Source organism: Paralichthys olivaceus, chromosome 8 (genome assembly GCF_024713975.1).
Source record: "Paralichthys olivaceus isolate ysfri-2021 chromosome 8, ASM2471397v2, whole genome shotgun sequence".
Taxonomy (NCBI): domain Eukaryota; kingdom Metazoa; phylum Chordata; class Actinopteri; order Pleuronectiformes; family Paralichthyidae; genus Paralichthys; species Paralichthys olivaceus.
The window spans coordinates 22314216-22373570 of NC_091100.1; the positions used below are offsets into that span (position 1 = coordinate 22314216).

Sequence of the window (59355 nt, forward strand, 5' to 3'; positions counted from 1 at the left end):
GGTATAATGTCCAGTTCAGTTTCCTCGTCGGTGTAGTAAACAGCTGAATCACACACTCAGATGATGCTGGGGTTGTTCTATTAGTATGCATGACTCCACACAAACACCATGATAATTGGACAACGCTAACAGTAGCTCAGCACCCTGCTGTCATTTTAGGCACAGTATGGGTCTGTGCTGGGTATGTATGTTTGGAGGGGTCGGGATAATGGAGGTTAGCAGACATTTTTCCAATAACTTGATGATGTTGAGAAATGAACATGTTGTGTATCACAGGTGAGTGAAAGTAAGAGTGCAAAAATCTGTATCAATAATTGTGATTTCATGGGCTTTTTTGATGTTACATCTGTATGCGTCTCTGTAAACATTGTTGATGTGCTGCAATGATCAATGATTCACTGTCCTTCTGCAGCCGACTACATCAGACTCCGCCAGCTCCGTCGTGTCCCAATAACACCCTTGCCTCCCGCAGATAATTATCTGCATGGCTGCTCCCCTCGACTCTGCTCCTACTCTGCATCTGATTCGGAAAGACAAAGAGCAAGTTTGTAAAAGAGCCTGAAAACTTAGTTAAGGAGTAAGAAGGGGGAAAGAGAGCGCGACGGTCGGGTGGGACGGGGAGAGGGTTCAGGGGAGGGGCAGACAGCGGAGCAGACAGACGAAAAGAGAGGAAGGAGAAATGATGATGATGATTGTGGATGGGCAGGGAGGATTGAATCTTTTAATCTCCCAAAGTGGGAAGAAAGCGACCTGAGGCATTTGTGATTGGATTTCCTTTAAGTCCACAAGTAGGTCAATAGAGCTAGCATTGCTCATTAGCAAAGAGGGAGGAGAGGGAGGAGGCTGAGGCAAAAAAGTTTTTGTGTCGATACAGTGAGCATCATTCATTCGCCCTTTCTTCAGAAGAGGGAGGAGGGATGTGATGGAGCAGGGAGAGTGTTATGGGAGGTTTTTGCTGTGTGGATTTGTTGACTGTCTGTAAAGGATGGAGGAGAGACTGGAGCAGGCAGCAAATAATGAAGTAGAGATTACAAAAAGGCATTCAAAGTATGAACTACAAGGCTTGGAGAGAAAATAAACATTTCCCACTGTTAAAACTGAGAGGCCTTGTTAAGCTGACTGAGAACCATCTGACAGCACCTCCAGCCAAAAAGAGAATAACTAAAATCGAACCCCAACATATGCAGTTGTTCATCAGCCCTTAAAATGACTGCCACCATACTTTGAGGTGTGATGAAGGCATTAGCCACTTGTTCTGGCATTTAGTTAAATAATAAACAAGCACTTAAGGGCTCTGGATAATTCCTCCAGCCCAGATATCTTTCTGCACAATTACATTTTGCTCCTAAAGCACAATGTGGCGCCATAGAACAATGGGAGAGAAGAAGGAGAGACGTGGCTGAGCAGGGGGGAGCGATAAAAAGAAGCCGAAAGGTTAAGTACAGTGTGCATGGAAATGTCAGGATGTTTTTAAAACATTTAGTGGCCCTGGTTGGGGTTTGCTTTTCAGACTGCAAGAGCTTTGTCTTTCTGTCATTCTAATGCTTTCCTACAAATGAATTGTTTAGTGCAGCTTAATTATAAAGATGATGGTAACAACAATATTCCTTACTTTACTCAACCTTAATTACAGCATGATTTTAATTAAAATAAGTTTCACAATTTGAGTTTGGTCAAAATCTCATGTTTTCCAATATGTTTGTTTAAGGCAGTAGAATTGGACGCTACAATATATGCATTCTGGGTATTTCGATGGATAATTTCAACTTGTTCACAGTTATCTTCGAAAAGTAATTCTTAAATAGAGCTAGTGTTAGCCACCATGCTACAGACTGTACTATATCCCGATATATGTAGTACAGACAGGAGCACCAACATCTGACATTTGATTCTAATGTGTTCAAATGTTAAAAAATTGAGATGTTGTTAAAGTTACATTTCTGATGATTAGCTGTTCAGCTGAAGACAAGCATAAGTGGTCAGATGTCGCCGAACACGTTTGGTGAAAATGTAACATGCGACACAGGGACTGGGTGTTTGTCCTTTCTGTGATAGTTCATGTGGGTTTTTTAATTAGGATCTCTGGTTTAAAAGTGGCTATTTTAAAAACATGAAGCTCGCTGCATTCAAAGATTTTCAAAGGGTTTTGACAGCTGGACGGCTTTACCAGAGTCTTTCTCGAGCCTACAGTTAATTCCAAGTCAAATCCGGACCCACACAAACCTGCTAACATATGACCCGCGACCCAACATGTCAACTGTGATTCAAAATAGATGCTACATACACGGTCACTCACATCAACTTGGTCAACTCTTTATCTCTCGGTGAGCTGTGTTCTTGGACCTGTGCTCCTATACTGATAATGCCGATAGCTTGCAGTCGTCAAACGCTGATACATTGTGGCAATGAGAATGTAATCACCTTTGCTGCCACTGCTTCTGTCTTTATGTGATTCATTTTGATATTCTAGGTAATTCAGTATGAGAAGTGACAGTTATTTGAGCAGAAGTGAATTGGCCATAGGCTTTCACAGTAAAATAATCCTTGCACCTGACCAGGTTTAATATAAGATGATTTAGATTTTAAAATACAATTTTTAAACATTTTTATACATTTTTTACCTGTTTCACAACTTTTCTGTAGGTTACCTGGAGGACTTAAGGCTGAACATTAAAACATTTCCAGACAGCTACTTTTTTGCTGCTTTAAATCACATCTACATCACATTTTCTGATGGTATAGCTATAACCATTAACCAGATGAAGGATTTTAGTCATCTTAAGTCTGGATTTTAAGTCATCAGAGAACCAAGCTGAAAAAAAAGTCTCCTGAACAATGAAGACTGAGGAAACCTTCCTGAGGGATGATCACTGAACTTAGAATAAAACAACACGTGAAACTTTTTACACTTATGATAAAATATTATAAGTGTGCAAATATCACATGCAAAGTTTCAAGGTAGCAACATGTAAATGGGTTACAGTTTGTCCCCATCCTTAATGGAAAAAAAGGAGACAGGCTGAAAAGTGTGTGATGATGGACGACTGTAGCTAAAAGTGTTGAGCAGCAGCAGCCTCTTCTCATTTTGTGAAGCAGCTGGCTACTATTTTCACCCAGCTGGACATTGCATGCACTTGTGGAGAACCCTGTGCATTCTGGGATAAGCTGCGATTCTCACTGTATGTGTGAGTGTGTGTGTGTGTATGTGTGTGTGTGTGTGTGTATGTGTGTCCCTTTAACACTGAAACCCTTCTCTTTAGCTTGATATAAAATCTTCCTGAAAACAAGCTCCAACATTTACATCAGTTCCTGGTTAAAAACTCTTCTTTTCTTCTATTCAAATATGAGAGAAGACCTTGATGAATGTGAAGTTGTGTATAGTTTATGTATATGTGTATAAGTATACAGATTTTAGGGCCTTTTTGCATTTTCAGAATGACTGGTATTTAGTGTAGAGTCTGGTGAGAGGGACTGCAGTCATGCACTACTCATACCATTTGCACTGAATGGAAATTGAAGTGCATATGAAATGTGTATGTGCACAATCAATCTTGCACACGCTTTTTTCATACAAATATTCCTAAAAATCCCTGTGCATGCACACACACACACACACACACACACACACGCATGCACGTAAAGTGCAGGGAGGTGATGCTGATGAAGCAGTGGCAGCCTTTGGGCTGCGACAGATGATGGATGGAAGGGAGTTGATGACTGTGTTGGGTGGCTGCTCACTCCCTTTCTTTTCCCTTCACACCCCTCCCCATACAATGTCTCTCCCCCTTTATCTCTCCTCCTATCTCTCTCTCTGTGTCCCGTCCTCCTTACACATCCACGTCCGAGCCCCCCCCCCCGCCTCCTTCTCTCTGCTTGATGAGTGATGGAGGGAGGATCGGCTCTCCCCCCCCTGCCACTCAGGGTGTCAGCATCTCCCCGGACAATTTATGTATGCACTTTAGGATGGCCCAGGGTGTGAGAGGAGGGGGAGAGGGAGACAATAAACAGATATGTAGTGAAAGAAAGAGAGACAAATTAAGAGGTATAAAAGTCTTAATTTGAAGAGGAAGCAAGAGACAGACCAAACACAGCTCCACTTAGTCTGTATCCGTGATCAACAGCTCATACCCATCATCTTCCATGTTAATGATCTCTAAAGTCACAACCAGAACCTAAAAACTTTCATCATGAGCGCAAATCCAACACTGACCACACGGGAGACTGAATGTCAAACAACATACGTCATGACAACCGATTAAACCGTGTGAGATGGTTATTAGGATTAGCACAGAGCAATTAAATGTTAATGATGTAATGAATAATGAGCCCCCACTCATTCTCATTAGCAAACAGTTGTTAATTGTATACGAGGCTGCTACCCGCTGAAGCAGGGAGGGAATCGGGGATAGAAAAGAGGGAGCGGATGAAGAAAAAAAGGAGAGAGAGATCAAGCAAAGGAGGACGGAAAGGCACAATGGGTGCAACATGCCTACTTAATTGTGATTTTTGGATTAGCGCACATGATAGACACCTCAGTCCTAGTCCATGGTGAAACAGGCCTGCCTCAATATACTCCCTGACATTTCGTGGAGTACCAGGAGCAGGTTGAGGAGCTGTGCAGCCGCTCTGGGTGCATGGAACCTCTCTCATTTCCTGAAAACGCCCAGAAATCTGAGACAGCGCTGATAACAAAAGTAGTGTTCTTGAAAACAGGATTTTAATAGAGGGTTAGGGCCTGTTTCTTAGAAGCATGTACTATTTTTTGGTGAATAACCAATTTATTTATTTATTTTTCTCCCCTCTATATTTGTTTGTCCTGAGGTATAGTGGGGGTTTCTTCCATATAACAAGAGCGCCACCATGAGGCGGGAAGATTCAACCGCCGACTGTCCAGAGGGATGAGCATCACTTCGGGGACCTGGCGGCAGTGCACTGGAGTAGATTAGGAGGGAAAATTATTTATAAATTCCCCTTCAATTATTTATTGAGCAATTCCTCCCAGTGTTTACTCAGGGGTTATTAAATATTATGCTGCTAAGCTACTCAAAAGACAGAATTGTCAGAGGACATCCCGGGATACTTTTAATTCCAGCACTGACAGAAATCACAGAGCTTCCAGAAAAAAGCATGCTCAGTGCAATTAACAGAACGGCTGCTCGATCAGTTTTGTCACCATTTCACTTTTGTCCTCCTCTTCCTCTCCTTTTCATTATGTTTTTTATTTCAGAAAGGAAAATCTGCTGTCTCTGGCCAAACACTATTACGTGTGTGTGTGTGTGTGTGTGTGTGCGCGTGCAGAGTGACACCTGTGTATTCCTCGCTGAGAGGTAATGGAATAACGGTGGCTCATAGAGCTAATCCAATCTGTCTCTCCTTCTCCATCTCCAGCCCCTGTCTTGCTTCTCTCTATCTCACTCTCTCAGTATATTGAGAGACAGACCTCTGTCTGCTGGCTCAGAGACCGTCAATAGTTTGCCCAGATAGTGGCAGCAGGCTTAGCCAGGGAGAGGAAATGTAGCCTTGGATTTTTTTCCCGTCTTGGCCTCCACAACAAGCCATCGAATAGGTTTTTGGTCAGAGGCAAAGAAAGTACCTTTAACCCTGATGAATATTATACAGCTGTAACAGTCTGAATCTGCCTGGAAGAGTCTGAACAGGCACATCGTTCATCGTACTGTTGCATTCTACAAATTGTCATCTGTATACGCGCGCACTCATGTGAAGAATTCACATGAAATATGAAACATAGAGAAAAGCTCACAGGGACGTGTGTGACATTTCTTCAGCCATTCTTGCTGCTTGCTGCCCCTTGTAGGGATTCATTCCATCTGCTACGGTCCCTCATGAGCAAGAAGGAAAAAGACTGAGGCGTGTGTGTGTGTGTGTGTGTGTGTGTGTGTGTGTGTGTGTGTGTGTGTTTGTGTGTGTGCGTGTGTTTTGCACTGGGTGGCTCACTTTACCCAGCCAAAAAAAGGGGGAAAACACACACCACAGCTATCATCCTTCTCCACTGTCACCCACTCTCAGTCTGTCTTGCCTCCTCTCCCTCGCTTTGCTTTCCTATTCTGTCTATGTTTGTTGCAGTGTGTGTGTGTGTGTGTGTGTGTGTGTGTGTGTGTGTGTGTGTGTGCGGCCAGAGAGTAGAACACTTCAAAATAAAACTGACAAAACAGGAAAAGACCAATAAGTTGGAAAGTAGCAAAACAAGAGGAAGCAGTGATAGTAAAGAAAAATGTGTCATCTGCTTGATAGTTGTGGAAATGAGAGCCAGATGAAACCACTATTTTAGAATGTGTGTGTGTGTGTGTGTGTGTGTGTGTGTCTGTAAGTAAGTCCCCATAATGTCTCTATGTAAGCAGATATAGGTACACACAACAAGAGTAATACATAGACACACACACACACGATGTTGAATGCACTAATTGTAAGACGCTTAGGATAAAAGCTTCTGCCAAATGACATGTAATGTACAAAATGTAATGACACACACACAGCTCAATCAGTACACGCTGGTGGTTTCCAGCCTTTCCACGGAGCAACACTGACCCCTACTGAACGCAGCCATTTTCTAATTGTACTTGAGATACTGTGTGTATGAGTATGATTCTCCCTAATCCCAGCATTTCATACCAAGCAGAGACTCAAGGAATTATAGGTTTTGAAGAACAAAGCCTTGAGTGCTGCTAGAAACACAGACTGAAGTAACAGCGAGCTGTGAAAAGCAGATATGTGATGTACAGTATTTTCATGCACAAAAAAAATCGTCACTTTCTTGCCTTCGATCATAACGAGCCAGTGCAATTACACTGGCAACTGATGCTGTAATCTTACAAATGCACCGCTGTGACTCCAAAATAAAGGAGCTGGTTTTAATGAACAATCACAGGGAATGTGAGTGATTGTGTTTGAAGATTGAACTCTCCTGTCTCCTTCTCTTTTGTTCTCTGCTCTGTTTCACCAACACTGTTAGAAGGCCACGTTTATCATGTTTGGTTTCAGCAGCATAAACTTTTAATGACCTCCGTTCCCACTCTCTTCAAAAGTAATGATTGTTCAGGAGCGCGGGCTGGTGTATTTCTCGCGCTGTACTCAAAGAGCATTGACGACATTTTCAAATGGCAGTTTGAGGACTCAGCAGCGATCTCTCGGTTGATTGAACTTCTGATTCTTCTTGTGTGTGTGTGTGTGTGTGTGTGTGTGTTTGAATCCACTTGTGCATGAGAGAGTTTGCTGATAAACCAGTAAAAGTTAAAGTGGACGAGGCCACACCTGCTTAAATTCCCAGTTTTTTAATGTAGTGTTAATAATGGTTGATCTTTTCCACAAAGACCAATTCAATTGATGCTAATATTGAATATAATATTGAACTTTAAATAAAAGTATCACATAAGTTGAGTGTGTGCGTGGGACATTGCCATGTTGGGCATTTGGTTTGTAGTAGTCTGTCTGTTTGAATGGAGAAAATAGATGATGCGTTTCACTTTATTACTTTCATTGCCACTGTAATATGATTATGGTATAACTACTACAGTTTAATTGCGCCAAATGATCGTCCACATCGTTCTAACATAATACAATTTAGGGGAAGACAGCAAGCAATCCTTTTCCTTCTATTGTTTAGTGTTGTCTGATTTTCCTGCAATAGGGCCGAAAGTCCAAACTGTCCAAAAAGTGTTTTCACACTGCAAATTAACTGGTCCATGGTTCAAGACCACCTCTTTTGGTCTGACTTAATTTTGTTCCGAAACATGGTTCGAGACACTTTTCACACCTGTTATTTTAGTTTGGACTAAACAGAAACGTCAGAGGGTCCAGACCAAACTATAGGTTGGTGGGAATGTGCCACAACCCCAGGGTGGAAATGTTTAAAACCACTGGTCTAATAAGTGAAAGTGACTCAGATGAATATTTTCATCAGCTCTTCTCTCATCTGGACTTTGAAAGGTCAAAATTTAAAAAGACAATATTTAGAATTTGGTTAGAAAAGCAACAAGAGACGTGAGTGGAACAAAGATGGGATTTTGCAAAGCAGGGTACACCTTTGTGTAGAGCAGATCTCTTTAATGATTGAATTCTGAATTCAACCTGACATCTTTAACATTTGGTTGTTAGGACAAAAACAGAATTCTGTAAATCAATTAGAGTTCCCAAAAATGTCTTTTGTAATAATTTACTGGTGGGCCTTTACAGGGATTGGCAAAATTTAACTCCACTCCAACACTTTGGTCGATATTGAAATGATTCAAGGACTTAATGGATTATTGTGGAATTTTACTTTTAATTTAAGGTACCCAGTTAAAGAATGCTTGTGATTTTTGGCGATTCTTTGGTACAGATATACCTGAAAGACTTTGGTGAGCTCCTGACTTTTCCTTTCAACCAGAAGTCAAGTCAAAATTGTCGGGTTGATCTTTGCAAATCACCTAGGTGTCTCAAAGGGCTTAAATGTTTGAGTATTTCCATATTATATAAAATACGATGGCTTCCAAAACCCCTTCACCTTTTGTCTGTGTGTTTTATTGGGTTGTATATTTTTTTCTAAACGGATACATGGATAAACTTTTGAAAAGGTTTTTAAAAATCTAAAACTGGAATCCTTCATTTACAAATGTATTTAGAACATGAATTCACCACTTTGTTGAAGCCCCTTTGGAAGAGTCAGTCTCTATAAGCTTTGCATCCAGATTTGAACAGTTTATCTCATTCTTCCTGGCAAATCCTCTCAAGCTCCATTAGACTTGCAGGGAGACATCTTCAGGTCTCTACAGATGGTCTGTAGGGTTCAAGTCTGGGCTTCAGCTATTCGTAAACCATCAGAGACTCGTCCCAAAGCCACTCCAGTGTTTTCCAAGCTGTGAGCTTCAGCTCTTTGTCATGAAATGGCCTTTGAAAGAGAAAAGTTTCCCTCAAACCATGTCATTCCATCACTTGAATCGACTGCAAAACTAATCATAAAATGCTAAAAAAAACATAACATATTTGCATATGCTGGCATGCTAACATTTGCTGAAATGAGATGGTGAACATGATATAAACACCTGGTGTTAGCATTTGGCTCAGTGTCTCACACTAGACTATAAACTGTTAGTGTTGCTATGAAAACCTATGATAACAATAGAATTTGTCACAGTTAATGCATCTCTTTTATGTTTTCTAAATAAATGCATTTCACAGAAACAATCTCAAGCAGAATATTGAATCAGAATCAGAATTCTTTTATTTGCCAGGTATGTTTGCACATACAGGAAATTGCCTTGGTGTAATTGGTGCACTGCTTATGTACATAAAACAACAATGTAGAAAAACAACAATATATAAGAAATTGAATAAAATAAAATAAAATAAAATAAAATAAAGGGTACATTTACCATAAATTGACATCTCCCTAAAAACCTATGTGATCAGTTTCAAAATATTGAATCACAAAGGGATACTTTTATATTAAAGGGTTAAATTACAAAAAACTCTGAGAGATGCATAAATATGCTGTAGTTATACACACACTTAATTATTCCAAATGTAAAGCATATAAAGAACAAGACTTAAATAAGCTCTCTAAAGTGTAAATTTTTCTAAAAATCACTAAGTGTTCTGTCAATGCAGAAACACAGAAGAGGCATTTCAGCTTCCTGACAGGGAGACAGCGCTGCTAGTTAAAGAGAATAATAAAAGTGCTGCCTGATGACAGTGGAGCCAGGAGCCAGTGTGTGTTGGGAGTGTGGGTGGGTCTGTGCCTACAGCTAAACGAGGGGAAAGAACTAGTCGACATGGCACTTTTCAATGTTCTACCAGTGCAACATGAGTAACACTGTGCTACGCTGCTGAAAATGCTGCACTGCAGCTAAGGACGCACTATTGAAACTGTACAGACGAACACAGATAGAAAAACTAGAGAGATCGAGAGATGAAATGGGCGGACACCAAAACACAACGTGAAACATGGACTCACTTACTAAGGCACTGACAGAGTCAAATTATAGTGGGTTGAATGCTGATGAGCATTGACACTACAGCAGAGACAGCAGAGGTTCTCCACAGCAATATCAGAAAATAGAGTAATGTAGTTATTGCTTTATTAACCAGAGGTTGATATTTAGTGTGGGGGAAGAACTGTCTCGACTTCTCAAATTCACAAATACTGAGTCCATGACAGCAAAAAGAAATAGCAAAAAAAAGGGAATCCACACTACTGCCGAGTTTTAAAGACACTTAAAGGTCCAGTGAGTAAGATTTAGGTGAAAGGGAACAATTGGCAGAAATTTAATGTAGAATAATTCTCATGATGTGAGGTGAGGGGTGTTCAGCTGCAACATGCAATTTCAACACTAGATATCATACATTGTACAGACTGTACCTTTAAACGGAGAAGTTTGGAAACGCTGCTGACCCTGTTTTAGTTTGAGTTCTCCAGGGCTATGATTTGTGAAAGTCGGGCAGAAACAGAGATGTTTGGAAGCGATGACGTAGACATACACAAACGCTTGCTGATTCAGTCTTTTCAGTTAAGACGTATCCTGATTCGTCAGGCTCCTGTCACATGACCCCCTTGCAGAAGATAACAACCGGCACCAGCATCAGCTACCAGTGTGACGCAACATGGTCAACAGCTGTCTTTGCTAACAGCTGATGTGCACTTCAATTCTGCATTTACCCACAATGCAACTACTTACATGTGCAGCAGACAAGCTAATTGTCTTGACCAGCGGGACTCTGGTACACAAGCCAACTTGAATATTTTTCTTGATGTTACTCATGCATTACATTACATGGTGAATCTATCAATGCACCTCCATTGGCAAAGTGGTGAGTAGATAATGAGTGAATTTTCATTTTTCGGTGAACCATCCCTTTAAATATCAATATGTCAACTTTGACCAACTCCTTTTGTTTGTAGAGGCTTTCTTTCATGATTTATATATGTTAGTGATGATTGGATCTTCAAACGCTTAAAAAATGTGAATTTCAATTTGATTATTTGAACTTTAACTATTCTGTTTTCTCACTTGGAGAAAACATTGACATTGAGTGATGTTGTGGTGGGCACCAGCAGCACTGCACCTACAGTCCTGCATTATTTATTATCAAATCCTGTGTCTTGCCATGTGTCAAAATCTACTTTTAAGAACTTAAAACTCCAACAGTGTTTTGACCACATGGAGACTGTGACACATTATCAGCTAATAATGTTGGTGAGTTTGTTAGTGAACAATTTGAACATCCAACAATCATAAATTTGGAGTCATGTTTCTGACCACCTGACATAAGTCACGTCTTTTTTTTTCTGTCTTCATATCTTTACACGTTCATCAGCAGGTCGAAAGTTTTTGCTGTTCGATGCTGTGCAGGTTATGTACAGTGGGTTCATCAGAGCTTTGGCTGGAAACAAGGTTGATGAGGGGAGTGAGACTGAGCCATAAAAACAGTAAATCTGTGGGCCAGAGAGACAAAACACAGAGCTGAAAGAAGATGAAACACTGGAGAAGTGAAGGGCACTGCAGAGTACAGTCTCTGTGGGCTCTTTGCTGTAAGTAACATAAAAATATTGATCAGTGCAGCTTTATAAGATAAGAAAATATTGTCAACAAATGCTATGAAACGACCAAATCCAACATTTTAACTTATGTCTTAATACTTCACTAATACAGACCAAATGAAAACATAAATCCTTTTAACATTCAGTTGCATTAAGCACATTTGTTATATATGGATTAATACACATTTGGTGCACTATTAAGCATTAGTGACGGCATACTGTGTATGTGGGAATGACTCACACTAAAGTGATGATATTCATCATATTGAAGGAATATGTCTCTCTGTGCATCGGTGGGGTTCATTTATGTGTTTTTCAATAGGTCATGTCCAACAGAAGAGCTCTAGAGGAATAAGCTGTATCAGGGAATGGGATTTGTTGACAGTAATATCAAATATAAAGTACCAGCCACCGCTGTAGCCTCTGTTTTTTGTTGCGTTTAATTAAAATATCTCAAACTAATTCACAAAGGGAAAATGGGGAGGGTTGATATTCCAGCAGAGTACTGGTGAGTTCCTGGTTGTTTGTGTCTGGGCAAATTGTTTAATCTGCCGAGCGCTGGACACAATGTGACGACACCAGTTTATATACATAATGCAGAGAGATGATTGGACAGTTAGCAAGTTATTTGCCCCAGGGCCCTCATAACAAATCAAACTGACCATGTACCTAATAATATATTAACATTCATACAATTGACTGAATAGAAAATTTTACCGGCCTAATATATCCAAGGACACAATGGAATCAGTTAGAGAGAACTCTCCAGCCTCTCAGATTCATTTCAAAGGCCTTGTTAACAAGGATCTGGCCTGACCCTGTGCCGCTCTGCTCCAAGCCAGAAGGCTCTTTGTGGACGAGTGTATTATAAGTCAGACATGTAAGGCAATTAAAAGTACTGCTACAATAAACTCTTGTGTGTCAGCAGAGTAGGAATATTCAGGGTTTTAGTCAGGCATGGTCTCTTACAGTCCACATGTCATCCACATCAATCAGTTAATCCAGATCCAGTTCGGTGTATTTTGTTTTTGTTGTTTTTTGGTCCCTCTACTGTTAAGTGCACTTACACACACAGCAAGAGTTTGTATGTGTTTTCTGAAGATTTTAAGAACAAACATGCATCGAACTGTGAGATTGGCCTGAGAAAGAGTCCAGCACAGCTGTTGTGACACACACACATTCATGTACACACACACACACACACACACAGTGGAGAAAGATGTGCATGTCTGTCCACTGACAATGAGTGTGGAACTCACTGATACGTTTGACCTTGTCCTCTTTCATAATTAATGCACACACCTTGGTGCAAAAAATATGGATAAATTCAAATCATTTTTTCACACAAGTCCGACTGTCAAGTGTCTCGTTCTCTGAGTACACAAGGGCTTATTCATTTCAAGGAACAATATTTATTTATCTCTTTATCACAGAGGCTGCAGAGAGCATATATATATATATATATATTGAAACCATTTGAATGATGTTGGTTGTAATAAAAGAGACAATGAGACAATGGCCTGATATGAATCAAACATCAATACTGCCTAAAATCTCTACTTAGCTCTAATTAAGGCTCTTCAGTCTGATATTGTTTTATCATCAGGATCCATGTATTATTCCCTGCTAATGTGGTCCAAATGTCAAAAAGAAAGAAATGCATCTCCTGGCATTGTTAAAGAAAGTGAAAAGAAATCCATAATCCGCCCTTTTGTCCAGATTCTTCTGTCTTGGTCCGTGTCCCATCCTTCCACGAAGCTTTAAGGAAATCCCTTCAGTCGTTTTTGTGTCATCCTGCTGATAAACAAACAAATAAACAGAGGTGAAAACATAACTATCTCACAGAGGTGAAACTGTACATGAGCACCTTACAGGCCAATGTAATTATCAAAAGAAAACTGTAGTTGTGCAGTTATTTATTATTTATTACCTATACCAACATCACATGGAAACCTGTGAACATCAATATCAGTGTGCTCTCTGAAATGTTCTTTTAACTGTCCAATCAGGACATCTAAGTCAGCAGCCATACCTCTAGACTCCAACTCCAGCCCCTCTGTGATGCACGTCCCTATGAACAGTTTCATGAAGCAGAAAGCCTGAGTGAGGAGCTGTCTGAGAGCCTCTCTGAATGTTTGTGAATACACCCCTTGCTCATAGAATCTGAGGAGAAACAAGGAGAGTAGTGTGGACTTCAAAGGTGTGCTTATTCTTTGATACACAATAAAAAGAAGGTGAAGCTCAAGGACTTAAGTCCCCGTCTTAATGGATTTAGTGGACTTATACAAGAAATGGGAATAGGAGTTAGAATGAAGAACACATCAAAGTTCAATTTCTTCTGCCTGAGCTGCTTTTATGAAATATGAAGGTGTTATGAATAAGACACACTACCATTGCAACACTTGGCATAAATCTTCCACGATGCACTCCGTAGCCTGTTAAGCACTGAATTTAATAATGGAATGATTTGACACCGAGGAGAATAGAAGATGTTTCTTTTAAAGAATAGCTATCAATTCAAGCAGGTGGAGACAATATTTTCCAAGTCCAGCCAGGCTCTGCCAACAACACAGATTGCCTCGTAAATTTGAAAAACAGGATGAAAAGAGTGACAATAACGTGACATGTCAGGGGTTTGAGATAAAACCTGAAGAAAGTGTAACTCTGTCCTCTCATTCAAAGCAGCGTTATCCTCTTATTCTTATTCTTTCTTCTTCTCGAATTTCTTCTCGTCGACATGTTTTCTACTTTGCTTCAGTCTTTCCCTGCTCAGGGAGACGTTAACGCTCACTGTAATGAAAGGCAGCAAAAAAAAAAAAACACTTAAAAATTCTGAGCTAAACATGTTGCAATGTTGAAGATATTAAAAAACATATTAAAAAACAGTGAAGGCAAAGCAAAAACAATCATTTATGGATGAGGGAATACACAAGAGGTTTGTGTGTGAGGCATAGACTGTATAAAAAATGGACATTGACCCTGGGTCCGGAAAGTGAAGCCAATGCTGATGTGCCTGGATTCTCTCAAATAAAGAAGTCAGTTTCAGTTCGGGAGTCCAACACCCTCTCTATGTTCAAGAGTAGGCTTAAAAATGTTTTTGATAAGGTTCAGAGTTAGAGCTGGCTCAGGTTGGACCAGCTCTTGGTTATACTGCTGTTAACCTAGATTGTTAGGGGACATATGAAGCTTCTCTTTCCTTCTCTTCCACTTCCTCACATTCATGTTACTGACTGGATTTCGTCCCCCGGAGTCCTTGTGCTTTATCGTTTGCAGATCCAGGATCGCTGCTGCGGCCTCATCGTGTTGATGTGCTCTGTTACACGTAGAATCTGTTGCACTTCTGTCCATCCTGGGGGAGGGGATCCCTCACTTACAACCTTCTCTGAGGATTCTACCGTTTTTTCCCCGTTAATAAGGTCTTTCTGGTAGTTATTGCTTGTTGAGGTCAGAGAATGTTGATTTGTCAGTGTGGGCTATTCAAATGAAATTTGATTGATTGATTGACGCTATATAAATCTGAAGAAAATGACCCAACTTGTCATTTGATTTTTAAAATCAATAAACATTTCCATACAGAGTTTGTGGTCTACATTGCTGGTTTCAAACCTTCTATTTGACATCACGAAAGCGCTCTCTCACCTCACTGTATTGCCAAATTGATGCGTTCGACAGGTGTCACATTACAATTACTTCTGACCGGAGCTGGAGCCGATTAAAACCTGTGTCTACTGCTGAGTCATTTGACCCGGGGGAGAACACTGATTGTATCTATTCCCATTGCAGACAAAGGCCAGATGCTCAGAGCTGTTAGTTGTTTTTTTGATCAGTGGAAAAGGTTTAATCCAGGCTCACCCTCCCTGCTCCTCCAAATACATCTCTGGTTTCAAAAAGCTAACATGGTGCTGGACAAAATGACAAATTCCAGTGCTTAAGAACAGCAGTCAACAACACATGAGTGACAATAAACACATTTTTCTCATTTAGAAACTACATGACAAGGAAATTAGATCTGCTGGGGTAAAACTACTGCAGGACACAAGGCCTTCAGCACAGAGCTGTTGCCTCCACTCACTGATGGACGTTTATTTAGCAGCTGGAAAATAGAGCGCCTGGATTTTCCCACAACTCCTTCCAATTAAATAACAAATAATCATGTGCTGCAGGGTTGGAATGTTTTTGTAGACCAACGTGCAAGTTAGCATCACCCCAGTTCCCTGGACAAAAAGCAGATGGGATTTTTCTGTTTGCTTATTGATGTCTGCTGAAATTAATGAACATCACCTTGAAGTCAATTTGATTTGATGAGCATACTTTCTTTAAAAAGTCTTTCCTCTGAACAGAGACAGTGAGTATAAACACAATGAGGCAATAAAGGCAGAGTTAATACCTCCATGTTTGGCACAATGACATTGTAAGTCCAAGACACCTCAGAAAGTCTCATTTACTCTTGTAAGCTGCTTCCTTTTTTTTAATGCCCTGTTCAGTCCTGGTATTAACGTCGCTTGTAGTATTGGAAGTGGAAGAAAGAAACATGAATCAAAATCTTCACCTGCTTCATTTTATTGTTGTCACCAGTCAAATACAAATGTGAAGTCCTGAATAAAATTGACAAAAAATGGAAAAATACAAGAAATACAAAAACATTGTAGATAACTTAAGTCACTTAAATCCAAGAATACAACAAATACTAGGCCCCTGACTATTGAGCTCTATGCTGCCTCCAGGCCATGATTATATATAAAACACCCCTCTGGACTGGCTTTCACGTGGTACAGAGGTGGTGCAACAAAAACAGAACAGGTTTATCATCCACCCATTCATACAGTGCATCTCAGTGCATCTATGTAAACTTTCTCTATCACACGTAATTTATTTGGGGTTCAGTCTTGCCCAAGAACACTTCGACACGCGAAATGTGGGAGACGGGGATCGAACCGCCAACCTTCTCGTAAGAGGACAACCCGTTCTACCGCCACAGCTCAGTGGCCTTCAAGTGGTCAGCTCTAAGTTTGTCTATTCACTTGGTGTTAAAATGTGTCCTGAACGTGTCTCCTGTGATCTCACTTCCCCCATGTCCTATGCAAATAAACATGGACATGATTTCTATTCGCAAAGGCCAAATGATGTTCTTGAGCCAGTCTGAGTTGACGGATGTCTCGCAGTCCATTAGTGAGATAGAGAGGTGAAATAAATGATGACAAAAATGAGGTGGTGGTTGCCACAAGTAAGTCAATGTATGGTCAATGAAAAGTGTAAAAATATTGCATCCACATGTCTTGGACCACCTCTGAATGTTGGTGCTGTCTACTTTACAGGATCATACAAAAAGCTTTAAAAAATGTTTATGTCATGGAATAAAACATGAAAATGTTTTCAGGTTGTGTTGACCAAAGACAATTTCAACACCGATTCAAGAAGCCCATTTTTTTAAATGTATTTATGTGTTTAAAGACAAGCTGATGTCCCTATCTCTATGATGACAATAAACGATATGGATGTCCTAACCTTCAAAACCATAACATATCACTACTGCAAAGTATATTGCTTTCTATATACTGTGTTAACATACTGTTAAATTATATGACAATGCTATGCCTGAGGTTCTGTCTGGTTTGTTGTTGTTTGGGGAACTTGGTGAAAAAACTGTTTCCATCCTTCTACATTTTCTCATGTTTTCCTTATAGAAATATATATCCTGTTTTAGATTTGAGGGAGGTTTTGCAGCTTTTAAAGCTTCCTTGCCAATGATTTTCTTACAGCCCCAGTTGATGTAATGTGCAGCATGACACAGAGGAAGCAGGCTGGGATTCACTTTCTTGCTAAGAGATACTTCAATAGGAGTTGCCAATTTGTACAAGCTTGTAACAATACCTCTACGTGCTCCATGGCTGCCCAGATCCATTAACTCTCTTTCTTTGTGTAACCTTTTCCAGTGAGTCGTCTTTTTTTCTTTTTTTTTCTAACCAAATCCAATTTAACAGCAGCTCAGCGCACAGCTTTTAGATACCGCCAAAAGGAGAGCCAAACAGACCTACCCTTCACGCAGAAACACTGGCTCTTGTTCGTCACAATTCTGCCGCCTCAGGGTGACTCGCTGCTCTCTGAAGGGCAGGAGAGAGTGAATGTACAGAGAATAGAAAATGTGTCCAAATGTAAAGGCTGAGGAGAGAGGGAACGGGAAATAAAAGAACTTTGTGGGTAGTTGAAGTAATTAAGCATCTTCAAAAGAAATGCTTACATCACAGTGGTCCAATTAGAGGATACGCTGAGGATTCACACGAGCTTAATGTATTATAGATCACAGCTCATGTTGTAGTTCACAGGTTAGAAACACTCGGCCAACATACAGGGATGTGTTCACGTATAGTACACTCAGTACCTTCGGACTGAGAACCAAGAGGCTCCTTCTTTTACAATTCCCCTCACACCACAGCCTCCACTATCTGTAATGCTCGCTGCAGATTCAGCTAAGTAGGTATTTCTCCATCGCTCTTCAACTTCTCGTTTTTTGGGTTCGACCATCAAGAAGAAAAGATATCATCAAGAACAGAAGCACTGCTTTAATCCACATTCTGTGAGTGTGCGTGAGAGAGGGAAAGAGAGAGAGAGGACACTCTTTTTCTCACCTTGAAAATAAGATTAAAATGTTATCAGTTGTTCCACCTGCACCGCCCTGCTCTGACTCAAACTAGATACACACGGAGCTTATAGCTGAACATGAAATATATAACACACACAGGTTCAGACACACATGCAGACACCTAAACAGTGTCCGCTGAATTACAGTTACTCTAACAGAGTGGTTTTCTTCATGATTACTCTTCTGTTCGATTGATACATTCCCCTCGCGCAGGCCCTGATACTTGCAGTCTGGTGAAAGGGTGTCACCAAGTGGTCATTTGAGATATTACAACTATTATGTTAAAGTGCATTTGCTAAAAAAATAAGTATTTTAATAATTCTCAGTCAATTATCAGAGTATAAATCAGTCTTGACTCATGATTCGTGATATAAGTATTTTCAGTTGATCAGGAGGATTCACAGTTTAAGTACAAAACAGAAACCAATCATACTCGAGCTATTACAAAACCATATGGACCATCCATTGCATATTACAAAAGCAAATTACGATAATAATTGTACATGTGCTCAGGCCAGGAATAATCATTGGTTTGTGTCTTTAATCATTTTAATGTGACTTGTGTTTGGAACAATTAGCATATGAGTCTGTATTGGAAGAAAAGGGAAATTAATCACCAGTATAAATCTCATCCTCACTCCAATAGCTATTATTGTATGAAATTAACAATTGTTCATATGTATGTTTATAAATATAATAAAGTTAATATATGTATTATATTATATGAGGTTATATTATAATATTATGTTATATTATATGAGAATGAGGTTATATAATAATAATATATATATAATAATAATATATATAACATAGAAATGGCATATTAAAGAAATAGAAAGAAAACCAAAGGTACAAAATAAGAATATAATGAAAATGAAATGCAATTAGACTCAATCTACACTGTTCTGAAGTAGAATGACACTCGATGGATACCTCTGCCAACTTCAAACAGTTCCATTATGAAACCTGGATTTCAAAGGAGATCTGAACAAGTGGTATCTGAACCAAATTCCACACAAAAAGAATAAATAACCATGAATGAGTGAGTGATCAAGGAAAATGTATCAAAATGCTCTGTTGTTAAATGTTAAAGATAAATATTTATTTCAGCCATAAAGGATTTTATCATTAAGCTTTTTTGAGTTTAAAATGTCACTTTTATAAGTGACACTGCACAATTGATATAATGAAAGACTATTAGTGTTCACAGAATAAATAGTATTTTATTGACCAAAAGTGACAATGGACCTATCTTTGTGCACAATACATTTCACAGCACACTGCCTTTAAGGCCTTTAAATAACATTAACACATCTCCAGAAGTTACTACATCAGTCTATCTGGATTTCACAGAAGAACTTGGGACGATCAGTTCAAGAGACGAGAACACATAAAGGATTTTTGCAATGCATCACAGCATCTGTGTTACACTGTAGCATCTTAAAAAACACAACAATAGTGTATTTCTGTCACTATCTGTCCACCATCATACATCCAAGTGGATCCTCTGGTGACGTTTCAGATTGCATTTCTGGGTGAAGCGTTTGCCACAAGCCAAGCAGCAGTACGGCCTCTCCCCAGTGTGGACCCGGCGGTGGGCTTTGAGGTTGCTCAGCTTGGTGAAGCTGCGACCGCAGAGCGAGCAGCAGAAAGGTCGCTCACCTGTGTGAGTCTGCAGATGAGCCTTTAGGTTGCTGGGGTGTGGAAAGCACTTTCCGCACTGGCTGCAGCGCAGGAGGTTCCTGGGGCCAGTGTGAGAGTCTGTGTGGGGTACGGGGCTGGCGTGATGTGAGATGGCAGACTGATGCTGGGATCTGACGCTGACCCACGGAGCACCGGTTCGGTTGAGTGGCGCAGCCTGTTTGTCTACCAGGTGAACCCGCTGGGCCGAGAGCAGAGGAGGTGGGGCAGCTTTGGATGTGGAAGGAATTCTGTTGAGGGGATTTAAGTTCACAACCTGAGAATGAGCTATAGACGAAGCTGATGTGCTGCTGTTTGAGAGAGTGTGAGGGTTTTTTTTCAATGGTCGGTGGAGGTGCTGTAAAGCTGCTTGCAATTTAAGACCTGTACCAGCTTTGGAATGCAGCTTCATAACCTCCTGCAGAGTGGCTTTATGGGAAATGTGGTTCCGTTTGTGTGCTTCGGAACTCAGTCTGTGCTGTTTTAAAGAGCATGAGAAAGACTTCATTCCAGACTTTGGAATTTCTTTCGTTTCCGGATGCTCACTTTCTTCACAGCCGTCAGAATCAATAGTTATTTCCTGCTTTATTCTCACACCCAATGTTTTGCTATTTTGCAGTCTTGCTTCAGAGGATCCTGACGTTGCACTCTGGGTAACCTGAGCATGAAGGTCTGCTGGTACAGATTCAGACAGCTCAGTTTCTGTACGCTTTAGTGAAGCTCTAGTTTTGGCTGAATCGTGATCATTTTCAGTCCCAAGTCTGTGATTCAGCAGCAGCCCAGTCCAACTAGTGTCCATTTCCAAAGCTGAGACATGTGATGGATCTGCAGCCATGTGCGTTTCCTCTACTTCTTCAGGGAAACCAAATGCTGAAGATATCTGTGAGCCTTGCATCATGATATCCCTCAACAGCTCCTCACTGCTCTCTGGAGTCTGTTGTGGTTGTGTCTCAGTCCTCTCGGTTGTGCTTTGTGATTCCAGTTCTGCCTTGCCTGGATAATGAATAGAAACGGGGGTTATATTAATGACTTCAACTGTAGACACTAACCAAAAAAGTAAGTCTGTAGTTGTCACGGCTAATGAGGTCAGCATAATAAATATGTGAATACATGATATTCCATCCACTGAAATTGTTTTGGATGAAATAAGCCTAACTATGTAAGAGGATTGATGATCTAATTCTGTTTATTACAGAAGCTAAGTGCATTGGTGCAACATAAATTTGAGAAACTGCCTGCATGTGAAGATATTAACCTTTCTGTCCACGAGCCACAGCAGCAGATGTATTCTCAAATCCACAGGCAACAGAGAAAAAGTTCCCACATGGAGGGATTAATAGGCACAATGAGATTTTTATACAAGTAAGAAATTAAAAAATGCTCTAAAATCAGTTCCCTTTTGCAGAAATTACTGAGAAAATACTTGATGAAGCCGAGATGTTGAGCCCTTATTCATCTGCTCGAGGCCTGTTGTTATCTGTTCCCTGTTCCTATTTAAAATACAGAGGTGACTGTGAGGTTGTTACTTCGAAACTTTGGAATGGACTTCCTCTTCACTCAGATGTGTTGAATCTCTGGTTTGTTTTATGAAGCTCCTGAAAACTAATTTCTATAGATTAGTCTTTTTTTAATCACTCTAAGGTATTGGTTAGTTATTTTGGTTAAATGCGTAATTGATGCCTATGTGTATGGGAGTATGCTCGTCTGTATGTATTCCAGTATTTGGGCTTATTTGAACCTATATGTGAAGCACTTTATAGCTGTTTTAAAGTGCAACATAATTTAATGATTATTTCTTAGTGGCATAGCTCTTCTAGAAATTAAGAAATAGATATATGCTATGAGAATAGACATGTAGTAATTAGAAACTGAGTGAAAAAAAGCTTTTAATTATTTGTATGTAATTATTTCCATGTTACCTTGAGGCAAAATCAAAGGTTATTTTTGTATTCAAAATTAAACCATATTATTATCATCATTAAATCCCATTTTGAATGATTTAAGTAATGTTTCTTTATTTATATAGCACATTTAAAACAACTTGGTTGACCGAAGTGCTTCACAAGTAAAAGGCACAACAAGAAGACAGTAACATGTAATACATTAGAGTAAAAGTAGTACAAATAAAATAAGATAGAAAGTAGAACAATTAAAATTAAATATAAGATATACAAACAAAATAAAATAAAATCAGCTGGGATAAAAACGTACTAAAGCCAAGGAGAGCCGCTGTGTTTTTAGTAATGATTTGAAGTGTGGTAGAGAGGGGGCAGATCTAATGTGGAGAAGTTTGGCTAAGTAAGGCGGTGCCAGTCCTTTAGAAGATTTAAAAGTAAATAAAATTTAAAATCGATCCTGTGATGTGCAACACAGGAGTAATATGGTCCATGCCCACATTCTCATACAGGGAATTGCAGCAGTCAAGAGAGGTTATGAAGGCATGGATCACCCTCTCAAGATCTATGTATGTGCTAAGGATGTCAGTTTTTTCAAAAATCAAATTGTGTATCATGTCAAATTCATTCAAATATATGAAAACACCCCCAAACCCCACACGAATGTAGTCCCTGCCCTGCTCGTCTGTGGCGCCTCCTCCTCTGCTGCTAACATGTGACCATGTCTGTAACTGCACAATTAATCCTAACTATATAATTGTGACTGTTCCATATACAGGCCCAGACAACATAAGTGTCATAGAGCTAGAATGATAAATCTACGAAGCATTAGCTTACTGCAGATATATCCACGTTTGTATGTTGATAGGTAACAAAAGAAGTACAGCTCAGAAACTGCACATAGCAGTGGAATATATGTGAAGTCTCCTCGAGAGACCCCTGTGCTACCAGACTCAGTGCGGTCACTGTTTTCTGGGGTTGGTGTACCAACAGCTGGGTGTGTGGAGTTGTAGTTGGTTGTTCGGCTCCACTTAAGCATCTATAATCGACATCTATGATCTTACATGCTAATGCAGTTTTTGAACTCCCAAATACCTCAAAACAAAGGTCCACAAAGGACTCACATGATACTCACCATCAAGAGTATCGCTCCACCCTCCCATATGCACAGATGAGCAAGATGGCTTAGTACCTTCTTCTTCTTCCTTCACATCCACAGCCGGCACCACTTCCTCTTCTTCTGCTGCCTGAACAATACACAGAATAAAAGAGTACAGGAGGATAAAGGACATACAATGTATTGAGTTCAAAGTTTTCAGAGTTGATTTCACATGTACAATCTCATTCACTTAAACACTTGCAGCATTTATTATGTTTAAACAATCAAATGTATTAATATGTGAGCACAATTCTGATCTTTCAATCCTAAATGTCCGCTGATAAATCTTTCTACGAGGTGCGTTCACAGACCCTCTGACACAACATCATGTAGCTAAGTCCACTAGCTTAGCCACTTCTGGTGGACCTTTAGGCTTAAAACACCTGAAAATGAACTTGTTTTGAGCTGTATATAAATGTCGGGGCTTGTCAACACTTGAATGACCCCGCAGGAGAAGTATGGGGGCATGTTTTGTTTTTTCTGTTGTTTTATTACGTCTGAAGTCTCAGTCACCATTTACTTCGATTGGATTGGATTGGGCTGCTACAAAGAGACATCAGAAGTGTTTTGTGGGCACAAACACTTCCCCCACCACTTCATCGGCATAGTGTTGAGAAGATATTGAGTGAACTTTCATTTGTAAGTGAACTAAGCCTATAACTGACAGAATGACATAAGTGTTCATTTGCAAGTTGAGCAGGAAAGTGAGATCCGATCACAAGTGGTCACAGGAGACACATTCAGGACGCATTTTAATGTTAACTTGTTTAAGTGAACTGTCCCTTTAAGACCAAACAGTTATTTTGAGTCAGAGTTTACAGATGTGTCTGATGTCACTGTGTGTGTGTCACATACAGCATGGTATGGCAACCTAACTGTGCAGCTGACCAACCCATCACATATCCTTCATAAAGAATATCAGCTCTTGCCCTCTGGCAGAAGATACAGAGTCTCCCAGTGTAAACTCAATCACAATAAAAACTCATTGGTTCCTACCTCCGTCACACTTTTAAATAACGCTGCTTCATGATGCTGAGATTGTGCAATAGTGTTATGGGGTTTTATTATGGGTTGGTGCAACATGTGCTACGTGCAATGTGTTTTTCAATGCGGTGTGTGCAATATTTTATTTACTTTAACATTTTATGTGCATTTTAATGTTGTGATCGACACAGTTGGTGCTGCTGTGTAACTTGTTTTGGAAATATGGAAGCATATGTACACAGCATTTGAATCCAAAACAAATTTCCCTAAAGGGACAATAAAGTATATTGTATCATATCGTGTGTGTGTGTGTGTGTCGGCATGAGCGAGCAACAGAGAGGTGGAGAGACGAGGAGAATATGAATGAATAAAGATTTTAGCAATTTAAGGAGAGTCAATCATTATGTGGTGATCAGAGTTGATATTGTGGCGGTGGTTACAAACAAATCAACAAGAAGAGAGAAAATATGTTTGATCCGTAATGAAACTGCAGCGGCTCATCTGACGTCAGTAGGAGGTCCTTCATATGTGGCCCAGGACAGATTAGCGTTCAAACTGCTAACAGAACGTGGACACATGTGGACCAGACCACCTTAGAATGTGGTCTGTCTTGATCAGAGTGTGTTCACACCTGTGTACTTAGAGCTGTCCGCTTGTGATCAGACCACAAAAACAACACGTGTACACCAGAGGTCACAGTCACATGAAGCAGCCCACCTGTGATTCCCTCTCTGGACTGGGGGGAGCTGAAGTGTTGTCTGCTTCCTGTGGCGGCTCAGATACCACTTCTCTGTGGCCTTGCGTCCATCTCTCCACGGGACTCCCCTCTCTCTTCACGCCACAGCCCCTCAGCACATCTGGAGGAAAGAACCACTGCAGTATCACACCAAGACATCCCCTGAGATACATCTGCACTCGTGTGTCCCCTGCTCTTACCGTCACGCTGGTCGTCGCACCTTTCTCCTGCTGTGTCCGTGGACAGGTCCACATCCCTCTTAGCGCAGTCCGCACACCTCCCTGTCTTCTCTCCCTCTCTGTCGCTTAACTTCTTCTCAGTCCACTGCAGCTGCATCCTCAGAGCCTCCACCTCCTTCAGAAACCCGTCCTCCACCAGCCTGGTCACCTCGAACATGGCTGTCTTCACCACAGTCTCCATCACATCCGAGAGCTGCGTCTGAAAGGTGACTATGAGAGAGTCCAGGTCCGACATGACGGACTCTGGCAGTGTCCGGTCCCGGTTACACGACGTGTCTTGAGTTGGTCAATAAACGAGACAGACCAAGATCTACCACGTGTTGTTATGGTTGTTCGCCATTATCGCAGAGCTGCCTCTATCCCGCGATACATGATGTTGTTGTTGACCACCGTCCTGTCAGCTAGCAAGCTATGATGTGACACCTTAGCTAACACCTAACCAACGTTAGCGGCACCAAACGGTGAACAAAAAGCACACAACTACGAATGATACACACCATAGTGCAAACTAACGCGTTAAACTACGTCGGTGTGCGTGAGTAGTTTCCACAGCTGACGACGATCCGGCAAAACTAATTCACGTGTACCTGTCAGTTAGCCGACCTAGCTTGATTTGTTTAAACAAACGCTGGTGCTCGTTGTTTGTGCTCGTGATGTCGTACGTGACGTCGTACGTGACGCAGTACGGTGGCCCTACGTGGAGGCTGAATGACAAAACGCGTTTCAATAAGTGAAACCAATAGGCTGCACCAAGTAGAAGAGCACAGGATCATTGTTCAGGGTGATGATGATTGTGGCTGTTGTGCAACACATCACAAGGAGCGTGTGGGTGCTACAAGTTGAAAGAAAAAGTGTGATCTCAGAGGAGGGAAAGGTGTATTTGACTAACGCTGGACGCTAAAGAGTTTAGTTATTCATCAGTCCACAGTGACACGAATTTGGAATGGAGTTAATCTACTCATGTGAATACTCTCAAAAGCAGGCATCAAGCTGAGGTGGCTTCGAAAATACAACAGACTGATCCGAGCAGAAAAAATATCAACCTCAGAACTACAGCGAAAGCTTTAAAGGAATCGTTAGAGCTGGTTAATCTCTGTTTATGAGTTTTCCAAAAGCGAATCACTGCACAATGCTGCCTGGAGCAAGACACCACAGAGGAAGCCACTGCTCTCAAAAAAATGAATAAAACATCAGTGTCTACCTGAAATTTGCCAAAAACCAATTTCACAATCTACAACACTGATCAAACAATGTTTTGTGGACTGATGAATCTAAGGTTGAATTGTTTAACAAGCACACTCTGCCCTATGTAAGGCATAAAACAGGCAGATATATCATCAAACAGCAGAAGTATGGCGGAAGGAGTATGAGGTTGTGGCACTTTACTGCCTCTGAGTTTTGCACTAAATTCCGAAGTTGACTGAGATTTCAAGCAGGGAGATGTAAGAGTGGCTTCATTAGCTGAAGCTCATTAGAAGTTGTGATGGTGGTGATGCAGCAGGACAATGTCTTTCAACACCAAGTCAATGTACTGCAGATCTGCTTCAGTATAAAAATTAAAGGATGTGCACACCAGACAATAAGATTATGGCTGAGCTAAGGCAGGTATCAAAAGTTCCTTCTGAGCATTGTGCATGTCTAGTCCACAACTATTGGAGGCCCTTGTTTGAGGTTATTACTGCCTAAAGGAGGCTTGGTCGATATAAAGACCGAAAATTGAACTGTTGAATACTGTGAACGTTGAGCTTCAGCACACTGTGTTTCTCTATACACGTGACATGCTAATACAGAAAACAAGCATTCAAATAGTTTATCCTGCCAAGTACTTTGTTTAATAGGTGTTGTTTGGTGAATTATGCTTGTTATTATGCATCTTTATCGGTTAATCCTCCTTATACTGTTCAGAAGTCCAGATGTTTCTCACTTCAGAATTTTTTTTTATTTTTTTTTTTTATACTCACTCTCAGTAAAACAAATTCGATTTAAATTCTTCTAAGATCATTCTGAGATCATTCTTTTGAGTGGGTCCTTCTCTTAAAACCCCAAAAAATCCACTTCTTACTACATTCTCTCCCCTGAACCACCCTCCATCTTCCTTCAAGGAAAATGTGTCATGTGACCTTGAGTACTATTGAAATAAAAGAACCTTCCAACAATTTCTATTCTCCTCACACATGATCATGAAATTGTCACCACCATCACTTCCTTCTTAAGCTTAAGATCCCCTATAATTTTCCATATATAACAACATAACAACAATATGCATAATATGTATCAATTCTGCATAAATATTAAAGCTTAATGCGTTTGAATATGTACCATTAGTATCTGCGCTAGTTACATGACCTACTTATAGATTATCTATGAGAACCATTGCATGTCCTTCTGCCCCATGAGCTTCACTTTGTTGACGTAATGTCATTATTTTAAATAAACAAACACTGTATTTTTAATTATAATTTTATGTATTTATTTCTCAGTATACATACTGTATGTGTTTGATTGACATTGAGATCCAATTCTACGTTTTACCGTGCCAAAAGAAGAGGTTCTTCCTGATCAAGACTGATGTTTTAATGACACTACTCTCAGAAAAGGTACTTGATAAAAAAAAACAGATCGAACAACGATGTGCTGAAGATGAGATTATATCTCGTGAATTTGGCCTCATTGATTTTATTTACAGAAAACATTTACAGAAAAGGACGACAAAACCAATGATAAAAGAATGAGGAGGAAATAAACTCATTTTTAACTTAATTTCCAATCTGTAAAGTAGTCACAAGGATGATGTCCGTCAGTCTTAATTGAATATTTTTTTCATAAACAAAATATGCAGCAAAAAAAATTGGTATTTGATGTTAATTCAGTTATATTTCTCACAGCCGTTTTTGGATAAGAATAACAAAAAGTTATCCTAATAGAAAAGACTGAGTTTTTGCGATGTTCATTAAAAAACAACCGTGACTTCCAAAAAACCTCTTAAATTATCAAAGCACCCCTTGGTTCAAAGGTCTGACATGTGTTTGCGCTGATGTGATTTCAGATGATCGAGGCGTTTGAAGCTGAGCCCACACACAGCGCAGCAGTATGGTCTTTCCCCCGTGTGGGTGCGATGGTGAACCTTCAATATATCCGCTCTTGTGAAGCTCTTGTCACACATGGTGCACCGGTGAGGTTTTTCCTGTGTGTGAATTCTCCGGTGCAGCTTCAGATTCCAGAGTCGGCTGAACTTGTTCCCACACACAGTGCAGCAGTATGGTTTGTCGCCTGTTTGGCCACATTTATGTGTCTTTAGTTCAGAGAAAGAAGGGAAACCTTTTCCACAATGGCTGCAGAGGTGGAGCCCCTGACCAGAGTGAATCCTCTGGTGGACTTTGAGGTTACAGGCTTGAGTGAAAGTCTTTCCGCACTGGGTGCAGGAGTATGGCGGCCCTTGTCCTGTGCCCTTATGTGTCTGCTTGTGACTTTTGAGAGAGGCCGAATCAGGGAACGACATGGAGCACAGGTTACAAATGTGTCTCCTCCCTCCTCGCCCTGCTCCCTGATGCTGCAGCCTCTCTCCCAGGTTTAAGGTGTCACCGTATGAATCGGAGGCACCATACATATCCTCTGTGCTGTCTAAAGTCGGATCAGTTCGAATCCCCTGGTCCCGAAATCTGCCACCTGGATCACCAGACACATGGTCAGGGTACAACATGCCCGGGTCCTGCAGATACCCTTCCTCATTAATTAATAAACAGCTGAATTCTCGACCTACAGTAATGTTAGTCCTTGAGGGTGAGCCTGCAGGTGAACTGACCGTACCTCTTTTGTTCCGTGGGACTCCTGTTTGGTACGCTTGATGCTCATTTACTTCAGGTGCTTCCACATTCCCCTCATAATGTCCCATGTAACTCAGATCCTTACCCAGGTGGGACGGTGATACTTGTAACCCATCCAAGTTGCCCATTTCTATCATGCCGGCCTCGCCATAGCCCGTCTTGTCAAAGCCAGCCAAGTCTTCCATGTCATACCTGTTTGGGAAAAGTGGTTCGGACGGGTCGCCCGAGTGTCCATGTTGGCCAGGGTCTGGTCTCTGGTCAAAGCCAGCATCCCAGGTCACATGACACTTTGGGATCTTGTTGTCACTGAAGCGTTTACTGGGTCCTGGCAAACCTGATGTATCCGTTTCTGTCCAATGAAAAGAGGAAAAGAAGCATTATAGTTGTACAGGAACAATAATGATAAAGTCAGCATTGAAAATGTGAATGATGTTGTTTATATTTTCCAATATACCAGTAGCTGTAGTAATGATATGTCTCTGCACTTTTCATGTTGTTATGAACAGGGCATTTTAGATAACCCAATTTTATGTAAATTATTCAACCTTATGTAGATTAGAGGAGACTTTTATTTCAATATTATATTTCCCACTTTCCCAATTTGTAAACTTTTCTATGAAGTGAGTAAAAGGAAATATTCTAAATCACTAAAATATTTTTGGAAACTATCTGTGCAGACATTTCCCTCTAAAGAGAAGAATTGTATTTTCTATTTAATTTCTGTGGTTTGTATATATATGTGAAGTTACTTAAACCTTAACCTAAAGTGAAAGCATTGATATTTGTCCATTTCAGTGCTTCTTCTGCAAGAAATATCCTGTGAAGATTTAGTGTGTGTTTTATACATGTTTGTTTTATTGTAGTATTTTTCTGAAAGAATGAAATGTAAGACTTAATTTAGTTTTGTAATATTATTGGGTATTTGTCTCTCATTTTTCCTTCTTTTTACTGGATAATGCTTTGTTGAGCCACAGCACCTACACGTGACTCAATTTGATACTATTACAGATTCCTTTTGAAAGACAGCTTGTTAGACTCGTTCAGTATCTGCACACTGACCATCCAGATTGACTCCCCATCTCTCTTGGGACTCATTGGTTTCTGACGGCATGTGAAGGGCTTCCTCCTTGAGCAGTCTTTCCAACTTTTCACCTTGTACACCTGGAGACTGGCAGATAAGCAGAATGACAGGATTAATACAGGAAGTTTAACTCTGCACCTCTCAAGAGATAGAAGAAATGAACAGCCATTTTACTTTATTGAAAAATTTGTATTGCACTCTACCTGTGTTGCCCTCATAGTGCAATGGTTCTCTGGTTTTGTGTCTTCCACTTCATGGTCATGTGTCGCCACATCAGTGCCCTGACAGCTATTTATCTCTTCTTGCAGCACACTCTCTTGTTTCAAACCTTTCTCTGTGACAGAAAAGGGAGATGATTTTAAATTAGACAATATGAAAGATTTACTCTGCATTTGGAGGATTTGAAAAAGTGCAGATGGGGCATTCATCTTACTCCATTCCTCCAAAATATCAAAACATTCCAAGAAAACAATTCAATCCAGCAAGCCTGCACATCTGGTATGTTGCACAACTCTCACATTTTTGCAAAAACATGGCCAATTTATCCAATGCTTACACTCTGGTGTGTACAATGTTGGCGACTGTCCCGCTTGCTCTCTTCCTCAAACACAAACAGTGTGATCAGACACATGTGTAAACTCCAGTGTCCATCCAGGTTTGATAATTAAAGGAGTGTGCTGATGTGGTTCCTAGGAAGTGAATTTAGACTCACGTATGATCAAGTGAATGGTGGCTGAATATGAATGAGACTCACCTGTAGCCCTGGGTCTCTCCTCGACTCTCCCGCAGTCCACGCACCTCCCTCTCCGGTCTCCCTCTCTCTCCTTGCGTCGACTCTCGGACCACCGGAGTCTCCTCTTCAGGGACTCCACCTGCTCCCTGCTCCGGGTCACCTCCTCCAGGAAGCTGTCCTCCACCAGCCGGGTGATCTCGTACATGGCAGCCTTGAACACGGTTTCCATCACACCGGACAGCTGGGACTGAAACGTCACTATGGTCTCTGCCATAGTGTCGAACAGTGTGTGACAAACTCAGCCGATCACTTCCAGTGCAGTGGGTGGAAGCGTGTTGAAAGCTCCTGTGGAGTGAGAGACATGTGTTGTCCACATCCACGGACCGTCTCTCAAAACTGATGTCACTTAACGCAAACCTCTCGATGTTAAACAATCTGTAGACATATATTTGACGGTCTGCGTTCACCCGATGGTTGCTTTTAGAGAATGTCACCAGACAGCAGAGTCGTTGGAGGTGCCCATGTTAGCTAACTAGCCTGCTGCGCTGGTTTAGACACGAACACCGCCTGAAACGCATTCAATGAAAACATTAACCTGCCACATTTGTCACGAATAGAGTTCGTGTCCGCTGCAGTGTTTGCCTTTTAGCACAGATAACCCGGATGGTTCCGCTGTGATCTATCGTCGCACACTGATGAGCTTTCACGCTTCCTCTTGATTCTGTAAACAACGGCACTTCCGAGATTTACACGTACGGGTAGTGAAGTGGGACAATCATGAGCTGTCGTGAAGTGGTATTAAAGTATGCACATTGGCGACACGAGGGGCGTTTATCTTGATGATTAACTAGAATTATTAGCATGTATTTGAATGTACTACGACAGGGGAATGTTTGAAAACACAGATTAGGATAGAAGCGGATCAACCGGAAGTAGCGATGGACTTCTGCTTTGTGCGTCACACTAAGCATTTGACAACGGGAAGGAGCCATGTTGGAGCAGCTCCCGATCCTGTGCGCTTCACAACGCAAATCCTCGGTCTGAGGAGCAAACTCCCAGGGACGACCCCTCAAACCCCACGATGTCCACGGACGATTTTCAGACCAAGTACGCCTCCGTGATGGAGAGCATGCTCAAGAGTGCCATCGCGGAGACCAACGAACTTTTCGAAACTATGGTCGACGAGCTGAAGGCAGAGATCTCCAGAATCAAGAAGGAGAACGAGGAGCTCAGAGCAAGATGCAGCCAGTTCGAGGAGAGACAGTCGACTGTTTACAGCAGAGAAAACCGGGCTCCTCCGCAGACCTCCTCTGAGAAACGTGACACAGCTGTGCAGTGTGGTGAGTGGAGATGTGGGTCAGAGAAACACAAACAGTTAGAACTATTTTATTAACTGCTGATGCGAGGTGATGTTTATATATAGCATCTCCTGTACATTGGTTTATGGGGAGCTCAGCATTCAGTCTTGAAGCGTGGGATCCAAACCAGGAGGGAAACCATACTGTGCTGTCTTGGCGAGCAGAAGGGTTAGATACTGTTTTCCACTGATGATGTCAGGATGTGATTTTATAGTGTCATACAGTTCAAACAGCGTTTTGGAGTAACATGCAGCTTCCATTATATCCATAACATTACTTTAAAAAAAATGACCACCAATCTTTTTTTTTTATGTTCACAGACCTTGTTCCTTTACGCACCATGCTGGTGGAACAGTGTCAGTCATTGGGATATTCATCATTGCAAATTGAACAGCAACAGTGTTGTCACTGTGGGATGGAGAAGAGGTTACAGGATCACAACTATGGGAATGCAAATTCCCAAATGACATTTATGCTTATCACAGAAGAGGTACGTATGTATCCCAGCAGACTTATTCATTTGTTTGCATATGACACCTTGACACTGAAATTAGTTTGACTTCTCCACAGGAATCTCATGATAATTCTTCATTGCTGCCTGTCATAAAGCAGGAGGACGTTGAGCCCAAAGTCTCAAATGCAGGTGAGAGAAAATTACTTTTTTTCCTCAATTACAGTTGAATAAGTTGTAGAATTTGATACATTCTGCAGAATTTGGTAAAATTTGGTTAAAATAAAACCTTTTTTTCTTTTTCATTTATCCTCCATGGTATCCTTATCACTGCTACAGTGGGGTCAGCATGGGCCACTGCTTGTGGAAATGAAAATGAAGGGTCTCTCATTAACCACATAGGTTCAACTGGAGAGATGTTTGAAAATGATGAAGAGGCTAGAGTCACCTTGGAACTACGCTGTCATGGAATGGATAATGATTTACCAGGAGCCCAGAGCCAACCATCTGAACCAGAGCATCCACTCGTTATCACAATAAAATGTGACACGGGGGACAAGACAGAGGGACAGCTTGTAAAGTCTGAAGAACAAACATTTGCGACTGCTCAGCAACAATTAATGGTTGAACTTGAAAAGGAGCAACTATCAGTGGTCCCACTACAATGCCACAGAGAGGTTGAAATGTCAATAAGTGAGCAGACGGACACTGCTGTGCAGCAGTCTGCAGATGTGCAGTGTACAGAGGAACCTTTACCAGAGCCCACAACAGAAAACACAGGAATAGCATGTGAAGAACTAAAAAATGGCTTGGCAGAAAGTGATTCTAATACCCAACCTGTACGCCGTAGACGAGGACGGCCACCAAAGAAAGTAAAACATCTACAGCAGCCTGTCAAAGAAACGGATGCAACAACCGAACAAGACGTGTTAAATTCCCCTTCAGTAAGAGTGGAAGAGGTTGCGGTTTCTTCTGCCATTGATAAAGTTAACACCACCGAATCTGCATCTCCAGTATCCCCAGCTCTGCAGAGAACTATGGAATCTGCTGTAGGAGACATGGAGAACAGTGAATTTGGTTCTTTGCCTTTTTCAGTGGAATCTATGACTAGGGAAAGAACGTCTGGATCTCAACAGTGTTCCATGGAAATGGAAGCTTCACCCACTGAAAATTCATCCGCAACTGAAACATTAAATTCTCGACCAGTGGAGTCACCACAAGCATCATCAGTTACGCTCAGAGAACGTTGTTCCTCTGTAACGCTTCAGGACGCATTGTTACTCGTTGAAGCCATGAATCTGTCAACAGGGGGAAATCCAGTATCCTCTTTCAAAAGAATGATAGAATCACCCCAAACCCAGGTTGTTCCTCACATGGATACTTTACAAACTATGGAAAAGATCCCGACAGTGCCACAGACACTTTCTTCTAAAACTTGTGATGCTGTAGGCAGTGTAGCCATAACAGAGCTGTCCACAACACAATCAAGTGTACAGACACTTAGCACTAGTCCTCCAGTAAAAGATTCAACTTCAACCAATAAAGCCAAGCCCCACATTCAGCATATCACTGAAAAACATTCGGTCACACCATCCAATATTGCCACTCAGCAAATGCCCTCATCAACCTGTGCAACTCAAACAAGTGTGCACTCACAGCAGGGTTTTCCCCGTCCTGTGATAAGATGGATAACACCAAGCAAATCGAGTAATGACAAGCCAAATAAAATAATTGTTGTGCCAAGACCAGAAAGCTTATCAATGCCGTATAAGTTTGCTGCACTGTCCCCAAAAACTGTTGCTGCACAGAAAAATGGTTTACTTTCATCTTCTACAGACAGACCTTCCTTTTCCTCCCTCCCTCAGCAAACAATATATGCTGCCTCCAGGAAGTCACTTCCCGTTGTCCCTTCGCAGTCGACGGCCACCTCTACAGACCAGCACTCAGGCTTTCTACCCCACTTAAAAACAATTATAATTCAAAGACAGGTTTCAGTTGTTGCATCAGGGACACGTCAATCACAGAATGTTCTTACAGCAATGCAGAAGTCAGCAGAACCAGCTGATGCTGTGACAGTGTCATCACCACAACTGATTTCTTTGTCGCAAGAGTCAACCTATTCAGTGGTTGGAAAAACTGCTGTTTCTACGGTATCACCTCAAAAGAAGGATAATAACTCTTCAAACCTTGGATCTCCCAAACAAACTGCCCGTGTTTTTGAAACAACAAATGTACCAAAAATAACTTGTTCTGTATCTCAACTGGAACAAAAACTCTCTGCAGTGGTCAGATTAATCAGGCTGCCAATGTCTGTATCAACCAAAGAATCAGTATCGGTCTCAAGACTGCTCTCAAATGGATTTCCTGAATCACGCTCAGTTTTGAATGAGGGTGCCACACAAGGTAGATTACCTGTGGACATACTACGACAGCCATCAAAGATTTGTCCCAGGTTAAAAGACACTGCAGTTTCTATGTCTTTCAATACCTCTCAGATGTCCAAAGAGAAAAATAACATTCAAGATATGCACAACAGTGAGTATGTGCCCCCTACACCATTCAAGGTGTCAGTACCAGTCTTGGACATATCAACAGAAGCCATCAGCAATGCAATGCAAGGTTGTGCACCTTCTGACAACGCACCAATAGCAGAGAAAGGATCAGTTAACCCAATACAGCTAATCTCCATCTCATCCAAGGACAAATCTGACCGTCATTTGCAAATGACTAAAACCCAGTTCCTGGCACAGCTGGCAGTGTCACCTGTAGTTCAAGCCCCCAGAGAGGTAAACACTCAAACCCAATTTGCTAAGTAAAATTATTGCAACTGTCAAAAATAATATTTTTATGAGAAAGATAATATGCACTGATGACCACACATTCATGCAGCCTCAATTGGGCATAATGGAGAATGGGTTGCAGCTAATGATTTTTATTTTCAATTATTCTGACTATTATCTTCTTGTTTACTTGCTTAAAAAAGAGCAACCAATGCCATACATCTTCCCACAGCCCAAGGTGATGATAGAAAAAACTGTCTCTCTATCTTAAATGGTATTCAATTTGCAATGATGTATGACAAAGAGAAGCAGATTAATTCTTCTGGTTTTACAAGCTAGGACCCTTTTATTAATCATGTTTTTTTAATAAATCCTTGATAAAGACTGAAATGAAATTTATAGAGTATCAGAAGTTGCTGATTAGTTTCTGTTCATTGGCTAATGAAGTAACCGACTTATTTCAGTTTCAACGGTGAAGCATTTTTGTCATATTCCTTTGTGGTAGGAATGTAAACCTAGTGTCTAGATTATATCTGCTATTTTGAGTTAAAACTTATTTCTAAGTTTGTTTTTCTTTTTGCCTTTTTTGTAGGCCTCCTCCAAACATGTTGCAGATACAGGAGCTTCTAGTGCAGAATCCAGCACTAGTGGCAGGAAAAGCACCACCATGGCCCGACTCCGAAGTCGCATCAGTACTCACTTGCATTCCAGAAGAACCAAACTAAAGCCAGAAATATGCACAGAAACAGAGACCACTGCTATGAGTCCTAAGAAACTTAGATCACACAATGACAATCCAAATAATACAAACACAACCACTGAACATATTCCTGTTGAACCTAAAAAGTCTTGTGTTGTTGAAGACATTGCACCCAAGAGGATCGTAAGTGTACCCACTAGAAGGTCAAAGCTTAGTAGTGAAACCACTCCTAAAAGTGGTAGAAGGTCTAGCTCAGGTATTGCTAGTGTAGCTTCTAAAACTGTTGAATGCAGTTCTGTTACTCCTCGAAGGCTTAGTTCAACTAAAGATGGTGCTAACCCTAAACAGACAAAAAGCAGTGTTTGCCTTAAAAATACAAAACCCACCTCTGAGAGGAATAGTTCAACGAGAGATGATGCTATCCTTAAACAGACTAAATCCTCTTCTGTGAGTCCTAAAAGGTCTTGTTCAACTAGAGAACAGTCAAGTCTTAAAAAGGCTGAAGCCTCAGCTGTTACTCCCCGGAAATCTAGTTTAAGTGAAAACGCTGCAAAATTTAAAATGTCTACAAGTGAAATGATTAATGACAGCCATAGGTCGGATTTCACCCAACACAGTTCGAGCACTAGACAGATTAAAAGAGAATCCAGTCCTTTTAGTCTTTGGAGGAAAACCACAGCTAGTGATATTGCTAGGCCAAACAGTCAGTCTGGCTCCTCGTATGTTTGTTGGCCTAAATTGGCTAAAGATGGTGTCAGCTGTGGAAAGACTGCAGAAACCACTCCTGCTAAGAAACCCAGATTGATTCAAGAAGTGCCAGGGCCTGAAAAGAATTTAAGAGTTTTGAATGAAAAAGCCACAACATTAGCTAAAATGACAAATTCCAATCAATCCACACTTCAGAATGATGCTAAAACAAGCCAGTTAACAGATAAAAGATATAAGACCCAAGCTGTGTGGATTCCTCCTACAATACCAGCCAGCAGAACATCAGCAGGGGGAAAGGCATCTCTGTTACCTTTGAAGAAAGAGACAAGATCTTCAAGACCCCAGAATCATATTGCAATTTACCAGCCTAGTGTTTCTCTCAATCCCATATCTACCAAAGCACCATCCATGGTATCACCATTACAGCCCTTATCAGTCATTGGTGGGCGTCTGCTTAAGAATCAGTGTGGGGAGTGTGGCCGCATCCTCAGCAGCAGTGCTGCCCTTGAGAGCCATGTCAGACTTCATAAAGGACGGCGACCTTTCTCTTGCACGCTTTGCGGGAAGAGTTTTCCAGACCCCAAGGGTCTTAAAAGGCATGGCCGGGTGCACCGCAATGGTAGGATCCACATCTGCCAGGAGTGCGGGAAGGGCTTTGTCTACCGTTTTGGCCTCACCAAACACCTTCAGATGGTGCACAGCAGAATTAAACCCTTTGTCTGCCAGATCTGCAACAAAGGCTTCTTCACAAAGCGAGATGTGGAAGCCCACATTCGGATCCACACTGGAGAGAAACCATTCCAATGCAACCTCTGTGAAAAAAGATTCACTAGAAGAGTAGAACTAAATGTACATCTGAGGTGGCATAACGGGGAGAAGAGACACTGGTGCTCATACTGTGGAAAAGGATTTTTAGATTTCAATAACCTGAAAAGGCATAAGTACATCCACACAGGAGAGAAACCACATTCCTGCCCCCACTGCCCCAAACACTTCACACAGTCAGGGCACCTGAAAAAGCATGTGAAAAATGTGCATAAAATTCACTGATAGAGAGAAGTAAAAGATGATGTGACAATAACTGGTGTTTCTTTTCCAAAAAAATAAATAATTGTAAGTATTTTTCTAACTGTAAAAATGTCAATAGTTTTAATTGTTTTAATAATCTAGATAAGTTGTTAATTCTGTAAGTATTCTACTTTTACTCCTGCTGATACAAAAAAGCCAATAGGGGTTAACTGCTTCTGTTAATTTACCACCTGAAACAAGGATTATAAAAGCGTCTTCACACTTGACATGAAGAATTACATCACAGTTAAAGAAAGAATTTGCTTTATTTAATGCCAACAAATTTGACTGTAGAGTCATCATGTCTGGAAGTCTCATTAGCATTCTTTACAATGACAAGGATGTATATAGTTGATATTGCTATATGCGCTTTAAGCAGGTGCACAATGGTTTCAGTTCATGTCGCATTGCTCTGGTTGAGTGTAAAGACACCTTAGAAGATGCTTCAACAGTCAGCTATGTAGATGTGGAGCAAATGAAAATGTTTTTTTTGTAGTTATGGCAGTGTCGGTGTGATCACTCAATCCTTGTTTTAGTCTGAAAGACGTGTTTAAACTGTCTCCCATTTCTTAATTCTAACCTCATTGAAGAATTGTTGGACCCTTTTTTTTATAATTCAAACCCCATTTCAGAAATTGTAAATACAGTAAATATTCTGTTTATGTTGATATGATTTAGATAAAAAAAGATGTATATTTTCTTGTTCCTGAAAAGGTGTAATAAATGTAGAGTTGTCCAACTAATCCCTTTCTTTGCACTTTTTCATCAAAAAAACCTTTGATTTAGTTTGTATGAAAGTTGGTTGAGTTTCATTTTCTTAAGGACATCTTGATTTCAGACAGTTGTATTTAAAAACCAATGAGTAGTACTATTTCTGCAATTAGTTGTTAAAGCACCTAATCTCCTACCCTTTAAAGACGATTTGAGACTTACTATGTAGCTGTGATTAGATTTTAATGAAACATGCCAAACTTAGATAAGTGTAGAATGTTGTATTGTGTGTAATGTGTCACAAACAGAACAACTAACCCAAGCCCTTTTTGTCTGTAATTTTAAAGTCAGTATAATACTTTGAGAAAATGAGGTTATCGGTAAGTTATTTTTACATTCTAAAATGTTGTTCTTCCCATAAAGTCATGCAAAACACATTCTCTTAGATTTGTCCCAACATTCTAGTGGAACAGAGATGAATGTTGAATGAAAAATTACATCAGTAAACACAGCAGTGTCCTTTTGCAGGAACAATGTTATGGTCACGCCACTTTCTTGAGTTTTCAGAAGAGCCAAGGAGCTGAAGACTTTGTCTCTACCAACTTATCATTGTCGCAAATCTAATGTTACAAGCGTCATCGATCTCCTGACGAAGTCCATAGAAACGGCAGAGAGTCTCACTTGGACATTTGCGTTCACACATGCACCTCTGGAGAAAATTCAGAGGAACTGTGGAGTCCGGTACATGTCTGAAAGCAGCTTACGTCTGTCATACCTGCTGCTGCGAGGTTCTCTGCCTTCTGAAGGTAAGACCCCAACTGTGCTAAACAGTTTCTTTGCTTTTATTGGATTTGTCTTTAAAAATTCTTACCACAGCACACCAACTGTACCATGTGCACTAAACAGTTTGCCTTTGGGCAATGAATGAAAGTTTTATTATATACAAATGTCAAATATGTCCATAGAAGATTATTTACTGTACATCCATGTTCTTCCATGATGAATGTGGCTATAATGATGATAATTATTAACTCAGATAATCAACTGACTTTTTTTCCTGCTTCCCCTTAACATATCATATCTATTATAGCACTTTGCAAGAAAAGTTACATGAATGCAATGGTAAATTTGAATGGGTAAATCTTAAGTGTGTCTTCCTTTGCATAGCACAGAAATGCCATTATCTGGATGGCTATGATTCATCATAAAATGCTTCTTTACAATGACCACATTGCAACCAAAGATTTGTCCCAAACCTTTTTATTGCACATATCTTGTTTTTTTAATCTAAACATTAAAATGTTTCTTAAAGCAGTGGTTGATGAATATTTACTTTATTGGTTCTTGTGTTTTATTTAAGTACTTTACGATGACCATCACCAGCCGAAAGTTTCACTCTATGACAGAAGAACATTGCAACGAATTTAGGATAAAGATTATTACTGCATCCAATACCTGCAGCTTTCAATCACAAAACATTGAGCAACCTGTACTGAAGCCTTTAGGGTCTTACTACCAAGGTAGACACCAGCAGGCAAAACCACAGTGACACTGACAGAGTTAAAGCAGGCTGGCCACTGGAACGAACAATGGAGTGATAGCATTTTCCCACATTGCCCACTTCATCCACAGCTATGAACTCAACAATCTGTGAGCAGCAGGAGGCGTTGTATTCTGTTTGGATGATGGTATTGTTCAGGGGGGTATATGAGAGGGTTCCATTACCCTTTCGCAAGATTATGCGTTCTATCCCAGTGCCATTTCCATCTGTAAGGTTGGCAGAGAACTCCCATTGGAAAAGTTCACATGCAGACATGTCTTGAGGGCATTCATTAGCCAGCACTTTAACCCCTTCACACACAGGCGGAGCAAGATCTGTAATCTGGACAGAAAGGGGAAAAATACATTTATGCATGGAGGGCTGCTAAGAGAATATTTTCACATAAACACATGCAGGATGTATCTGGTTACCTTGGTAACAACAGACATTCTTAGAACAACATAATTGGAGTCGGCACCAGTGGATGATCTGGCTTCCATAGTCAGACTGACATCAGTGCCTGATGGTGTTCCGGCTGGTGGTGTAATGGTCAACGTATCATTGATGAGTTCTCCAGTTGTCAAGGTGAGGCTGTCAAGGAAAGACAGAGAAAAATAACCCTTCTTGGTTACAGGAACTAATTGTGTGCAATACAATTATTTCTTTTTTGACTTTAAAGCTGTAGGGAGTGAGAGGCAATTTGGGGCCAAGTAATGCCTTTGGGAATTGTAATAATACACAGCTCACCCTTACCTTGACTCCAGTTGATGAAGGTGGGGTGAAACTACACGGAAGTTACTTTTACACACCACACCGGATCAAAACAACCTCTATTTTGGTTTTATACTTTTATACTGTTCAGTCAGTTTTAATCAGGGTTTTTAAGGAAAGCAGGATGGGTAATTGAGATTTTAAGAGACAATTACATTTTTTGGCATTATATATTTTTCACACCATGTCCTTGTATGTGGCATTTGTAAGGCTCCACCATGCTGCTGGTAAGCTTAGCACAAATGGCTCAGTCCATTTGGTGAAGAAAAATCTCTGTCTTCACATCACTAAAGTTGACTCATTAAAAGTTCAATGTGTAGAATTTAGTAATATCTAGTGGTGAAGTTCCGTTGTTTTCTCAGATCTCAAAAGGTGTTTAGTTTGTCCACTTTGGACCACTTTAAAAACATGGAGGCCTCCATGTTTTAGGGCCAATTCTAAGGTAAAGAAAACCACAATATGTACAATTTAGATGAAACACACTAGTTAAAACATTACTAAGGGTATTTTATATTCAACTTCTGCCAATAGATCACTTTTAAACTTAATCTTACATACTAAACCTTTTACATTATATCTGGTTTGTTTAATCTGCACAGACAATTCACAGTTTTGTGGATTATATCTTCGTCAGGACCTGTACCTTTCTGAACTCTTAGCTTATGTCTAAAATAGTCTTGTACATAACTGTGTTTGACCTCAAGAAACTTCTGCAAGAAAAGTAAGGTATATTAAACTATTCTCATTGCTGACAGGGATATTTTATGGATTTTTTTGCTGCCCCTCACCTGCTTGGGTAGGTCATGGGGAAGTCTCTGTCATTCTTGGCGATGATGGAGTATTGACCACCAGGTCCCTGGGTCATTACACTGAATGGGAGCTCTAACGGTTTTCCTGGCTCCATGTTGCTGGCAACCACAGCCTAGAGAGAGAGAAAAAGTAAGAAAAGAACAAGGGAAAGAGAAGAAGAGTGGTTCAATTATTCTCCCAAAATGCATGTTCCTATTTTTAATTGGACTTGTTTCAGTTTTTACCTACAGTATGTTTTGGATACCCCATATGGTTGCTGCCATCTATCAAACAAAACCTGCATGAATGGTTACACTGGTTGCCAGGAAGAAACATACCTGGATGTTCACTTTGGACAGGGACATCGAGGTGGTGGACTGCCTCTGAAATGCACTTTTAGACTCTGTGTCTTCTCCATTCAGAATGATCAAAAATTCCCCGTCTGGGACCGCATCAACAGTCACCAGGATGTCTCCATTGCCCAGGTCTGTCAGTGTGCTGTTGCTCACAGCCTCAGGGCCAGACACAGTTATCAGGCCAATGTTTCCCACAGTCATAGAGGACGGACCTTTCTTTCCCACTACTGAAAGCAGCAGGGTGGCAGGCTGGCCTGGGTTCCCAGAGAAAACAGGCAGAGAAACCAGGTAGGGAGAAGAATGAGAAAATGTTTTTTATGGTTAAATGTGGTTGATTGTTTCAAGAATAAACATCATATATTCAATCATGGGTGTTGAAAGGAAGCCTTGATTTTTTGGTACAATTGGTTTAAATGAGCCTTTAAAACAGCTGGAGACAACACTGAGGAAGGTTAGTATGAAGCAAAATAAAACATTTGTGGATGTTTGCAGAGGTGATCATGGGCAGTGGTAACTTACAAGGTACCTTTGGTGGCCTAACTGCATTTCACAACTAGATGGTGCTGTTATAGCACAATGGGGGCTCAGTCCACAGATAACACCTTTACAGCTATTAAATACACTGAAACCTTTTTCCACTTCTAACCATCTTGTTTTAACGCACAAGATAATAATTTGCATATTTGATATTGTTTAAACATCAAAACATTCTCTCTGATTGAAATACATGTAGATGGTGTACAACTGTAATGCTGTTTTAAAACAGTAAAACAGATTTATTGCATCTTACCTGCTTGTGGACGCCCACTCAGCAATGCATAACCTGGGTGAGGTCCCTTGAACTTTTCAACAAAGTTATAGATAAAGGTGATGATACTCTGACCTGGAAACACATGAGCATATACAGTATACAGACACACAAACAAGAAATCAGTGCATGTGCCAACTGTGACTTCCAGACTCAAACTTTGCATAGATAGATAGTGGTGGGAATAAATATGCTACTGATGAAAAAAACTGTGCAAGAGGACACAAAAAAGTGCTTTTTTACTGAAAGTGCATGTGTATAACAAATGTGTAGCATCTGACCTGTGACTTTAACTGTGTATGGTTCTCGGGATTCGATTTTGACCTTCCAGATTCCTTTGTGGTTGTCAGCATTGAGAAGAATCCTCCTCAGGTTGCCAACTGTATGAATTGTCCCCAGTTTACCACTGGTCTCAGTGTTGGATTGGCTCACACCTGCATTTGTTTAGCATGTCTTATTAGACAAAAAGATCTATTCCAACAACATTCTCAACGAGACAGAAGCACATACAACAAGTTTTACACTCAAGACTGACTGATGCAAACATGGCATTGAGACAGGTGAGCTACCTGTAGGGTTGGTCAGTGAGAAAACAACAGCGTCTGTGATGTAGATGGTGATGTTTTGAAGAGATTCGTCCAACATGAAGCTGAAGGTCTCGGTCTTGCCAGGGTTCACTGATCGCTGAAGAATAGTCACCTAACACAAGAGGAGGAAAAATGTATGATCTTCACCATATACATATGTACTTCTAAATAAGATGTTTCACTGCTACTTTTCTCTTATATCTAAGGGATACAAATTGCTTAAACAATACCTCTTAATCTGCAAAGGAATATTCCGGTGAATATCTCAAGCCAAAATGAAAATTATATCGAGATTGTTCAGGATGAACCAGTAGAACAGCAGAGTCCTACCAGGGCTGAAGTAGACGTATCACGGATGATGCTTGTGGCCTGGGGCAGCTCTTTCTTGGTCACCAGGATGGCTTGGCCTCCAGAGGCCAGAGCCAGTTCCTTGTATTGTTGAAAGGCACCACCTGTGGTTGAGCGACGGCGCCTCCTACTGTAGCTAGTCATGAAGAATGACACCTGTAGAGATTGATGTGGAAATCAAGCCTGCTGCCTTTCAAGTTCAGTTAGTGTAAATACACTGTCTGACTGTTTGTCATAACTGGTGTCAGTCAGAGTTTACCGTTGACTTGGTGCGCCTGATGAGGGCAATAATTGTGTCCTTGAGTTCAGAGTCTTTCGCTGCAGCATCAGTGAAAACATAGATGTGAGAGCCAGATGGAGCGCCAGTCAGAGCCAACTGTAGAAAATAAATGGACCTACTCAGGTTATTCTGAATCACTACCGTCTTTTGGGGATGCATAAAAAAACATTTCACCTCTAATTAATTAAAATCCAAGTTACAGTAAGACACCAGCATAGCTGTAGTACCTGAATTCCTGACAGACACATCTCAGGCATATCGCCCCCTCCTCTTGGTTTGAGTTTCGCGATTTCTTCTTTCATTTTATCAGGATCTGATGTTCTAATCATGGGTCCAAACTCTACATAAGAAAACACATTTTTAAACTTAATCCTACACAACCACTGTGACTTCTAATTAACCACTAAAATATAGCTATTATCAAAACTATACAGTCATATAAAACATGCTATGGCATAGGGGTCTATTATAGACTAAACATCGTCAGTGGGGAATCAGAAATTATACCGGGGTCATTGAAGGGCACCAGGATGTACTCAGAAGGCTCATCCTGCGTTCCTTTTTTGCTGTCAATCATTTCATTGACAACCGCCCTGGCTTCGGCGATGTCATCAGACATACTGCCTGTGGTGTCAATAACAAAGCACACAACAGCTGAGCGGGCAATTCCCATCGTTCTGTGAGAGGGAAAATATATTATAGAAATGTCAAACCGTTTTCTTTCATTAATGTAGATTACGAAAGTAGATACTTTTTCATATCTCATCATCATACCTAAGGAATTCTTCATTCCCGACAGCTAAGCGGATGTTCTCCACTAGCTGTTGGCTTGCAGTTGTGGCTATATTCACAGCAGCATTGTGTTGGGCCACGTTGTCAAAGCGACGCTCATCTTTGCTGATGCCACCGCGGGGAGCTGTTGTGCTGGATAGGTCACCTGCACCTCCATGACTACATTTACCTGGCACAGGACAGAAGGGACAGTTAGAACTTTTACTACTTGGTACAGATGAATTAATTTGTCTTGTTTTCCCGGTAGGACAAACCTGATTTTAAACAATGAGTTCTAGGAGTATACAGTATCAAATGATGATGTATAGGTTAACCATGATATCTAAATTACCTACAGTGTAAAGGAATAGTTAAACATTTTAGGAAATACACATATTTTACAAGAATTAGACAAAAACATTGAAACCATCCACACTCTCTGCACTATTAAATATGAAACTAGTACAGCCCCACTTCAGTGAAAATTGCTCAGTCCAGTTCATGGATGGTTGTTCAGTGCTACATTTCAGTGCTACATTTTTTAAATGGTATAATTTTATTGATCAAACACTCCATATCATAGATATTCATAATAATAACCCTTTTTTGTGCATACTCAAAAGAAATCTAAACCAGCAAACATGCTTGAAACATACCCTGTAGTGTTGACTTTGATAAGTGACTAGAACTGTCACTTGTGTTTATTGATAATGTATTTGAATATGGTTCAAACGTTTGTTTGTCACTGTTACCTTGAGGCTTGGATGAATAGAAGACTCCCATGTAGCCTGATGTAAGTTTCATTTCTTGTAGGATGTCGGGAAGGATGGAGTTGGGGCATGTTCCACTTTCACAGTCGCTGCAGGTCGGAGTGTTGACATCTACATAAGCCAAGCGCAAATAAGATGAGGGATAAAAAAGCAAGTTCAGACCAAGGTAAATAGACATTGCTTCATTTCATAACTTGCTCAAACTGTTACTCACATACTCACAAATAATGTGAGTATGTATTTGGATAATTCACAAAAAACTGTGTGTTTGGCAGTTGATTATTCTTCAAGTGGATTATTTTGCTTCTACTGCTGTCTGTATTTTACAACAGTAAGAGGATTGTAATTCCTTTTGTTTGTCAAGCTTGAAATATTTTTTTCTTTGAAAAAACTAAAACATCCAGGTAACAATACAATAATTTCCCAGCTAATGATTGACTTTTACCTACTAATTCCACAATTGTCTTTGTCTGTCTGTATGTGGATCTCTTGCAAACATCTTATCACCTTCACACTTAACATGTGTTTTTTCAATGGCCCAGGGAAGTACAGTGTTAAATTTGGTATGATTTTGACTCATGATATATTCTATATTAATAAACAGGTATCAGTGCTCTTTAGCAGTTAGTGGTTGCTTCAGTCTGTGGACAGTGTTGAACATGTCTTCTTCTATGTCCTCTGATAAAGTACAACAGCAGTTGGCCACTGGCAGTCTCAATAAACTCTGTCCCACCAGATCATTTTGAAGATTAGATTTTTCTAATTTCACCATATCAGACTGAGACAGACAGACAGACAGACATGGCTGTTAGAGGTGCTGATCTCTGCCATGGCAGCAACATTAATAGAATAACTGATTTCTCTGCAAAATAGGAGCATAACATTTGTTTTGTTACTGTGTCACTGGTTATCCAATAATAAAAAGCACCAGCTGATCAGAATTTCGCGCTCTCCATGGCATGAACACTATTGATTTGCTCTCAGATTGAATTGAACCAGTTTACAATTATATGACTATTACCTAGTTGATGAGCCCATAATCAGCACATACACAGTCCCTCTGTGAGAATAATAAGTTCACAAGCTTGTACACAGACCTGCCAGGTTTTCAAGTGGCAGATCTGGACGTAAGAGGTTGATGTACGGCTCTGTGTATCCCAGCTCCACCCAGTTACTGTGGCTGTAAAAGTCCTGGAAAATACATGGAAACACACATTAACCCATTTATACATATAGGCAGGTTTCATATTCAGTATTTATACACACAGTTAAATTCAAATGATCTTTTCTTTCTTGTAGTTTCTATATTCTCTTGTTCTGCCTCCTGTTGCCTTCATCATAATGCTCTCCAGTCTCTTTGTTATTCTAGCGCCTTCATTATTTTGTTTCTAAACTTCTTTATGCCTCATTACTCTCCAACCTGTAGTGTGTGAAGGACACGGCCCAGTGTTTCTCTGGCAGCCTGGAAGTTCTCCTTGCGAATGTTCGCCTTAATGGCCACCATGCCCTTCGTGATTAGGCCACGTCCCTCTAGGAACGTCTCTGAGTTAAAGTGGTGTGGAGCACTGGAAGAATTTTTCACAAGAAAAAATGTTGTTTACAGGCAAACCACATTTAAAGCTTTGTAATACACACGCTGTAGCATTATTTTGTTATTTTATTAAATAACTGTTTATTAACCTGGCGACAAAGTCACGGTCTACCAGTCCATTCTGGGTGTAGATTTCTTGAAGAGCAGTGTGAAACTTGGCCCCTGACACTTGTCCTGTTGCTGTGGGTCCGAGACAGGCCTGAACCAGCTCCTCAGGAGATGAACCCTGGAGGCAGAAAAGACCATTGATACTAACAATGCAGCCAAGCAAAGAGTATGGTGAAGTGATTGGAAAATTGTGAAGTTGTGCAAAATATGACTCCCATAAGCCTCAGCTACATTCCTCGCTTTGATGGGAGGATTGATACCACTCCTACTTTTGTGAGAAGCTACAACCAGCAGCTATTATCCTGCCTTTGTCCACCAGTCACAATTTCTTCATGCTATGCTAAGCTATACTGTTGGTTGTAAGCAACTAAAAGGAAGAAGCAAGTTTCCCCAAAATTTGCACTATTCCTTTCAAAATATTGTATGGGACAAACCACAAAATGAACATCTGTCCAGTGCCATATTACCCTTTTTGCTTTATATGAATAATTTGACTTTTTAATTTAACATACCACACAAGTATGTTCAAATGTGGTTGAATGTCTGAATGTCTATATGTGTATGTCTGAGAGTGCATGTTTGTGCATGTTGTGACTAGGTTTACTTTCTATCCTACCGTGGGTTTGAACTCGTGACCGGCTTCCTTGATTACCATCTCACAAGCCTTGGACACTTCTTGCAACAGAGCCGTTCCTGTGATGCTGACATGAGAGGAAATCCCACCCCCGATGGAGAGAAATGCCACAGTGGTCCTTGCTAACAGGACCAAGCTGAGCAGGGCTACTTGCAAGACTGACATCATGATTAATCTGCAGGAAGAGAAGGTAATACTCAGTCATTATCAGTCAATGACATGCTGGAAAAAAAATGTAAATGTCATGTAGTGTAGTTTCCGTTTACATATTTCTGCATACTTTTTTTTCCAGATTCATATAAGGTCACTTATAAGGTGACCTTTGACCACTTAAATGTTATCACTTTAGTCCAAGTGATAACTAAGATGTTTTTTGAGTCCACCGTTACCTTTGACCACCGAAATTGAATCAGGTAATCAGCAGGTCCAAGTGATTTGTGCCAGATTTTATGAAATTCCCTATGGGCAGTCCTAATATATCACATTCACAGTAACATGAGGTCACTGTGACTTAGACATTTGACCTCCGGGCACCAAAATCGAATCTGTTCATCATCAGTACAAATTAACGTTTGTGCCAAATTTGAAGACTTTCCCTCAAGCTGATCTTAAGATATCATGTTCAAAACTGTACTGTAAAGCGCTTTGGGTGGTCATCAAGACTAGAAAAATGCTATATAAATATAGACCATTTACCATTTACCTTTGACCTCCAAGATCTAATCAGATCAAATGAATATTTGCACCAAATTTGAAGAAATACCCTCAAGGCATTCTTGAGATATTGTGTTCACGAGAATGGGACAGACAAACAACCCGAAAAAACAATGTCTCTTGCTACTCGCTGTGCTGGTAGTGGGAGTAAAAAACATAGGGTTTAGATTAAGCAACAGTCTGGTTTAAGGGAAATAAAACATGACAATGATGAAAATACTCAGGGATAAAATCATATTTGAAAACTGATAGTTATTAGCTACAATAAAAAAATATGTAAGGAAGGTAAAATAAACTGTTTTATACAAACAGCATACTGATAATGGTGATGTAGAGGAGCTATGTGTGTTTGTCTGCATTCTTCCAAACATCCTGGTGCTTTTCACAGAATAAAGACATTTTCTATTTGAACCCCTATGAGATTATTTCGTAACCCAGCACTATGTCCAGAGATTCTTTTGTTAGCGCACAGCAAAATAATGTGTCACTTTCACCCTCCATTAAAATATATTTTCTTCAAATTATAATATTTAGACTAAATATTATATGTTATAAATATATTATACATTTTATAATATTAGATATGTTTTATCATTTTTTTTAATGTTGTAACTTGTTGACTGGAAAAAAATTGAAATACAATCATACCTTGATGTTTGTAATGATGTCTTCAGAGAAATGCAGCCTCACCGTCTAACTACAGGTGCATACTGCATAGTAACATTTACTTTATGTAATGGAGGGTGGGGAACATAGTGGAACACACCCACGAGGCAATAAAGTGTAATTTCACACAATGAAATTAATGAAATATCAACTTATCTCGGAAATATGGAAGCCTTCAACTTTACTATTTGAAAGGGTTTAAACAAAGGTAGGGCAGGTTAAATGTTTGCCTGCTTCATGCATCTGAAGTTTCATGTGATAAAATGTATTTTCCTATAAAGGAACCCTGCAGGTCATTCTTGTCACTACGACCTGTGTCCAGGATATACAGGACTTAGTCAAAGCTTGCTAGGAGCTGGGATGGATTAAGGTCTTATCTGTTCTGAGGTTAAAGTGCAACATTTTCTCAGGGCTGCTCTGCCCTTATTTGTATTGCTGAAGACTTACTTTCAAGAATGCATTGACATATAATATACAATCTAATTCAAAATGTATGAAATCCCAAGAAAAATTATACAGACATTTTTTTTAGCAGCATCAGTGTAAAAATGTTTAAAAATATAATTTGGAACCTGACTCCACAGCTTTACACATGACTGCACTCATCTCAATGTGATAGTCGATGACTAACACTCTGGAACAAGTACGAGGTCAGATGTCAACTAGTTAACATAAGATTACAGTACAATCTAGAATGGCGCTCACTAAAGTACATACCTCCCATTTAAACTGAATCAATCTGCTACAAATTTCACACACTTTTTTTTCATCATGAATTATTTCTTTAATTAATTAATTCCTGGATCCCCCCCCCCCCCGGTCCAGATACACACCAACATTTAACGGATTCTTCCCTGACCCATACCACATCCTTCCACCAAGTTTCGTGGGGATTCGTCCTGTAGGTTCGGTGTAATCTTGCTCAAACACAAACAAACATGGGTGAAATAAGAACCTTCCTTTAAAGTCACACTAGACTCTCTCTCATTTTTACATGTAAAGTTATATCCATTAACCTTGCAGAAAGTTCAGTTCCTAGCATTAAAATCCTACAGATCACCTCACTTCAGCTCCTCTCAGATCCACTGGTCCAAAGATTACCAAGGGAAGAGACAATGCAGTCACACAGAGAGCAAGCAGATGGGGTTGGAAAGAAGCTGTGCTATAGGAGAGAAATTATTAATGTTGAAGAGTTAGTGAAAATGAGAGATTAGAAAATGGGAAAAGAAAGTGAGAAAAAATCTGTTGCAACCAGATTGAAGAGGTACGAACAGGAAGAGCTTAGTATCATATGAAACAGGGGTAGGCCTAGTCTCTCAAACAAATAAAAAAAGAACTGCCTAAAATGAAACCATCTTTGAGATACATGTTTTTGACATGTCCCATCCACTAACACGGAGGTGGCAGGATTAATGGCTTAACCTGCAGCCAGCCACTATGTGGTGATCAAGATGCTAGAGAGCTGTCATGTCGTCCAGCTTTATATACAGTCTATGGTTTCAGAACACAAATCAGGTATATTAATAGGACTAGTGATGTTTACCAGCAGATGGTGACAGAGACATTTTGTAACCAAGAAACCAAACACCATTTCCTTCTTATCGCTTTGCTCTAAGATACAGTAACCTGTAAGTCATATTTAAATGCTGTTGTTGAGGGCAGATGACGACTGTCTGGTCAATAACACAGACTGTCTGCCTGTACAGTGTGTCATTGTGGATATTTCAACACAGTCTGAAGAACCAGGGGAACTAGTTCACACAAGTCGTCTTGGTATGATGTAGGACAGACAGGGTTGTCACACATATCATATTTCAGTCTCTGATGGGACTTTCTGATTTTGTCTCTTGTGCTCATGAGATTTTCTCCGTTACTTGTCTGAGTGGAAACATTAGTTAATCTATCTTCATGCGGTCATCCACTCATGAGATATGAATCACTGTACGGGGTGGAGCAATGGGCGGTGTATGTGAACAGTATTTGAATGATTCTCACTTTTCTTCCTCCTCTGAGCGCCAGCACATCTAGGTGAGTGTTATTTAAACTTCTAATTTAGTTTAGTTTACAGGATCATGATGATTTAGCAGCAGTGTTTTGTTTCTATTCTATTTTCCATATACTATATGGAAATTAACTTTCCTTGTTTAAAAACAGCAGTAAAAAAATCAGCAGAATTTGCTGAACGCAAGTCTCATCCCAATTATTAACTTAAAATTAAGTCAAATAAAATTGTGTAATTGAGCCATATTCCTGACTTCCTTGTTAATAAGCTTGTAACAATGAGTTATCATATTATAACTTTCAGGTTATAACAAGATCAATTCTATACTCTTATAACAGGGAAAGTCTCTTTTTTACCATGATAAGTACTGTGTATGGGCGATACCAAACCTTTTTTCTGGCATTATCAGTGCATTTAATAATGATGCTGACTTTTCTTGGTTTTGATCAAATTCTTTGTTTAAGTCTTTTGTTTCATCGTTGTCTTTTTATGATACTTTACATATATTAGTGTTATGTTTTATCATACCTTTACATTTCTTATTGTTAATATTTGGTTGTTTTTAGTGTTGTTTTTGTAATCCTCTTTTTACCCCCACAGGTATGTTTTAATTGATTTTATTATATATTATTTTTTACATTTGACTGTCCAGTTTCCTATCCAAACATGGTTGCAGGTTTGGTTATGAATTTCATGTATTTCCTTTAAATGTAGGAAGAACTGATTCAATGATGATGCAAGATACTGTTTGTAATTAGTTCCTATCATGTTGTATAATGTACAGCATTATTCTTTTGATTTTAATAGTAGAAGTTCAGTTTTCTGTGAGAAAGCAACTTTTAAGACATTATATTGTGTATGCACTCAGTTGCTTGTTTATTATGTATGTATGGACAAAACCTATGCAGTCTAGTAAATGTGCTGCAATAAATCCCACCCTCACTGAGGTGGTTGTGTTTTCTTTTATCCATGAAACTGGTTTACAGAGATATTGGTTCGGTTTTATGGACCTCATAAAGGCTGTATTTTATGGTACTGGTAAATTTTATTGCACCACACTGTGATGAGCTTCTAATATTCTTTAAACCCCATTTATATCTCTGAGAATGAGAAATAGTTGCTAGGTGTCCGGAATAAACGGGCAATTTAGTCTATATATTAAATGTCAAAAGTGCCCAAAGAGAGCAGTCAAAATAGCAAAGTTAAACACAAGTAGAAAGAGCTAAATGTTGTTATAATGTTAATTTCAACATTAGGTGCACTGCTATGAGTGTAAACATAGGCACAGGTACATGCATACTGACACACATACACAACTCTATATTCATGCCATTAAAAGTATTCATTAATAGAATTAAAAGCTGTTTCAACAGCAGGGAGCATCGGTTGAGCTGCTTAGTGTCTCACATCGACCTTTATTATTCTCTGTACTGCTCAGTACTTCCCATATCTGCTTATCATATTTTGGTTATTCAAAATATATCATAGTATGAATGCCTTTTTGTCCTGGTACAACTGTTAACTGCACTGCACTTGAGGGGAAAACAGTCAGCATTGTGTCATGAATATGAGACATGACTAAGTTACCATGGCAATGGCTGTCTAGTCTACTATCAATATTTGAGGATAGGTTTTAACTGAATAAATATAGACTTAAATGGTTATGTTTTAGTATTCGTGGTTATGTATTTGTATTCTTTGACTGGGTCAAGACTATTTCTGGACATGCAGTCAACTAAAACTTCACCAAAAAAGCAAGGTGACTACATATGATAACAAACAACAATCATATTTGATAATGACTAAATAAAAAATAAATACAAATACCTGAATTAAAATGATATACTGATAAATCTTACCACAAATAATACTTAAATCTGTAAAAAGCTAGCTGACATCCAAGCAAAAAGACTGTATTGCTTTCCTTAGTATGTGTAGTTGCTCAAGAGTTGGTATGTGGTTACACCATTGCAACAGGCTTCAACATGTTCTTATCAGGAATACGATGTTTTGTCATTTGTTGTTGAAAACCTCTCATTTGATACACAAAAGTGATGGTTGCATCAAATAAAGAGTAAACGAATAAGCCTCTACTTCTTTAACTTCTATAATAACTTCTTTAATTAATACTGTACGAGAAGATCTATCATCACAATCATGTCAATCATGTTTAAAATCTTGTCATCAACTTAAAGACTTTTAGTGCAGTTTTGCCTACAGTTTCCTTGGCAGCAAAGTCCATTTATAATCATGATTATTTCATTTAATCAGAGTCGGAGGAAAGGAGGTGGTTGTTTATCAGCTGTCAACAGGTAAAGGCAAATCTACTGATAATACACAGCCTACAAAGCAAGAAGAGGCTTGTGAGCACCAGTTTTGGATCAGTTCTCCATTAATGGATCTCCTTATCTGTGTTTTTTCTTTCAGAGCACAGATGTCAAACACCAGCAGAGAGCTCTTCTGCCCCCTGCTGCAGGACATGCGGGAGCATAGCAATAACAACAACAGTCAGGCCAATATGGTGGTGATTTGCATCCACAGTCTGTTCTCCTGCTTGGGGATTCTTGAAAACGCTCTGATCCTCTGGGTGGTTGGCTTCCGCCTTCAGCACCGCACCGTCGCCTCCATCTGGGTGCTCAACCTGGCCCTGTCTGACTTCCTAGCCACCCTGACACTCCCCCTCTTCACATCTTACCTTTACCACTCCCACAGCTGGGAGCTTGGCAAGGCGCTCTGCAAGACACAGGCTTCCATCTTCTTCATAAACATGTTTGTGTCAGCCTTCCTGCTGGCCGCAATTTCACTAGACCGCTTGCTTCTTGTAGTTAAGCCAGTGTGGAGCCAGAATCATCGGTCAGTGGCAGGAGCATGGAAGGTGTGTGGATTAGGTTGGCTATGGGCTGCACTGAATACAATACCTTACACCGTGTTTCGCTCGGTAACTGAGAAACCGAGGGGAGGAAATTTGTGCTATCATAATTTTGCTTTGATTTTATCCTCCCAAGCAACACTGAAGAGAGACTGTGAAGTTAGACAGGCAGCAACAGCCATCTCCAAGTTGCTGCTAGCATTCTTTTTTCCCTTGGTGGTGATTGCAGGGAGTTACATCCAAATAGGTCTCAAGCTGAGAAGCAGGAGCAGAAGGAGGAAGCAGAGCACCACCAGACAAACAGATCTACTGATCATGTCAAACAAAGACCGAGCATCAGGAGCTACAAACACAAAAACTAACTTCCTTAAGTCTCTGTCCTCGAGTCCAACTTTAGCTTCGACGCCAACTACCATCTCTAATCAGACCAATCTGGGCCAGATGTCCCAGAGCTTCATCAGAATGGTGACATTTGTGATCACTGCATTTGCACTGTGCTGGGCTCCCTATCACATCTTCTGCATCATCGAGCTAACGGCACATTACTGGAAGAGCAATCGCAAACTGGTGGAGGTGGGGCTTCCCCTCGCTACAACCATCGCATTCTTAAATCCAGTGTTGAACCCCATTCTGTACGCCTTCAGCTGTCCACACTTCTGCGTAAGAATACGACAGAGTCTAGGAGCAGTGTTTGACGGACTGGTAGAAGAGGACAGAGGGTTCCTAATCACTCAAGGAAAGACCATAAAAGCTCATATAAGGCAGAAAAGCAGTCAAGATGTGAGCCCTGTGACACCAGGGTCATTGAAGAGGTCATTATCACCCTGTCAATCACCTGTTATCGGACATGCACTCCCTCTGCCTTTGGCCTCTGAAAACCCTGAAGATCCTCACATGGACAAAACAGGACAAGAATCAAAAATTGAGATGTAGCAAAGCTGAGGTCCCACTTGGTTTTAGGGTTACATTTGAATTAATGGAATGATAGATGTACATACTTCCTAGTGTACATGTAAGCTTAATTTGGTCGATGGACTTGGACATATTGCATTTAAACTGAGGCTACTGCAAAATGTACTAAAGACAGGAGCCGGCAGGAAGGTTTGTGTACTTTTTTAGCCTTGCTTGGCTACATGGCTCTACAGCTACAGACAGAAATGTCAATCCGTTGATGGGTTGGTCCACGACTTCGGTCCAGACTAAATGTCTCACCAACTATTTCTCCACCTATCATCCAAGAGCTGCTTATAGAGGCTAAACTGATAACATGTGTCCAAGAGGCTTCTTCAGTTTAATTAGCCAGGGCTTGTTAGTAAAGAACAGATTCATATCTTGTGGCCACAAGTTATTTATATTATTCCCACAACTATATAACTTGTGGCCATGATATATTATCTTATTCGCAAGCATTATAATTTCATGACCACCAGACAGACTCCACAGGCTGACATATTTAGTTATATTAAAATATCTTGTTAACTATTGCTGTAAAGTTAGGAACAAGCATTCCAAAGAATGGGTTAAAGAAATCCTAACGGGAGGAGTAAAGGAAGAAAATAACAATCGTAAATAATACTTTAAAAGTCATTTTTCTGATATTTTTCATGTCAATTCATGAGAATTCATATGTAGTTTATTCTCTTTTGGCCCCGTAAGTGTATCCAACTGAAATGAAAAATGAAAATCTGATGGAAATTGTGATAAAGGGACAAGATCATCAGTGCTCATGTAACAACTACTGTTGGAAATTGAGTGCCCATGCTATGCCCATTCTGGCCACCAGGCAGCAGTATAGCCCTGATTGCATAAACAGACATGAAATTATATAGTAGGATTATGCTTTTCAGGTCCTGTAATCCAGGAGCTTTTTTAAATCTGAACAGCTGAACGTCAGGCCACCTTTCTTAGTGATTGGATTTCATCATGTCTGATATCCATTTTGATTGACTGTCTCACTGCCGCCGCCACAATCGTCTGGTTCCATCAGACTCAATTGTAAACACGTGGCCACACAGGCCGAGGTGTAATTTAGGCCACAGCAGCACAAGGCGGTAGTTGTAATTTGGTGAGAATAGATCCAGAATATAAAGACAGTGCAGGATTAAACTTTAACAGGTCAGACTGACATACGAAGTTCCAGCAGTTTATCTTTCTCTGTCTCGCTCTCTCTTTTCATACATTTTTCTTTTTTTGCTCTACAGAAAATGCCAGAGAAAGGGGAGGAGAAAATACAGAAAAACAACATACATATAATTGAATTGTTTGAAATGTGTTAGATGTGAAACATGTCCATTGCAGAACTGGACTATAATGAATGTAGAGGCACAGGATCAGCTGGTATCTTATTGGTCAATTTGCCAGAATGAACTGCATCTTACATGGTATATACATGGTGTATACAAGTATAACTCAAGTTCAGCATGTTGTGCCCTTCACTGGTAATTTATCAGCTCTTTGTCAAAAATATATTCACAATTGTTTTTTTTAATTCAAAATCTTCCACGAATTTGGCAAATTTCACATCTCATCTCAAATTTGTTGTCTGTGTAAAAATGATGGTTACATTACGATATGGTTTGAATTCCAGTGCACAGTCATATAAGCTTTTATCTAACCTTTTCCCTTGTTTTTAAGAATATGTTGATGATAAACTGAACCACTCAGATTCTGTATTTTAACATTTTAGGGTGTTTTTCAGGGCACATGGAGGATCTAAGGCAAAATATTAACAAATCTGGAGAGGGTCATGTTTTTGTAGAAAAGTGAAATACAAGATGAGAGAGGAATGGTTGGGGAGTATTGCTTTAAGGGGGTTAAATGCACTGCCACAGTACTTATAGTTGACAGATGCTAGCTGGAGAGTTAAAGCCGAGTTACACGTCAGTGATTTCCACGTCATTGAAGACCATTTGTTTGTTGATAAAAAGTTGTCTTCTGCATAACAGAGGTAGAGAGTGATTCATTTACACCATCAATCTTCAGGCAATTCCAAATGATTCCTTAGAGAAATGTTGAGCTTTTAAATTTAAAGAAACAAAAACCACATGTCTCTGTCTCACAATTCTATTTTTGAACAATGAATGCTTTGGTTTTTGTGATGTTTGATGGAGAAAGTGTTGCACATAGATGAACTGTATGAATGTGTGTGTGAATGGAAAAAAAAATGATTGTACTGTAAAGCGCTTTGAATGGTCATCAAGACTGAATAAATATTGTTCATTTACCTTTTTTCATGAAAAATCTTTTTAGCTTTATGTTTTTTCTTACACACTTTACTTGTGTAACTCTTTATAGGCACAAGCTCTTGCGTTGGGAACCACAGGACCAAGCAACATAACGTTATATAATATAAAAATCAGTTCCACCTTCAGCATCTACAGTAAAACAAATATAGTAAAATGCTGCTTTCACACAGACGCTTCATTAACTATTGTATGAAGATAATAATATATCAGTCACAGGGTCACTTTACCTTTGAGCCACAGCTTCTAATTTTTGGTTGTCCAATTTACTGCACTCTTTCTTACATTATTTATTTATTATTTTTATATGCAAAACTAATAATGGATAGGTACTGGTTCTTTAATGTAATAAACTTTCTAAAAAATGTAACTTGATTAAAAGGATTTGATGACTTCTTCCACAGCTTCTGTGTTTATTCCGTCAATGCAAGTTTAGTGAAATACAACTGTTAACCGTTAACATGTTGACGTGTTCCAACCCATGAGTACTCATTAGTTATTGCTATATTATTAGATGAGTAGTCTGTCGTTATCAATGTGTTATTGTGTGGGAACTAAGTTCGCATCGGTCAGACCACACCCAACTTTGTACGCTGCCTCCATTTTGATTTTAGCGAGACACCTGTAACGTTTCATGACTTCCTCTTACAACACTGTTACACAGATGGACAGTCCTATAAATAACTGTCAGGGAACTGCCTTTGTGCTTGTTCGCACAACAGGACCATATTTTACCATGACACAGTATGTCTATATGTAGAAAAGTCTCTAGTAAAGTTTAGCTCATCTATCATGTTCGTTCTCTTGTTTATGACAAGTATTTTTTTGCTTTGTATTTGTGACATAAAGTCAACTCAGGTTGATACTGTGATTTTCATATAAGGTTGGATTCAACAATAAACTATCAACACTCAGCATAATTCCTGATTCTGTTAAATGGAGATAACTTATATCCAGAAAGTTTAACCATCTGAAAATGAAATGCACCAATACTATTTTAGTGCAAGCAGCAGAAAGTAATAAATCCACTTGCTGTGAATGTCAGTGTAATACTCACCCCTGAGCTCTCAGGTCGGACCAGGACTTGTTTCAGCTTCAAGTTTGTGAAGAGATTTCGTTCAAAAATATGCTATTCGTTGTCAGATTTTAAAAAGCAGTCGAGGATGGATGAGATATCTTCGATGATGACCTCAATTGACTATTGGTTTCTTTTCAAATGAAATACCATAGGTTTCTCAGTGCAGGCAGAGAGAGTGACTCTGCTTTGTTACAGCACGTGCAACTGTGTGTGTGTCTGTGCTGCTATGACGAGTAAATACTTGGTTTTAAAGGAGGTGGGAGTGAATGTACAACATTTCTAGTGCCAGTGAACCAGTAGCATTGTCAGAAATATTAATTTGGGTGGGTTCAATGTGGGCATGATCCAAAGGATAGAGTGATCTGTGGTTCAGCCAAAACAGTTTTTACTCTCATTCAAACATTCGTCATTATAGTATTTTAGTACTGCTGTAGTGATAGCAGCCTACTATAACGTTGCCAGATAAGTCTTAATAGTTTCAACAGATAAGTTGGCAAATTATTGCCTCATTTGATACTACAATGATTTCGCCAATAACATTACAACGCAACTGTGGAAGTCAAACATGGAGATGGTGGTCCACTCCCAGAACATGGGTACAGTTATTGTCGGTTAAGCCTTCTTGCACTTGAACATATAGTAACAGCGTGTCACTTATATTAAATAAGTAGACATCACTTATCCAATAAAACTGCACCAACATGAGATCTATGAAGTTCAGCTTCATTGATAAACTATCATTACTTTCACAACCTCTCAGCCAAGACCATTAGGTTGCACCATTCTTTTAAGAACTACTGCTACAAGCACAATTTATACAAAACTATATACAATTATAGGACCATGTTACAAAGATACCACAGTAGAGTAATGTAAGATAGTGTAGCTTGGTCTGGACAGTTGAACTTAATTAATTTAATTGAACTGATGTATTAAGATTGCAGTTTGCATAATGAATTCCTTTCACTTGGATTCTGCTGTAGTGACAACTTGATTTGTACTTTTCCTGTGGCCCACAGACCCCATTTCACACATCACATTCTTCAGATCTACCTGTTGGCTCTTGTTCGGCTGCAGCAACTCCTCATTTAACCCTCCTGTGTTATTTCACAGTACCTGCCAGTCCTGTTCCCATTTAGGAATAAACATCT

At 40.0% G+C, this 59355-nt stretch overlaps 3 protein-coding genes and 1 pseudogene across 4 annotated transcripts; 2 read left to right on the plus strand and 2 right to left on the minus strand.

The window, feature by feature from the left end:
* Positions 1–19376: 19376 nt before the first annotated feature.
* Positions 19377–31258, minus strand: LOC109627319 (zinc finger protein 594-like; annotated as a pseudogene).
* A 42-nt stretch (positions 31259–31300) lies between these two features.
* On the plus strand, positions 31301–38312 carry LOC109627570 (uncharacterized). Of its 2 annotated transcripts, none has more exons than XM_020084165.2 (5): positions 31301–31844; positions 32183–32352; positions 32433–32505; positions 32653–35099; positions 35686–38312. In XM_020084165.2, exons 1-5 carry the CDS (start codon positions 31586–31588, stop codon positions 37549–37551), a joined length of 4815 nt encoding a protein of 1604 aa, XP_019939724.2. In that variant the 5' UTR covers positions 31301–31585; the 3' UTR covers positions 37552–38312. The 2 variants fall into 2 exon arrangements, with proteins under 2 accessions (XP_019939724.2, XP_019939725.2); XM_020084166.2 differs by having other exon boundaries at positions 31396–31844; positions 32716–35099.
* A 1212-nt stretch (positions 38313–39524) lies between these two features.
* On the minus strand, positions 39525–58426 carry vwa11 (von Willebrand factor A domain containing 11). The gene is made up of 18 exons (XM_020083731.2): positions 58184–58426; positions 47616–47808; positions 46981–47117; positions 46721–46865; positions 46398–46491; positions 45283–45411; positions 44534–44720; positions 44267–44436; positions 43987–44099; positions 43739–43855; positions 43462–43635; positions 43114–43243; positions 42826–42978; positions 42527–42619; positions 41719–41990; positions 41380–41513; positions 40252–40411; positions 39525–40162 (listed from the first exon to the last, which is right to left on the minus strand). Exons 2-18 carry the CDS (start codon positions 47799–47801, stop codon positions 39782–39784), a joined length of 2775 nt encoding a protein of 924 aa, XP_019939290.2. The 5' UTR covers positions 47802–47808; positions 58184–58426; the 3' UTR covers positions 39525–39781.
* On the plus strand, positions 53269–54950 carry LOC109627259 (prostaglandin D2 receptor 2). The gene has a single exon (XM_020083733.2). The coding sequence runs from the start codon at positions 53411–53413 to the stop codon at positions 54815–54817; it is 1407 nt and encodes a 468-aa protein (XP_019939292.2). The 5' UTR covers positions 53269–53410; the 3' UTR covers positions 54818–54950.
* Positions 58427–59355: the final 929 nt, after the last annotated feature.

What these genes read in the sequence shown, in the direction of transcription:
- LOC109627570 (XM_020084165.2), top strand. Translation starts at nt 31,586, where the DNA reads ATGTCCACGGACGATTTTCAGACCAAGTACGCCTCCGTGATGGAGAGC. An exon ending in TTATGCTTATCACAGAAGAG is followed by an intron (nt 32,353 to 32,432) that starts GTACGTATGTAT and finishes ACTTCTCCACAG; the next exon opens with GAATCTCATGATAATTCTTC. An exon ending in GCCCAAAGTCTCAAATGCAG is followed by an intron (nt 32,506 to 32,652) that starts GTGAGAGAAAAT and finishes TCACTGCTACAG; the next exon opens with TGGGGTCAGCATGGGCCACT.
- vwa11 (XM_020083731.2), bottom strand. Translation starts at nt 47,801, where the DNA reads ATGATGTCAGTCTTGCAAGTAGCCCTGCTCAGCTTGGTCCTGTTAGCA. An exon ending in GACCGTGACTTTGTCGCCAG is followed by an intron (nt 46,866 to 46,980) that starts GTTAATAAACAG and finishes AAATTCTTCCAG; the next exon opens with TGCTCCACACCACTTTAACT. An exon ending in GGGAATGAAGAATTCCTTAG is followed by an intron (nt 44,437 to 44,533) that starts GTATGATGATGA and finishes TCCCTCTCACAG; the next exon opens with AACGATGGGAATTGCCCGCT.
- LOC109627259 (XM_020083733.2), top strand. Translation starts at nt 53,411, where the DNA reads ATGGATCTCCTTATCTGTGTTTTTTCTTTCAGAGCACAGATGTCAAAC.